Source organism: Barbatula barbatula (assembly GCF_947034865.1).
Source record: "Barbatula barbatula genome assembly, chromosome: 11".
Lineage (NCBI taxonomy): Eukaryota > Metazoa > Chordata > Actinopteri > Cypriniformes > Nemacheilidae > Barbatula > Barbatula barbatula.
In genome coordinates this window covers 12,632,423-12,692,806 of record NC_136774.1, presented here as the reverse complement: position 1 = coordinate 12,692,806, position 60,384 = coordinate 12,632,423, and the positions used below count along the sequence as shown (strand labels likewise).

At 39.8% G+C, this 60,384-nt stretch overlaps 1 protein-coding gene and 1 long non-coding RNA gene across 4 annotated transcripts; both read right to left on the bottom strand.

The window, feature by feature from the left end:
* Positions 1 to 6,728: 6,728 nt before the first annotated feature.
* mvb12bb (multivesicular body subunit 12Bb) lies at positions 6,729 to 55,995 on the bottom strand. 3 transcript variants are annotated; one of them, XM_079468280.1, is made up of 10 exons: positions 55,902 to 55,995; positions 51,741 to 51,852; positions 49,401 to 49,493; positions 45,598 to 45,694; positions 44,381 to 44,510; positions 42,306 to 42,413; positions 34,119 to 34,213; positions 11,745 to 11,803; positions 11,298 to 11,357; positions 6,729 to 7,302 (listed from the first exon to the last, which is right to left on the bottom strand). In XM_079468280.1, exons 2-10 carry the CDS (start codon positions 51,849 to 51,851, stop codon positions 7,258 to 7,260), a joined length of 798 nt encoding a protein of 265 aa, XP_079324406.1. In that variant the 5' UTR covers position 51,852; positions 55,902 to 55,995; the 3' UTR covers positions 6,729 to 7,257. The 3 variants fall into 3 exon arrangements, 2 of the variants coding, with proteins under 2 accessions (XP_079324406.1, XP_079324407.1); XM_079468281.1 differs by lacking the exon at positions 42,306 to 42,413 and having other exon boundaries at positions 55,902 to 55,990; XR_013787342.1 differs by lacking the exons at positions 6,729 to 7,302; positions 11,298 to 11,357; positions 11,745 to 11,803 and adding exons at positions 15,697 to 16,014; positions 22,345 to 22,979 and having other exon boundaries at positions 55,902 to 55,980.
* Positions 16,521 to 16,915, bottom strand: LOC306900918. The gene is made up of 3 exons (XR_013787343.1): positions 16,880 to 16,915; positions 16,738 to 16,797; positions 16,521 to 16,658 (listed from the first exon to the last, which is right to left on the bottom strand). It is a non-coding gene; the product is annotated as an uncharacterized lncRNA (long non-coding RNA).
* Positions 55,996 to 60,384: the final 4,389 nt, after the last annotated feature.

Below are 60,384 nucleotides of genomic sequence, written 5' to 3'. Positions count from 1 at the left end.
TACGAATACAACTACAATAATACGAATACAAATACTATGAAATACAAATATATTGCATTAAGGAGATTGCCTACAGGCAAATAAACATTCCATGCAAAGAAAGATGATAAGGTTTGGGAGGTGTTTTTTAAACGACACAATTTCTATGCAACAAGAAAGGAAAACGTTTTAAAGTCATACTAACTTCACTTGTTTTATTAAGCTTTCATCCAGAGTTCACTTATCAAAGGTCAGGATCTAAAGCAGATCAAAGTTAGCTTAAGATAAAACAGATTTTTAGATAAAGCTAACAAAGGCACTGTGTGGAGAGAATATGTGGTTGAATTCTCCGTTGAATCTGGAAAATGTCACATGGAAACACTTGCAGATTTTGGCAAATGCATACTTGTGTCCTTTAACCACTTAAAAACAGAGCACACACCCATATACAGTAATACGGAGTTCAGTATTCCCATAGAAAAGTATGTAGTTTAGTTCATATTAATAATATCTTTCAGCATTCTGAAGCTTCGATTGAGAAAATGTGACCCTGACTTAATGCACTTTGAATCATGATAATAACTCATTAAATAATTAATACTCAATGGTAAAATTCATTGTTATGGAAAAGATGGATCTGGATTTCTTAAGGTCTGTGACTTAAGGAATGGTAATGTTTGCTAATCCATATTTACGATGCTTTTCAGCAGATGGTTGTCTTGTTCATTCGGTCCTTCTCTCAGCTGATTTATTTATACAAAGCAGGCCTGGTGGCGGCTCAGAGTCTGATTTTAGGATCTGTGCCATTTATAATATACATCCCCTGTTTCTCTTTTGTGGGAGGCATGACTTCAGCTAGTGCTCTAAAAATGTAAAGTGCAACCAGCCTTCTGACCTGAACACCAAGATGTTCGAAATAGATTTAGTCTCTCCACATTGTGGGAAATTGATGTCTGAAAATTTGTCACTGGTTTGTCATTATGGCAAACCAAAAGTGTGCTGTGAAGATTAAAGGCTTCAAGACAGAAAACATATATTTTAAATGCTTTGAAGACCAGCAGTCCTGTGTTCTCTTTCTTTTGTATTACCCTTTGATATCTAACGTTATTAATACTATATTATTATTTATAATATTTATGTAGTAGTAAAATATAAAAAAAGCAAACAAATATAGGTAAACTGATAATAAATTATTATTTCAATTATTAGAAAAAAACACCAATATATTATAAATATTAGAATTATTAGCATGAACTGGTTGCATGTCATAAAAAGCCACTTACTGTAAATCAACAAACATGACATTGCCTGGCTATAAAGGGAACTCACAATACAGCTCTAGACGTCTGTGTCTGAGTAGGCATCCCTCCAGATGTTCCTCAGCTGGTTGGATCCGCAGATGAAGATCTGTGTAGCGTCTGTCAAAAGCCGGCATTTCTAATCTATCCAGCACCCCCTCATCTCTATCAGCACATTTGGTGCTCCCTGCATGTGCTGACCCAGGGGTCTCCATGTATCCCATGAGAGAGAAAAGTACTTTCAGAGCACTGAATCGCGTCCAAGCGCTGATCAGTTCCCTGTGTGTGTAAGATCATGGGTAAATAATGTCCTGGATAGAAACTGTTAATCTGTTTTGTGTTGTAAAACAAATGTACAGAAAACATGAATTAAAGCTAAATCAAAAATAAATGCTGAGAGCTGAATCAGGAGTGCCAAAGAAAAATTAGATGAATCATAGCAGTTGACATGTGACAAACATTATCTATTTTTACAAAACATCAGAATTGTAAGTAACTATTTAACATTTGATCTCACAAGCACATAAACCTTGAGATTGTCGCTGTATGTTGGCCATCATTTACTGCGTCTGCTTTACTATTAAAGCCAGTTTGAACCCCCCATCAAATATAGTTACCAGGTTGAAACATGAAGGTGTGAGTGGATTCTGCACAGGACTTATGGCCATGGTCGACTTCATCAAAGGTCAGCATGGAAGATGGGTTTACAAACCTGGAAAATAACAGACCGGAGGCATTAGAGCTGAGAAGTTCAGTCTCATGTCGTTTCCGGGCATCTAACTTAAATGACTGTTTGAAATAGTGCAACTGTGATAATATCAATTTTCAATTGCATTTCAGATTAACATTTCAATTGCCAATGAATACACACCTTAAAATTATCTTGATGTCATAGCATTTATTAATATTTCTATAATATTTAAATGTATTTATAGAATATATATATGTATTTATTTTAAATATGTTATATAATAATAATAATCACATGCAATATAATATTTATATTGTTTCTTTTGATCCACTGACAATTTTTTTTTAATTCATGGTAATGTATTTATTTAAGTGCAGGTTCTGATGTGTAAAATCTATGACACTTTATTTTAATAAAACTACAAAGGTCTGTAGAAATACTTTATAAATTGTAGAGTCAAAATAAAAAGTCATCACATTTCTGATTTAATCGTTGGGTCTGACATAAGGCATATATATCAACGAACAGGAAGTGTGTCAATCCTAATGAAGTTATTAAAGCACCCCACCTGTAGCTGGACACATGTGGCTTTAACCCAATGCAAATGACAAACTTCTAATGGAACAGAGTGGATTCATTTGGCATTTCATTCCACTAACAAGCAAATTCAATGTTCCAAAAAGAACAAACTGCACCTCACAAACATGATTCCAACTCACTCGCTGTGACATTACTCTCGCATAATAACAACACTTCAACTGACTGGTCACCAAAGCATCCCATATGTTTCACCGAAAATAATTAAGTATAGTTTAAAAAACTGCTAAATCAATCGTGTGTTCCCTGTGGGTTTCTTCAGGAAAACAGCTCTCTGGGAAAGTGTTGAGATTAACAAGAAAACAACCTCCCTCCACAAAATCCCTCCCTGTGGTTGTCATTGTTTTCCCACTGGACCACTTTCAGAATCATAAACATCTTAACAGGGCTCGCCTCCCCCGGGAGCCTCCCAATTTCTTGCAAGCGATCAGAACCTAAGCTCAGGAGCCGCTCCCTTATTGCATCCAGGTGGCCATGGTAAAAAGCGCTGCCCTACCATAAATGTCCCATAAAATGCAAGTGGCACCTCCAGAGGTGGATGAGGTCACTGCACCTGTCTGTGGATTGAGACTCGATGCTTCCTCTTCGTAACCACTCTCACGCTCGCTCACTTTTCTGACACTTTGCTTCCATATTTCTCCGCTTCATGACACCATAAGAGGGACCGTATTGAGAATGTTCCAATCTCCAGTTTTTGGGGAGGCGTCTGCAAGGGTTTTTGCCTTCAAAATGATCCAATTTATCTGACAGATTAAACCATATGTACAAGTAATCATCCAAATTTGTGGGTCTCTTTATGGCGGATTCCTAAATACGTAGCATGTGTCCGGCGGTGAGTGGTCCGTGGGGACCAGCATCCCTCTGGTCAAGTTTAATTGGCCTTCGTGCCTGGACATGGGGCCACATCGCTTTGATCTCACTTAAAAGGAGCTAATTGATCTCCGTGTTCAGAACGCTTCGTGGCGTCCTTAGAGAGAGGAACGAACAAAACATTGAGCATAAAAAAGCATCTCTCAGAAAATGACAGAGGGAGAAGTGATTTGATATTTTCCTAGAGGATAAAGGAATGACTTAAAAAGAAAGAATGGGAAACACATCAAATAAAATGTCTTTGTAGTTAATATTTCCAGACCTACACTAAGGTGGGATAGAGGCCGGGAGTGAAGTGTGTACAGGACAAGGGAACAACCTCAAAAAAAGAGAGATCACCTCACGCCCAGACCCATTGCTCTTCAATTACTCTAATGTGCCTCATATGGTGGAGATATTCTGACAAACCAGGAAGAGAGAGGGAGGGAGACAGAGCCCTTCCACTTGCCTTGCTCTTTGATATCTCTCTTAGCTTGAAGCCAGATCCAGACATGATGGTTTACGTCTCCCTGTGATTTGAGCTTATTAAGGGAAAAGTGCAATGAAGACCACACGTTTCATTCTCCATCCACCACCCCCTAAAGGTTACCAGAACATGCCATTGAAAATGACATCAGAGAAAATATATAATATGACATAAATGCACAGAGAGCTTTATGGCTTAACAACAGCACCCATTTTAGGTGTCCGAAATAAAAGTGTTTGTGCTTAATATACAATTATTACGTAACCAAAGGCACACAGCAATCCTTCAGTGTCTCAGAACATGACTATACAGACACGGAACTCATGCTGTCAAGTCAAAGGTTTGGAGAAAGGCTTATACTCTTTATATTTCATCATGTAGGCCCATCCTCGGAGACCATGTCCGTCCGAAGACATGAAAGACCCATCACCGAAATCCAGTTTATTCTCATGGACAAGTTTTCATGTTTTCCCACATGTCCTACTTTGTGCTTGAGTGTCTGTAAAAGAAAAGAGACTAACAAGGTGAGTCCACGTGCCCAGCAATGGATAGTTCCCTCAGCTCGACTCTACATTGGAAGCAGATGACGATATCAGCACACATCCAATCGACAATCCAAAAACTTTTGTCCTGAATGGTAAAAATGTTTTGGCCAATGCGCTGCTTATTTTAAAAACATCAGGACCAACCATATAAACTGAAAGATATATATTGCATTTTATCATTCAGACACAATTCAAGTGTTTTTTTTTAATGATAAAGATAAAAAGAATAGCCGGAAATAGTTTCCCCATATCCCATGCCCCTACCATTCCCTTCAAACACATAGTGTATATGTGGCCATTTAAACACAAATGAGAACATTGAGAACCAGTTCTTTTCATTTTACAGTGCGGTCCCGGATATTATTATTATTTCTCCTATCATAGAGCCACAGTTAGGCTGAAAGTAAAACCATGTGAGGTGGTTGTTTGAATAGGGAGTGATGCTAAGGGTGGGGCCATGGTTCAGAAAAAGACCCCGTGTTCAGCCCCATCTGGAGGTTAGGGGCTTTATAGACACAAGCCTTGGTGAACGGATCAGTCAGCCAGCCAGGGAAATCATCTTGTACAAGCAATAGAAAGCAGGGTGTCACTTAAGTTAACATGGTCTTAGAATTATTGTATTATATTTATAATGCAAAGCTTATTCTCTAGTCTACCACCTTACTTATAGAAATTAGGCTGGAATATCCCATCATGCCACATTTATGATGTAAAAACCAGTAGCAATATTCAAATACATTTCTAAACATGAACAAAACACAAAACTGGTTTGGAAAGTTTGGAAACGCTTTGTTTCTAATGATCTTAAAAATATTTAAATATGCTTAAAGGAATAGTATACCCAAAAATGGACTTGACCATAGTATATTTTATATATAAAGTCAATGGGGATCTTGGGGGTAAACTATTCCTTTAAATGTCTGAGATTACCTTTGTAGACAAAAATATAATTGTGCCAACATATCAATTTCTTTCATTAGATTTGCTTTAGTGGATGGCTTGGACCAAATTATGAAGATAAAGAGCCCTGTATAGACTGGGAACTCCTTAAATCCTTTATACTGTACAACGGAATAAGAAAAATCATAATAAAAGACACTGGCATACATTAAAAGTCTCTAATCACTTTTATTACGGGCCATAGAGAAGGAAAACTTTAAAACTAAATTACAATCTTATGTTCGCGCATGACTTCTTTCCCAACCTCATGAGTGAACTTCATGGAAGAAACTGGAAAGATGCAGGCCCCAACTAATGCCATTGTTTCCATTGTCACTGTTTGTGTTTTTACAGGTTAGTGGGTGAACTCACTGGTAAACTGAATGTTCTACCTGCTCAAAGGAGTGTGACGTGAGCTGAGGGGGAGGACAGCTGTGAGACCACCCTGTCCCTGTGCCTCACGCTGTCAGAACGGGCCAGTGAGACAGAACCTGTGGTGCAGAGTGTTTGCGTATCTCAGAGCTCCTGTTACTGTGTGTCACTACAATCATTAACACACCACTGACTCCATTCGCTTACCTGGGGAAAAGGACAAAGATGACACAAAGCATCATTACCAGAACTGATCTCTATAACACTGTCATCAGGGGTCGCGGGGGACAATATCCTTAGACTCATTATCACTTGAAGTGTTTCTAATGGGGGCAACTTAAAAGGTAAAACAGTGCTTTTTGACTCTACACAATGGAGTTAGCTGTCACACACACCAAATTACCAACATATTCCAGTTATATTTAAAAAAAAAGTTACTTCTGAAAGCATTACAACAGGACAAAATAAGCAAATAAATACTTTATAGAAGGGAACCTTTTCTGCCTTATTCTATAACCAACACACATAACATAAAAAGTTGTATCATAAATAGTTGTACACATTTTGCCTTATACGTATAGCCTTTACCTTGCATGTGAAGAGTGCATTGATTTAATGTGTGCTCTCTATACAAACATTAATGTGACAGGGTATTTACACAGTTTTATGACACACATTTTAGTGCTTATTTAAAGTGAACTTGTTGAACTCATTTCAGTCCTGTCTACTACCTTCTTCATTATTTGTGACTCATGTCGTTAAATAAATGTATCTAATATTTAAGTACAGCAAACGATGAAGATAAGTTGCATACGGAAATCTGGGTTTAGTATTGGCTGTCTATTAAATCAAAGTATAACCAGAAACCATTATACAGCTGCGGACCATTCCAAATGTTATGATGTATTGTGGTCATTTCAGTCCTGTGTCTGTTGAACCTCAAAAGTGACAAAGTCATCCAAAAGCCATGTGAAAGCCATGCAAAAAGCATTTGGAATATTTTTATTTACTATTTGAAAAATATTGTTAGTAGTTAGGAGTAGAACATTTTAGACAAACATCCCGTCTATCAAAACATTCTTGGTATTTCATTCTAACGCTTATAAAGCTTTATTCGTCACTGGAATCAACCTAAGAGAATGAAAAATATGTGAAGCTTAATGTACAATATAACTCGCCATAAGACATAACAACCAACAAGCTAACATGGTTAGGCCTATTTTGATGAGATTAAGAAAACAATGTTTTTTATTGGAAATAACGCTCTGATAAATTTATCACAATAAGTCAGATGTAACATATATTATGCATTAAGAAAGCAACATTTTATTTTCTTCAATTGTAAGTACCTTGGATAAAAGCATCTGTTAAATGACTTAATGTACATGTATTTTTATTTCATGTTTAGGTATACAGGGTACATAGACAGTAATCTTCAGACTGTTGGTTAGATGACATAAAACGGGCTGATTCCACATGGATGATGTCACACTGAGTCCATTAGAAGGCTGCAGCACTGTGTTCAGTGTTGAAAGAATAATTGTACTGTAAAACAGAAATAAATCAAAACAGCAATTAAACTGTGAAAACAACCAAAACACCGTGATTTGCAGCATCAAATCTGTACAAATGATCTCCCTTCATTTAATCACTAATGATAATTGCATTTTCTTGCACCTATTGCAATAGATTTCTTCATGAAGAGCAAATGTTGCTGAATGGCGCCCCCATGTGTATCTGACCAAGAAGAACAGACCCCTTTCTTCACGCCATGATGAGGGTAATAACTAACATTCCTGTACATCACATTATATCAATTATTACAACTTCAAGCTCACATGTGTTATAAACAACTTAAAAAAAGAGAAACTAAATCCTCACAGCTGGAAGTAGACTGATACAGAGCTTTTAAAGCATGAAGATTTGTCAAAACAAATAATGGAGGACGAGGGGTTTATTCAAAGATAAAAGAAAATGATATAAAATCAAGGATTGTAATATTTTGACCTGTAATAACATCATGTAAATATATTTATATCAACATCATTCTTTCTTAACATAAACAGTATTGAAACATTGTTCAACTGTGAAATGCAATTAATTGTAATGTTTTTTCTTATTATCATAGGCGTCAAAATAATCATACCCATACACAAATATGCATATCCTGACATTTAGCTAGATTAAAACTACATTTGCAAGATGTCATTCTTGATTCAGAGCACTAGGTGATGCTGGAGGATCACACAACCACAGTTTTCCTTACAGAAATCTCTCTCTCTCTCTTTGCTCTCTCTCCACTACTTGAAGCAAAACTGCAAGCTCGACCAACATGTCACATGTCACATGCCGCTTAGTTATAATAAAAAGTCACACACACTACCTGACTAAGTAATAAATAAACAAGTATGTGTGTGTGTGTGTGTGTGTCTGCGCGTGTGTGTATAAATGATGGATGGGAAAGATGGGGTGTTATCTCAAAGAGCATGTATCACTGCCTGCCATTTTTACACAGGCCTGTGACAGAACAGTGACACACGTAACATGGGCGGCCGCAGCCTCCGAGATGAGCAGATCTTCATTTCCTGTTCCTGCTCAAAGCAGGTGAAGATATGTGACATGTTGTCTTCATTAATTCCCTCCTTCATTTGAATATCTACACGGCTGCTCCCTGGGTGTCCGCTCACTATTTGTCTCCCTCACATCACATGACCATATGTGCAGGCAGACATGCACGCATTAACTCAGACGCACTGTACTTGAGGGATACGTCCACTGGAATCCTCGTAGCACAAACGAGATGTCTAGTTTAAGCTACAGATTCACACTTCATACACTGACATACCGTTTACATTCAGTCGTATATACGATCCACTTGTTTTACTGTAAACCCAAGGTACAGTACGTACGCACACAGGCGGATTCATTAACATTCAAACTTCATAAAGACGTCAGCTCAAATCACTAACTAATTAACACTTAAAAAGACACAAATTAGATATGCGTGGCTAAAAGCAATTATAATCTCTACGAGTTTTGCAAATCAGTTGGGAAATGAAAAGAATGTGTAATTGCTGGAACCAACATCTTCAACAAAAAATGGCTCAAGTGATGCTTGTTAGGGAGCAGTCTTATCGACGGACGCGATTGCGATTACTACGCTTTTCTGCAATTACATGTGCATATGTTTAATGTCACAAAATGCCTCTTTTTAATGAATGTGTTTTTAATAGAATTAGCAATCAGTCAATTACGATGTACGTCAGGGCCCTGAGCGGAGGAGTTATCATCCAGAGACTAATGAAGGAATACGTGCAGAATCACACTGCAAATATGTATTCAGCTGTCGGCCAATAAACGCTACTGAATCGTAAAAGCAAAGTTGACGTTTTGGTGCCATTTTACACCACAGTGTCCTTGTTATACACGTTATACGTTAACTTCTGTATTGAATATAAAAGTGACAAGAACCACTGTAAAAAACGGGTAAGTGCATACTGTAAATGGCTTATAATGACAGTGACTTAAGTGTTTAATATTTTTAAGGGACAACCATCATTTATAAGGATAACTGGGTTCACGAATGTATCAAAATAGTTTTAACAAAACGTAAAAAAGGAACTAAAATTTAACAGAATAAATTCCAAAACATTAACGATGTATTTAATCTTCAATTATATTTGTTATTTTGATAAAGAATGACCATCTTGTCTAATTATCATAAGACAACATTGAAGGTTGAATTGAACCTTCAGTTTATGAATTAAAAATAAAATAAAAAGGATCCAACTCTGAAACATAACACAGAACTTAATTACAAAATAACATTTTAGAAGGGAATTAAGAAAGCTAAACCTTAAAGGAACAGTTCACCCTCGAGTTGGTTAAATCTGTATACATTTATTTTGTTCTGATGAACACAGAGAAAGATATTTGGAAGAATACTTTTAACCAAAAAGTCATTGGCCATCACTGACTACCATAGCAGGAAAAGTGACAAAGGTAGTCAAAAGTGCCCCAGAATTGTTTTCTTTCCTACACATCTTGTTTTGTGTTCATGAGAAAAAATAAATTTATAGGGAGTTGGAACAACTTGAGGGCGAGTAAATTATGACATTTTTGCTTTTGGGTGAACTGTTCCTTTAAGAGAGAACTTCTATTAGCAGTCACACGGGTCACAGGTTAGCTGCTCCAGCAATAAGATTTTGAAACAGACGTAATCTCATGAAACAATCGCCTCTAAGATACTTTTTTGTATCACGATATACAATACACCAATATAATGTTACACCGCAAATAATATTGTTCACACAGATATATATATATACACAGATATATTTCATGACCAGCAGTCACTGCGCCAGAGCAGAGTCACATCCTGGCTCGCATTTTTGACAAGTTGGCAGTGATGCTGCATTCCAGGTCGAGGATGAGGCTGAAGAACAATAGCTTTGGATGCTTTCACACAGATTCTAATTATCAGGGCAGCGCTCCGACTCCGTCGCCGTCAGCTCTCGCTTCTCCATTAATCTTATGCTGTCGCCCACCTCACTAAACCCAGTACTGTAACACTATCTCTGCTTTAATTCATCTGCAGAGGCTGTGTTAGGCTGTAATTAATGAATCCCCCCCACGCTAGCTCTGCTGCTTCTAATCACAGCCTGCTTCCAAGAGAGAAAGTGGAAAGTGTTGATGGGGGGTTACCATAATATTAAATATGTACAATGTAAGTAAATAGAGAGAAACAGAGCAACGGAATCTCATTGTCATTTCTATTTAATGTCATTGCTAGCAGATATTCTATAGTGACTTAATGACTAAACAATGATGATAAAAATGAGATACATTCATTATGATTAAATCCACTGAGCACATTTGTTAACTACATGTTATATACATTTTATATATTAGTCACTTATTTATTAATCATGCCTTTATTTAGAAATAAGTAAAATATATGAAAATAGATTTTTGCATTATGCATTCATTTATTTGCACATAGAGTCTATTTATGAACTTATCTTGAACATTCTGTTGGCATTATTGCTTTTTATATTATATCTCGCTGCTGTCCTTCTGAAACATATTTTGTGATTTTTATTTTGATTAGAAATATTATTAGTTATTATTAGTCACCCTTTATGTTTGTCACTGGGTTTTGCAAATATCTAACTAATAAAACGTCTTAAAATGTGGTGGTCGTCTTTGATAACACAGTGTTTCAAGATTTTAACATTGAATGTTTTTTCCATTTCCTGAAAATTGAATGTGTCGTTCTATAGAATATAAGTTTATATATATGTAGCGTGCTTTGTCCTGGCTGTAATGACTTGGTCAGACTCTACAGTATCTACAGTAATGACCTATTTCCTGTATGAGAGTTCTGTCGTAAGGGCCAGGGAATGTTTTTAGACTTTCTGGATAAAATCACGGTGACTGACCAAAGCAATAAAATAACAACACATCACAAGCTATAAAACAATACATGTGTGCAAACAAACCGTATGCTGTGTTCTCTGTTGCAAACAGTGTTCACTTACTTGCTCCTCGATCTCTTGTGGTGACTTGATGGTAATGCCCATTAAATTGATAGGCTGTATCTGAAAAAAAGCGAAACAATGACAGTCGAAAACAGAGAAAAAGCTGACTTTAAGCATTTTTAAGATCTTTAATCCGCTCTCTTCATTGTCTCTCCCTCTGTTTCTCTGACAAAAGGAACTAAGCCCTTATGACAGGGACCAAATGGCCTTCTGTGAGCCCAGCTCTCCCTGTCATTGAACATCTGGATGAGGGAATCTTAGTAAAATTTTGAGTTCATTGAGAAACAATAACGTTTCTTGCTCTATTTCCATGTTTATCAAGGAAAGACGATGGGTGTTCGGGAAAGTTTCTCAATTAATTTTCAATCTGCAGTTCCCTCACAGACCTCTAGGGGTTCATGACCCCCAATTGGGACAAACTTCCCAATGCACAAATGCAGCACTTACTTCATCTCTGGATGTGGAGACATGTTTATTTGAGATCGTGAACGGTATATCATCCATGGCTGCAAACACAGAGAACACAAAATACATAACATTACAGCAAAACAAATACCAACATTCCCCACAAAATCCCTCCTAATCACTGCTGTGCGGCACATTATGAGAAAGCATTTGTATTAATGATCGAAAATGGCAGAACGCTCAAAGTTACGATCCATTCGGAAACGCGCTCAGACAAAGCGAGATGAAAGCCTACTTTATCCGCCACTGCATTTGACTCTCCCCCCTCGGACGCCCCCCGCCCGCTCTCCACCCTCTTTCCCTGTTAATTACTCTTGATTATTCCTGATCCTGTCTTGTCAAGGAGACGTTCGACTCCAAAAACAAAAGCCCCACTGGCACACGTCGAAAGAAAAGGGGGAAAGAGAGAGACAAAACAGTCGCCGGATATCAATTTGCATGAAAATGAGCCCGGGCGCTCGGCTCTCGGAGAGAAAGCGCGAACGAGAAAGAAAGAGAGAGGTGGATTCAAAAGAGGACTTGCCAAGAGTACGGTGGTATAATTAGCATTCTACCAAACAAACGAGCTTCAACAGAGCTATAATTAAGCAGGCCCGTAATTAAGTGTATGCCCTTTATCATAATGATCATGGTTAAAGCGCCTTTGATGGCTGCCAGTGGGTTATTAACGGCGTAACCCCGCGCCAAACGGCGCCCACGCAAGAATCAGGGTGTCACGACTGTCAGGCTAAAGAGCACCCCTTTGTTTATCAAATACATTAGAGCCCAAATTAACACAGGGTGACACGACCGCACAATAGCTCCCATTGACTGTGCAGAAGAAAAATGTCCATCCCCTAAAAAAGAGAAAAATCGGAAAGAGCCCAACTTTGCCTCATGGAAAGAAATATTGAGAGTGGCATCTAACAGAGATGCTATATATTACCAACGGAGCATGGGTTTTGCTGGCGTGCTAGGAGGAAACTGTGAAGGAGCTCTTCTCGTAAGTTACCTGGAGGTTGAGGGCGTCAGATGTTCTGGGGAAAAGAATGCCACTAACCGCTTTCATTACCTTGGCAAATGCTGAATGGATCTTTATCCATGAATATTTCAGGAAATAAATGTGCGGAAAACAATTAATAACTACTAATAATATTGAACATCAAACTGGTGATGGCTCTTTTCTATAACGTTTTTTATGTACTGAGCACAAATTTGTCGCATTTTCCTGCCCTTTTTTGATTGACTGGATATACCGGCCCTGGTCATTGGCTGGTTTAAAACTATCAGCCAACCGATAGTGTGAAAAATTGCTTTTATCAATCAATACAGATTATTGGCCGATATATCGGTGCCTATATTTAACTTCAAACAACAGTTGTGAAAATGATCCCTCTTCACATAGATAATTGAAAATGACAAAAAAATGCTGTACTGTGCATGCCAAGCCAGTAGATGGTGATGTCACAAAAATACAAATTGTTTGATAATGGTATTGCTTTTACCTTTAAAATCTATTTTCAAAAGTTTAGGTTTTCAAGCCTCCCAAAACAACACGTTTTCAGATTTATTTTTCAGTTGTGTTGTGAAAATGAATCTTTAATGAATATCTCCTAAGATATAAGTTACTATAGCAGCAGCAACAACAATGTTTTGATAGATCTCCGCAAAGAATCTATAAGTGTAGAGTAGTTTTAATTTAATACTATTCACCAAAAGTTAACATGTGTGTTCAAAATGGACATACTTGTTGTGAAATAAAAACAGAACTCTAAAACAGAGAGAAACAAAAATGAAGTCACAGTCTTCAAAGACCAACTCAATGACCTTCTCAAAGAGTTTACTTAGATTTTTTACACTCTCCATTTAAGGCCATCAGACAGGGCTTGAAAATGTATCACCCAGCTTTAGAATGGACAATTGAGGTTGTTTCACCACGGTAATTGAAACAAGATAGCAACTACGTGTTTCGGTCCATAAAAACAAGGGAATAAACATGGACTAAAGCCTTGTTGAACAACCGTGCTGTGTAAGAGAGCAAGGCTGATGGGAATACGTTCGAATTGGTAGTTACACTAGCCGGCTTTGATGAATCAGGTATGCGTCAAACGGATGATGGTGAAACTTGAAGGCCGTGACTCTCCATTTTATTGTTCAAGCATTACGTTTTCAATCAGATCGTGCTTAGTATTCGCCTGCCATTCATATCTGACGCTGAAGGACACGCATGGCCTGATGGCAGGATTTGGGACGACTGGGTGGGGAGATAAAAATGGATGTGAGTTTGGGGTCACGCTGGGCAGGAATGTTAAGGTAATGTTTGTCCAGACCGCCGCTGCCTAGACTGTAAGTCGTAAAGGTAAAGTATGGCGTCTGGTAGATTCTGCTCGTATGGGTTAGACCACAGGCGGTCTGATATATCAACTCCAGTGGTAGAGCAAACTGAGAAAATGTAATGTAACTTGAAACTGTAAAAACGCTTTAATTGTGACTTTGGGTCATGATGTTTCAAGTCATTGTAAAGCATAAAATGCTGGAAAATACTACATTTCAGTTTGCCAATAATTGACATGTGATTAGATCTCTATACGGAATGACCACTACACAGGTACTATGGTCTAAAGTATTTTATTAATTGCTGATTATATCTGTGAGATCAGCATTGGGATTGGATAGAGCGTGTGAATGATGAGGGTGTGTTGTAGCGAGTGTGAGCGTGGCTATGAGGATCATTGCCTTATTAATAGCGTTGTCAGGTGTTGTGAAAAATTTGGGCTTTGTCATCCCCATAGCCCCCGAGCACTGACGGATGGCTGCTTCAGGCAGAGAAGAGTTCCCCTACACGCCGCTGTGAGCTCTAATCCTTCACACTTTCATTGTTGGATGCACTGTCACACAGGACTTCCGCCAGCCGAGCTCGCCTCACTGACACGCACACACATTTCAGATTTATACATAGGTTAATGCTAAAAGACTGACGGATGAAGCACTCGGTCAGCCAGTACAGCACAGTTCATGAAACAAAAAATAATTTCTTCCCCAGAGGAGAAAAAATGATGGGAGAGTCTCTAGGTATTTGAATTTACTATTTTTTTTACAAAGAAAGTAAGACCAAAATATGTACTGCTTGCAATATGTAAAAACAATAATAAAGTATGAGCCAACATGTGGCTACAAAATGACATTTATTTTTTATGTATATTTAAGTATGATTTTTTTAGTTTAACATTGCAGAGATTGCACAATAAAAGTGTTTGTACTAATGTATAGTTTTTTTTATTTATTCAGGTACGTATGTGTAATTTTACACGGACAATGTTAAAGACCTCTTGTGGTAAAAATACAGTTTTTAATGTTGTTAATACCGTTATGTGGTGTTTTTAATATGCTTTCAGGCAAACCATGTGCAAATTTATCATTTTAAACCATTGCGGAATATTTTCTCCGTAAAACAAAGAGTTTAAACTGCCCTGGTTAATGACATCATAAACCTGTAACCAATCAAATCGACATATTTAACCCCAGTGGATCAGCATTTTGAGGCATAAATATGCAAAGACGGTTCATAGATTCGGGCTGAATCGACACAGGCTACACCCACAGGGCAACATACACACACACTATAACCTAACCCTAATTCCCCTATTCTTACCTCTTCACCCCAACCCACACAATTAAATCTTTAAATATCACATTCATATTCAGTTATATATAGATTAGAAGATGCTATTTTTCACAGGAATGTACACATATTTCAGTGACAATTTTTATGAATTATCCTATAAGGTTGTGCATGTGTGACGAGGTGGTGAAATTTGAGACACAGAGTAAGTTCTATTCACGAATAAAGAGTCCGACTACGCCACCCTAGGAATTAATCCCAGGGAAAAATACTCAAACTATGAGCAAAGCACACAGGTTCAGTTCCCTCATGGAAGTAGACAAGAGACGCGAGTAATACAAAAATACAAATGTTTATTACTAGGAAAATCCTTTAAAATGTTAGATGGGACATTGAAACCCCACTTCAAATAAAACAAACAGAAACACATACAAACCAACTTGATATAGAGCAGCTGTAAAACAAATCTAAATACCAGCAGGGCTGAAGCTCCCAACGGCAGGAAGCACTGGGGAGTTCGATTCTACGGGACACACTTCCACACGACACTCACACCCGTGCAGTTTAATCACACTTTCACACACTCGAGTGTACACTGCACACGATAGGACCACCACCAGAAAGAGCAATCCACCCGTGGGACCTCAGCTCCTGCAAAATAATAAGAAACTATAACAATAAAGATGGCAGTGTTGACATTAATAGAGTCCAAATTAATAAATGGAAATAACAAACATAAAGAAAAACAATCCAGTTAGGAAGATCAATTGTTGGTCTACTACGAGACTTTAACTCAGTAGATGCTCACACACAAATAGGATTTCACAAACAGATGGTTGATCACAGATATCCCAAGCTATTAGCAATTTACTGCCCTTACAATAAGGAGCAGAGAGAAAAGCAAATAAATAAAACTAAACAAACCGTAATTCATGGAAATAAAAGTAACAAAACAAAAGAAAAAGGTTAAATAACAGAAACAACAGAAGGGAGCTAGCTCCGCTGCAAGCAGGAGGAGCTTAATAGTCCTTCCACACAAGGCAGAGATGTATGAAGCGGGATTATATGTATATATAACGCCCCGATTATAACCAAGCGAGCAGTCCCCTTTTGTTTACGATGATGGTCGCGTATACACTGGCCGTATAAACTGCAGCACTTTAATCGCAGCGTAAAATCACGGCATAGAACGAGAGGGAGAATCCATCAGGTTGTCAAGCTAGATAGCACACTTAACGGACACGGATTGGTCAGTCATGCCCACCGCGAACACAATAGGATACAGGGAATCACACCTATTTGATACCCGAAAAGCATGTTAAACCCACGCAACCATTTTCGCACTAGATCACAAGCTTTTAACCATAAATGTACCTGAGAGGTGAACAGTCATCAAACCAACTAAGCAGTATGCCGGGCAACACGGCACCAAAGCTGCACTGATTAATAAAAACAATTAAAAACTACGCACAACAACAATTCCAAGAATTATCACATAAAAACATAGCACGCTTACCTACAATCAGAGTCAACGCGATCAAAACAACGGGGAAATCGGACGTGACGCATACCAGGTAACAGCCAATCAGCCTTTAAATGGAAGGTACTACTCGCTGATAGGCTAACCCTGCTGTCAATCACCTAATCCCATTACATTCCACCACCAGTTTCTGCAACGTCGACCCGACGGTGAACCACACAGAATCCCACCTAGGAACTCTCAGTTCCAAGGGCGAAACAAGGTACCTACTGCACTACTCACTATAAAGGAAACTGAACCAGTACCCACTGCTCGAGGGAGATGGTACCTATTAGAGTGCTGACCTGCAGTTCTTCTACCAGTCCTTCTTGCCATCCCCTCGCCTACCTCCAGTGAATTTGTAGGTACTTCTGCCGGGGGTAAACCCACATCAAGCCCAGTACCCTCGGTTACCCTGAAGGTCTCCACAATTGGCCGGTCACCCGATATCTGAGGTGGGCCAGGAACAATGTCCTGTAGCCTCAACCCACCTCTGACTTGTGGTGTCTCTGACACAAAGACAAATAAATCCTCATCACATCCCTCTTCCAGAGACGACACAGATTCAGCCACTGGACTATCAGACAATCCAATCGGCAGATCCTGATGGATCTGAGCCTTGAGCAAAGATCGATGCACATGCTTTACTTTTCCCAGATCTGTAATGGGAGCAATGGTATATACCGCCCCACCGTCCTTAGGTGCTCTCATTACCTTGTACACCACTGAATTCCACAGGTCCTGGATTTTACATCTACCCCTCACACTATGATTGCGGAGGTACACCAGCTGACCCTCCTTCAGTGGTGCTTCCTTCACCCGCCGGTCATGCCGGGCCTTTCGCCGATCGGCTGCATCACCCAACCGTTCACGAGCACCCTCAAACGCAACCTGCAACCGATCCTGCTGCTCTAGAATCCACCTATTAACCCCCCCAGCTAATGGCTCTTGGACTCTGCCAAGTAAGAAATCAACAGGAAGTCTGGGCTCCTGTCCAAACATTAGAAAAAAAGGAGATTCCCCGGTTGCCTGATGAGGAGTAGTGTTATACGCAAAAAGTACCTGAGGAAGGCAAAGTGGCCAATCACCCTTTTGGGAGGGCGGCAAAGTGCGCAATAGATTATGCAATGTTCTGTTAAAACGCTCACACTGGCCATTTCCAGCGGGGTGATAAGGGGTGGTACGTGATTTCTCGACTCCATACAGAGAACAAAGCTGTTGAATTAGGACGGATTCAAAGTTCCGGCCTTGGTCGGAGTGGATGCGCCCTGGCACGCCGAATTTACAAAACCACTCCACTACAAGAACCTGAGCAACAGTCTCTGCTCGTTGATCTTTAGTGGGGATTGCCAAGGTATATTTGGTGAAAATATCGGTCATGACCAGCACGTTCTCAAGGCCAGACCTCGAGAGCTCCAACACTGTAAAATCCAAGGCCACAATGTCGTTCGGCCGTGCAGCCAACAAGTGCCCCATAAAACTACTAGGGGCCGTGGGGACACCTTTAGCACACTGGCACCGCTCACACTCATGACACCAGCGGTCGATATCTGCAGACATACCAGGCCAGTAGCATCGCTGGCGCACTAGCTGGAATGTACGCTCGACCCCCTGGTGCCCATGCTGTTGGTGAAGCTGGGTTAAGACATAGTGTTTCAGATCTGCCGGCAATAACACCTGAAGGATTTCCTCTCCCCCATCTGAGCGACACACACGCCGGTAGAGCACACCATCAGTCTCCACTAGGCGGTCCCATTGCCGGAGCAGAACAATGGCAGACCTGGAGAGTTTCTTGCGCTCTTCAGGAGTCGGGGGCAACTTACGCCTCCAAAACTCCAACAACTCTCCTATGACTGGGTCTGCTACCTGCTGAGCACCCATGTCGCCATTTGAAGCATCAGGAAATGAGGTCACCTGATTGACCAAGGCCACAAATCCACCTTGGGAAGCTCGCTGCAATGCCACTGGAACGGCCATACCGGAACACAACTGGGGCACTTCACCTGTACCTGAAAAGTTTTGACGTGACAAGGCGTCAGCATTGCGGTTGCTTCTCCCTGACCTATACTTGATCTCGAAATCAAATGAAGCCAATTGAGAAGCCCAGCGTTGCTCCATGGCACCCAGTTTTGCAGAAGTCAGGTAACTAAGGGGGTTGTTATCAGTAAACACCACAGATTTCTGGCCCAGCAAGTACTCTCTAAACTTTTCAGTCATGGCCCACTTGAGAGCCAAGAACTCCAGTTTCATGGAGCTATAGTTAGATGTATTGCGCTCAGTGGGCCTAAGACTGCGGCTGCCATACGCTATAGGGCGCACCTTGCCTTCTTGCTCCTGTGAAAGGACTGCCCCGAGGCCTTCATGACTGGCATCTACCTCTAAAATGAAAGGTAATGAAAAGTCAGCGTAGGCAAGCACTGGGGCTGTGGTTAATTTACCTTTCAACTCCTCAAAGCCACACTGACATTCCGAGGACCAAGCTTCAGTAAACTCCCGACCTCCCTGTTTCGGGCGCTTTGGGCTTGACAGCCGTGCCACCAACCTGTGAAGGGGGGCAGCCAGCTTGGCAAACCCCTCTACATACCGTCGATAATAGCTAGCAAATCCCAAGAAAGAGCGCAATTCTGTAACACTGGTGGGACAAGGCCATTGTGCAACTACCTCCACCTTACCGGGGTCAGTAGACACTCCCTCTGAAGAAATGACATGCCCCAAATAATGCACTCTCTTTTGGAAAAAAGCACACTTTGATAGTTTGACCTTCAAACCTTCTGTCTGCAAGCGGCTCAGGACAACCTCCATCCGAGCAAGATGTTGATCCACCGAGGAGGAAAAGACAATAATATCATCGAGGTATAAAAGGAGGGACTGGCACTGCTGCTCACCAAATAACCGCTCCATCAATCGTTGGAAGGTGCTTGGGGCATTGCACAACCCAAATGGCATCCTATTCCACTCAAATAGGCCGAAAGGTGTGCAAAAAGCAGTTTTAGATTTATCGACCTCAGCTACAGGTACCTGATTGTACCCGCTGGCCAGGTCCATGGTAGAAAACCAACGGGCCCCAGCCAGCGAGTCCAAAGTCTCCTCAATACGTGGTAGAGGGAACGCATCCTTCCTAGTCTTTGAATTTAAGCGACGGTAGTCCACACACATGCGCAGACTACCATCCTTCTTTTTAACAAGGACAATAGGCGAAGCATAGGGACTGCAGCTCTCTCGAATTACCTGAGTTTCCAACAATTGATTGATATGTGCCTTTACCACCTCATACTCTGATGGAGGGATTCGCCGGAACCGCTGCCTAACAGGGATGTCATCCAACAAGGGGATTTCATGGGATATCCGATTAGTACATCCCAAATCCCCATCGTTCATAGAGAACACAGGCAAATACTTCTCCAGTAATGCCCTGACCTTAACCTGTTCTTCTTCAGATAACACAGATAAATCAAGCATCGCTATCTTCTCCTGTATGGTAGAGGGGGCCTGCACAACCTGTGTATTGACCTTGGCCGTAACGGTCTTAACTTCTGTGACCTCTGGTGGCAAACTTATCACATCAACTTTATTCACTGTGCCAATAACAGTGCTAGCGTACAGCACTACATCGACCGTGCCCACGTTAACTATGGGCACATAGACTGTACCACGGTCTACCCTTAAAAGAGAAGGAGATGCCAGCAAGCCCGCTGGTAGACCAGAAACTGGTGGTTCAAACAGTACTGTAACGCTCGAATATGTCATCGAGCAGGTTGCAGCAACAAATGTCATTGTGCCACCTGAGATGCGACACGCCCTACGTCCCCGCACTTTGACTCGTCCCCCACAATCTGAAACAGACTGGCCGTCAACCTGATGGCAATGTTGTAAAGCCTGAAAAACAGAGTGAGGGGCCTGTGACACGACTGGTAGGTCGAAGAGAGCTGTGCCATGCTGGCCAAAGAGCTCCTGGTAGCAGCGTCCCAGGATGTTCATGCCCAAAACCCCAGGAACATCTGCACATATACCACCAGGGGGATCTCTGACCACCAGCACACCACAACTTAAAACTACTCGCCCACAGAGCTCCACGTCTAATTCCAAATAGCCGACATAGGGAATTGAAAGGCCATTGGCTGCTCGAAGCTGTAACCAATGGCATGCTCTAAGCTGTTCCTGACCCCACAACCCAAAATTAGTCACAAACCAACTTTCAGTAATGGTGGACACCATGGAACCGGTGTCCACCAGGCAGGGTACCTTAACCCCACCCATCAATACAACAAGCTGTGGGCAAGACGACATAAAACGTGACATAAAATCAGAACCAGATACATTTTTGGAGCCTACCCTTTTCCCAACCAAATTTTGGCCCTGCAACTCGGTGGGAACTAGTTTTCCGGCGGCTGTACGGATAATGGCTGTCCACCTCTCATTAAAGCAGAAGTCACACGGGCTGATGGTGGAACGGATATCCGCACCCCATCGCAATCACTGGCAAAATGGCCAGGTTGCTGACACCTTCTGCAAATTAAATTAGCCCTAAATGGTCGCGAACGTGGCTGGGGATTCTGCAGCTGAGCCATACCTTGGGTTAACTGATTCAGTTGTTGTTGCTGCTTTCTAAGCATTTCCCGTAGTTCACTCATTTCTGATGTTGCTGAACCACTATTTCCATGCTGATGTCCCTGCACCCCATATTGAATGCCATAAGCGGATGGAACAGACTGACTTCGACTACGCACCCCACCCGGCATGCCTTCTCTTTCCCAACGAAGAGCTTCACTGCGAATGTCGAACAAAGTGGCAGTGGGCTGGCGACGCACCAATTGCTTAAGTTCACGTCGAAGAGCGCAATCATTAACATATTCAACGAACTGATCTCTTAGCAAAATTTCGGCGTTAGGCATACCATGGGGTGACTGACTTTTAACTTTATCCAGAAGACTCATCAGGGCCAAGGAGAACTCCACCAAGGTCTCCCCGTCCAGTTGTCTTCTGGAAAAGAATGACTCCTGAAGTGCTACATAAGACTTATTGCAACCATATAATTCACATAATACTTTAATAATTTCATCCGGATCCTCCCTCTCGTTCCTCGACCGATAACGAATTTCTTCCCTCGCCTCACCCTCCAGATGATCAAACAAGAAAAATGCCTGATCAGCTGTAGACAGATGGCGAAGCCGCATACAGGCCTGGGCCTCCTCCACCCACTCATTGATGCCAATACCCGACCGGCCACTAAATTTTGGGCACCTACGATCGCGAGGAACGAAAACAAACCGCTCCGATGTTGAAACACCAGCACCAATACGTGGGGGATCTGCACCGACAGGAATAGTAACACTAGATGGACCCGGCTGTGCAACAGACACTGGCTCTTGCCGCAGCCTTTCGTTATCAGCTTTTAATTGAGCTACTAAATCCCTTAACTCGTTCAATTCATCCTCCATTTCTGTAACTGCACAAGCACTTACCACAAATAGAGATTAAAGTTAACTTGTGCCGATCCACCACAGAGCAACTGTTACTGTCTGGTTCCTACCAGAGAACAAAGAAAGAAAGAAAAACAACAAACACAAAATACCCACGTCTCTGTACTACACCAGAGGGGACCCTGCCGACTACGCCAGAATGTGACGAGGTGGTGAAATTTGAGACACAGAGTAAGTTCTATTCACGAATAAAGAGTCCGACTACGCCACCCTAGGAATTAATCCCAGGGAAAAATACTCAAACTATGAGCAAAGCACACAGGTTCAGTTCCCTCATGGAAGTAGACAAGAGACGCGAGTAATACAAAAATACAAATGTTTATTACTAGGAAAATCCTTTAAAATGTTAGATGGGACATTGAAACCCCACTTCAAATAAAACAAACAGAAACACATACAAACCAACTTGATATAGAGCAGCTGTAAAACAAATCTAAATACCAGCAGGGCTGAAGCTCCCAACGGCAGGAAGCACTGGGGAGTTCGATTCTACGGGACACACTTCCACACGACACTCACACCCGTGCAGTTTAATCACACTTTCACACACTCGAGTGTACACTGCACACGATAGGACCACCACCAGAAAGAGCAATCCACCCGTGGGACCTCAGCTCCTGCAAAATAATAAGAAACTATAACAATAAAGATGGCAGTGTTGACATTAATAGAGTCCAAATTAATAAATGGAAATAACAAACATAAAGAAAAACAATCCAGTTAGGAAGATCAATTGTTGGTCTACTACGAGACTTTAACTCAGTAGATGCTCACACACAAATAGGATTTCACAAACAGATGGTTGATCACAGATATCCCAAGCTATTAGCAATTTACTGCCCTTACAATAAGGAGCAGAGAGAAAAGCAAATAAATAAAACTAAACAAACCGTAATTCATGGAAATAAAAGTAACAAAACAAAAGAAAAAGGTTAAATAACAGAAACAACAGAAGGGAGCTAGCTCCGCTGCAAGCAGGAGGAGCTTAATAGTCCTTCCACACAAGGCAGAGATGTATGAAGCGGGATTATATGTATATATAACGCCCCGATTATAACCAAGCGAGCAGTCCCCTTTTGTTTACGATGATGGTCGCGTATACACTGGCCGTATAAACTGCAGCACTTTAATCGCAGCGTAAAATCACGGCATAGAACGAGAGGGAGAATCCATCAGGTTGTCAAGCTAGATAGCACACTTAACGGACACGGATTGGTCAGTCATGCCCACCGCGAACACAATAGGATACAGGGAATCACACCTATTTGATACCCGAAAAGCATGTTAAACCCACGCAACCATTTTCGCACTAGATCACAAGCTTTTAACCATAAATGTACCTGAGAGGTGAACAGTCATCAAACCAACTAAGCAGTATGCCGGGCAACACGGCACCAAAGCTGCACTGATTAATAAAAACAATTAAAAACTACGCACAACAACAATTCCAAGAATTATCACATAAAAACATAGCACGCTTACCTACAATCAGAGTCAACGCGATCAAAACAACGGGGAAATCGGACGTGACGCATACCAGGTAACAGCCAATCAGCCTTTAAATGGAAGGTACTACTCGCTGATAGGCTAACCCTGCTGTCAATCACCTAATCCCATTACACATGCACACAATAACACTGACATAACCTTGTATTTTTAAACTTACACTAAATCTTACTTTACTTTCATAGTGTTCTTATAAATGAGGACGTCCCTAGAGGGAGCTTTGGCTTTCATAATATAGTTAAATGGTGCAGTCGAATACTGTTAAAATTAGTTTTTAGTGATAAAACAAGTATTGTTACAAAGAACATGCATCAAATGATATGCATTCTAGCAGCAGAAAAATGTTGTGTTCATAGGGTTAATGTGGAGCGCTTAGGGGTTAATGAATATGCTTAAACCCATCACTGCAATTTCAACATTCATCCGATAGAAGTTATTAACACTCGTTTTTCTATACAACCAATCAGACGTTCCCCTATTCTTACCTCTTCACCCCAACCCACACAATTAAATCTCCTCAACTCGACAACATCCAGCCAAACCACAGGAGAGCAACGGCAGACTGAGTCTGACTCGATGCAGTAGCAGGTCATGCATAAAGGACAGAAGTGCAAGTGGATGTGAAAGTTGGTGGGAAGGGCGGGTTGCCCAGTGGGTGTAGCCCGTGCATGAGACTTGTACTCAGAAATACTCGAGAGAATAGAGGTTAAACCACCTAGATCTATCCCACCAACGTTTTCTCTGAACAGCCGACTAGCTCCAGCCTCAATCCTTCCTTCTTTTAAAGAAAAATTGCGCTCGCCGCCCAAAGCCATCTCATAGACATATTGTCGTATATTTTGTCGCCCGGGTTTACCATCTGTGCCATTCCAATAGAGCTGCAGCCTGGTGAAGCCTGGACGAGGAGGTCTGCCCGGGCCCCTCCAAAGCCCAGCCTGGTCATTAGTCAAATTGCCTAATGAGAGAGAATACAAATGGCCCCCTGCCCTGACAGGAGGAGTTTTGGAAGTGTCAGCGCTCCTGACCCGTGCTATGAGAACAGATGACGGCTCGCTGCTATTTTCAGCATCTTTTAATGACTCTGTCGAGGCCCTTGCCATTCCGTCGTCTTGCATCTGAAATTCAATTTCATTTATAATTTGTATCATTGCGGATCGTGCTCCATCTAGGCATCGAAATTGCTGCCTGAAATGTTCGTTAACAAATTGTTTTGATTTCGAGACCAATTCCCTGAACGATAATTCTTTTAACTGGTTAAAGACTTGAACAATTAAACAAAAAAATGCAACAGAGATACAAATAAAATACACTAACCAAACTGATTTCAATAATCCAAATCATAAAAATCTAAAGCTATATGAATAGCGTAAACAAGAAGGGCTGATTAGTTTTAAACAACATTTTCATTGAAAAATTAAAACTACAGCTGAACAGAAAATTTAGCAAATTTCGCCATGTGGCACGAATAAACTTTTCTGAAAAAGTCAGCTGGCATAAGTGATAAATGACAAATTGCAACTTTTAAGTTTATTCTAAACTTAATGTTATTTTTCCATCTGGATGAAATGTGGCCCTGGGGTTCCGGTAGGGGAAAATATTACCCACTGGGCACTGTCTGTCTCGATCTGTCTTCCAGAGTGAAGGAAGTGCCAAATAAACTGAAGTGAAGCCTGACAATAAGCTTACAGAGCAGAAAGACTTCCAGCTTCTGTTATATGAGCTTTAACCCTCATGCTCTGTTTGGAGCCCTTTAACATCTCGAACATGTCAAAGAATCCTAACAAAATCAAAGTGATACTTTAAAAGTAAAATGCTTTTTTATTATTCTTAAGAGAACTGCTCACAAACTAAATGGAAATAAATTTAGACACTTTGCCAGTGTTAATGTCCTATCATTTGTAAGTCACTTTGGACAAAAGTGTCTGATAAATGATCAAATGTGCAGAAAATGTAAATGAAATTAGACTTCTTAAAACCATTTAAAATTTGTATTTTCAATCAATGTGTTGCAGAGGTCCAACAGAAGCAACAATACAATTCTGGATTCTACTATGAATGTACAAGAACCGGTTGAATCTTTAATATTATGCCAAACATATGGCAAATAAAATGCCAAATACGCTTTGATTGAAGTGATAGTTCCTCCACTGAAATGTCTGTCATCATTTACTCACCTTATTTCATATCAAACATGAATGACTTTCATGTTTGTTGATAACCAAACCAATGCAAGTCAGAGGGGGCCATTGCCATTCTTCAAAATATCTTCGTATACCGCAAAAGAAAGCGAGCCATAAAGGTTCGAAAGGACAAAAGGGTGAGCAAATGAGGACCTCATTTTCAACTTTGGGTAAACTTACCCTTTAAGTAAAAAATGGTTGGGAGTTAAAGTAAAAGCTTCATTTAATTCAAAACTTCTGTAATTGATCATAAGGGTTATTAAACAAATAAAAGTCAAATACTAAACACTAGAAACAAGTGGACTAGGGTTCAGTGAAGTGGACTAGAGAGATTAGCACCGGCTCAGGCATGTTTGGGGTCTAGTGTTACTGTAATGGTAGCACAGTTATCTGGAGTGCTCAAGACTTTTAGAGTAAATGGGCTTGGCCTCTTCAGAGCACACGCGAGCAGCAGAGCTGGCAACAGACCCGTCGCTAAATTGCGTGTGCCGGATGGGCCGCAGCAGAAGGCGCAATTATACCAAATCCCCTCTTAATTAGCGGTTCTGTGGGTATGCTAACTCACCATGCTGGAGCAGGAGGTAGGGCGTACTTGGAAAGGGACACTGAACCGTACAAGAAAGAAAAGCAAAATAAAGGAGTGGTGTTGGGGTCACTTGATGGAGCAATTTTTACCCTGAATGCAGGAAGCGGTCAGTATCGGAGCTATTTTGAGCTGGACGTCCCATAATTCCTTTTAAGTTCCATTGGCACTCCAGACAGACAATCACTGGCACGGAGCCTCAAAAGATCCCCTCAGAGCTGAAGAGTGTTATTAAGTTTTCCATGTTGGCGGCTGTAGGGCAATGTAAAGTGGCAACTCGGCCCGGTGAGTAATGATGTGTGCCAGGACTCAGGCAGGAGGGATGACAGCATGAGAGGCCTCGTTGGCAGTCACTGGTGCAGCCATAGGCCCATTCATCATCTCCTTAAACCAATCCACCAATGCTGCGCCGCCATTCCTCATTAATTATGTTAATCGGCGTAGCATTACATTTGCGGTGACAAGAAGCTGAGGCAGACACTTTAGCTCAGATGTGTCATTCAAAGATTAGAATATGTGCATAAGGTTTGACAGCTACAGTTTGGCCAGCAAATATGTGCAGTGACAATGAGAACTCAATGATGAATTTGGGTGGTAGTAGGGGGACAAAATTTGGATTAGTGTCGATTACAGTAACTGTAAAGATTATTAGTAAGTGTACATTAAAATAAGGTGAAATTCTGTTTAGCGTCAGCGTCAATGCTCCTCATTTACTTTGAATAGGTGACGTCTTTCGTTGCCGAACTGAATTGTGGGTCCGTCAGCGTCACTTCACTGACTTCACTTGTGTCAGCCAATCAGATCACGCAAATAACCTAGTGCAGACACTAGCCAATTGTGTTCATGCAAGACCGGAGACCAATTTCATTGGCTGTTGTCACTATGATGATCACGTCGGCCACGCCCTCCGTCAAGCGTTGACACCCTGTGTGAATCCAGCGTTAGAATAATGTGCTACGGATTACCAGTGAAACACAGATACAGTCAAATACTGTATAATGACCACGCTCCATTTTTATAGCATCGTAAAAAATGAAAACGTATTGGAAAAACGAATACTTGAAAATACCTAAGCGTGATGAGAAATGTATTTGAAGTGTAACTAAATTTGTTTGCGATACGTCCAGTTGCTTTCATAGAGGCGGGGTTTATGACGTATAGACATTTCATTCACGCACATGGCCCGAAGTTAACATCTGGTTTGTATGTGTTGATCGGTCTGGCTAGTGGCTAATAATATACTGTAACTATTTATATTTTATTTAGTTTATATAAATGTTATATTCATTTTTGATTGTATAATAATTGTATTTAACAACTAGTTGAATTTTATTATATAGTAATAAATTATATTATATATTATATTAAATAAACTATTTATTGAATGGTTCATGTAACTTTGTCACATTTAAGTTTAGCCAAGTAACGGTTGTTCAACTGGTAACTACAACAACATAAAAAATAATCCAAAACCCATATTTTCTTATTTAATCAAGCAGCTTCTTGAGGTCCCAACATGCTTTTTAAAGAACTACCCACCTAAGATATTTTTGGCTCCTTTTTTGTCGTTATTCATCAATTAATAAAAATGTTTTTATTAAACGGTATTATTATTAATATTTTGCCACAATTATAATTTTGAAACATTTAAGCATATGCCATCAGATCTAAAGGTTTTCAAGTCTGAGAAATATTTCAGTTAGGTGACTCCATAACCAAGTATTATAACACTGTACATTATGACAATACCTGCCACAAAATGGCAATCTTGCAGACAAAATAGAGTCTTCATACAGCTGTAAAAAGGAGGCACTAAGCAGGCAGACCTTCAAAACAGCCTTTGGGGGGCCCACTTACCCCTTATCAGAACTGCCTTCATTGCCCGGAATCTCATTGCGAGTTTAAATCGCGCTATGTATGAGGGGCTCGTTAATAACCAACTTAACGAGTCCACAGGCCCATTAAAAGATCTTTAAGAGCATATTTGATCATAAATCTCCTTAACCTATATTTAATGGCTGGATTTCGAGGGAAATATTTTTATCAAGTTCTAATTAGATGTGCGATAACAAAGACCGCCGAACATGAGGGCAATGGGAAGGCTAGACAGGACCATCTATTGAGGGCAGCCATGTTTGATGGGCTGGAGACTAATGGTGGAACAGATCTTATTCTGGGCTGCGAGATGGAGTTTTGAGGAATGAGAGCCCGGACTCTGATTAGGCCCATGGGCACTTGATTCTCATTAGTCTTACAATTGACTCAAATCTCTTAGAAACTTATGGACACGTTTGGAAAGACTACAAGAGCACTTTTAAATCTTTAAAATGAGAAAGAAAGAGCCAAAACATTTTTTTAATGTTCAGGGCTTTGTTTATCTGCCACAGTAATGTTGTCCTTAAAGTGTCAATCAGCAAATGCCTAAATCTGCAAATATATTAACAAGGTTATTTGCGAATCATTTGATTAAAACTGCAGTCTGTAACTTTTCTTGGAAAAAAACACTATATACTTATTTTGGAAAAGAAAGCATTTTTACTTTCAAGTACATTTTAAAGTATCTGTATTGGTTGTGACTTTGGTACACTACAAAGCACATAAAAAATCTAGCACTTTCTCACTTGAGCTTATTTAAACTTTTACTTGAGTAAAAAGTACTAGATTTTTGAAGTACTTTAGAATCAAAGGTAAAAAAACACAAAATGTATTTTAAAGAGTACAATATATGATATGCTGTACAATGCAGTCAAGTAAATTTACAAATACTGCAAAACAGTCAAATTACTTTTATACCAAATACCAAGAATGGAAATCTGTCATCATGTACTCTGCCTCTTATTATTTCAAACCTTTAAGTCTTTCTTCTGCAGAACACAAAAGAAGATTTATTGAGGAAAGCTGGTAACTGAACAGCACTGGTCTCCATTCACTTCTATTGTATGGACGCAAAACCAATGCAATTGAATGAGGGCCAGTTAACAACATTCTTCAAAATATCTTCTTTTGTGTTCTGCTGATGAAAGAAGGTCATACAGGTTTGAAATGACAAGAGGGTTGGTAAATGATGACAGAATTAGTATTTTGGGTGAACTATCACTTTAAGTACTGTCCACCTCTGATCTCCCGTAAAAAAAAGTACATAAAGTAAACTGCGTTTATGTTTCAAACAGAGATGGAGGCAAAATGTATATATTGAAGATACCCCAATGAAAAACATATAATTTAACATATGTACAGTATTCAACAAGCTGTAGATGAATAAACTCTCTAAAAGCATATCAGAATACTCTAGTAATGATTTAAGACCTCCCTGTTGAAAGACTCTTCATTAACAGGACTAATACACAAGCAGAACTTTGTATCCAACTGTAGACTCACGTTTAGCGGCATTTGCTGTCTGAGACATGCCCACAGGCCAAGCAAAGTTCTAATCCCCTCTGCATTCTCCACAGGCTCCCTCGACGTAGGCCACAGGAATAAATCATTAATGGTTTTTTTGGAAAAGAAGCTGTATGCAGTCTTTCATGCCCTGTCGCCAACCTGAAGTCCTTGGCTTCCTTTCAGAACGGTTTTATTGCCCTGAAATTGCATGGCTTAAATCGTGTACCCATCGAAAGTAAAACACAGCTGTAAATCTGTTCTCCGTCTATTCCAAGCAAGCCCCCCCGCCCACCACCACCCATCAAATATCCATACACAATTCATTTAGGGCAATTTAGCTGATGCTAAACAGAATCAAGGTGAACTTTCAATGGGCCCCCGGCTATCAGAGACGAGGACTAGAAAAATGGTGGCCTAGCTTTGGGGGGTTTTAATCAACTAGCTCCTCAAGGCTAGCCATCCAGCCATGGAGCAGCCACACTTAGCAGATGAGTTTTTGTGTCGCTAGCTGAGTGCGCGTTCTCTAATACTTCAGGCTAAAGTGTTTTGGTATTGTAAAATATGGCCACACGGGTGGAGAAGCTGCCGGGCTACACGAGATTAGAGTCACGATTAAAAGCCTATGGGATCCTCGTCGACTGCAAAGCGCTAGCGCGGGTGCTAGTGGCAGCGCACGGCCTGCACCCGGAGATAAGATGGAACTTTTGTTTGAAACCTGATGAGAGGCTTTCTAATGAAAGTGCTGGCCCAAAAATAATCTTTTTTCTCCGTGTTAGTCAATCAAAAAACAGTGTGCTTGGGGACGGTTAAAAAAAGGGAGGGAAAGAAGAAGTAATTTTGCATAATCAGTGAGCGCCATCTGGAACAATTAACGAAATTCCACAGAACTCGGAGGATCAGTCATATTGGCTTATTAAAGATCCTGAATTATAGGAGCAATAAATCCGCGGAAAAATGAAGCGTACCCTGGCCTGTCATCACTATTTTAACTTCAAATACGCGAGAGCATTCGATAAGGCTGAAAAGAAGAGATTAATATATGCAAATTAAGTCAAGCATTTTAAAAGCCCCCCAACAACTGTCTCCGATTTTTTTCGGTCTCTTATTACGAGCCTTTATGTTTTATTCATACATCGGCTCACCTGTCATTTCATAAGCTCTAATATTATGGGGGTATTATTAAAGTACGTAAAGTGGCGCTTTAATTGGAAAGCTCTGTTGCGTTTTCCAATTATTTAGAGCAAATTAAATGCGGATGCACATGCTTTAATAAGGAAACTAATATCAGTTCCGGAAAAATCTAAAATAGTCGTCACTCGCTTGGGTGTTTTGCAAACTTGAGGTAATTCGGAAACATCTCTGTTTTTATATCTCTCCCTCTCTCTGTCTCTCAAGAAGAACCACCTCCTAATTGAACTTCTTTTAATGCATCGGGGAATAATTGAATGCCATATTAAGGTATCTGTCATCCTTTTTGATTCATGTAATACATATGTTAATGTATGAAGTTTAACAGGGTTTATTGAATATCTGTGACAATGAAATGATATATCCTAGCCCGTTCCTTACAGACAACGATGAAAATGTAAATGATAGCATGATATTGTTCTTATAACATTTGAAGAATCGCAGCTCACGACCAAGTATGTGACACCGACTCCATACGTATGTGAAATAAGTTCTAGAGCATTTTTATTCCACTAATTAAACAGGAAAAATGTGAAATTCACTGGAATCAAATTAATAATCCCAAAAAAGACTGTATTCAAATCCATCACTTCACAGATGTTGCGAAACGGCTCTTTTTCACACGGGTTCCTTCGCTAATTAGGAAATATTCCCTTCAACCCATCATGCTAAATGAAAAATAAATGACATCCAAAATCTTCAAAGAGACGGAGGTGAAACAAAAGTAGAGGTTGAGGAGTCTGGAAACACGCGTCTTGCTAAAGATGAGCGTGGAGTGTCAAGCCAACGAGGGTTTGCGAAATTAATGAGAATTAGTTTTTAATGCTCAGGTAATAAATGTCAAAACCCAGGCACCTCCGATCCACAGATACAAATGCGTCTGACGATGACTCGTGGAGAGTCTCATCCACTAGGCTAGACTTTAATGCGCCGGGGCCTTTTTTCAGCATGTGTGTGTTTTGTTGGGAAGTGACGGAAGGTTTAATCAAGAAAGCAGGCAATTCATCAATCCTGAAGGAGCTGGTGTTACGAGCCTGACAGAGCACACATGGTTAAAGCCCAGCTCGAACCTGGCCAGCTGTCAACACCCACACACATACATATATACACATATGCATGCGCCCCGAATCCCCAACGATTAAAGCAAATCCAGCTGTCTGTTCAAAATTTTAAACCGTTTCTTCCGAAGAACACAAAAGAAGATATTTTGAAGAATGTTGGTGACCGAACAGCACTTGCCCCCTTTCACTTCTGACCGTATGGACAAAAAACCAATGCAAGTCAGCTCATTCAAACAGGTTAGAAATTAAAATAGGACGCGTAAATGATTGAAAACTTAATTTATAGTTTTGGGTGAACTATCACTTAACAACTCCCTGTAGACACTTTACAGCGCACATACTCTGTGGCTAAACCAGTCTGTGAACACTGACGCTCACAGAGACGTTGCTAAAGGAGGATCAATAGAAGCCACTACTTGTGGTGACAGAGTGATGATTGGTGGCAGAGCATGTGTCTGCCTGTCAGTCAAATGGCATTACCATGGCGACAGGGAAGCAGAATGCCATAAGCCATCTTGCTGACGGAACCTTTCCGTTTACTTCGGCCTCACTCGAGAAACAAGTCAATCTACTGTCATTTAAACCATGTCAAAAGTGACTGGCACGTAAACTCTTTTTTTTTACCATTGAAACTTTGATATGATTAGTGTACCTGTCAACAAACAATTATGGAAAAGTCTGCACATGATGGACTGGTCCTTACTTCTCTTTAGAAGTAAGTAAGATCATGAAAATCTAAAATGAGGATGTAAAAATTATATTTAAACCTACGTGTTAACCAAGAAAATTGTTTATTTGTACAGCTTTTCAAGATAATTCTTTATTATAATATCATTTTAGTGTATATTAAATAACAACCGAATATGACAATGCTTTAATATCTCAATTGTTTCTCTTAGATAAAATGAGATTAGATGAAGAACTGACCTTTGCCTAAGCCTCCAACTTAAACCAGTCTCAATTTTGAGATCCCAACAGTGTCTCAAATTGTTCTCTGAATACATAAATCTGTTCAGTCAGATTTCGATAAAAACTCAAACCAAATGATCTGTTGTGTCCATTTTAATTTCTAATAAAAACATCTGAAACAAATCTGATACTTAAATAAATGAAATAAGAACTTAATGAAGTTTGGTGAATCATGAAAGACCAAAATTTGAGCAGTGCCATTTCCGTTTAGGAAGAAACATCAGAGATGTTCTTGAGTCTCTACCGTTAAGCTCATCCTCACCACATGGTGTCTCTCTCCAGCCAGAAAAAACATGCAGACACACATGTCTTTACATTCCAAACATAGTAGAGTTACATTTTAAAAAGAGGTATGTAGGGTGTAGATGGCCAATAGAATTTCCTTATCATGTAAACTGACAAGTTAATTAAGAAAATTAATCTACCATCAATATTTTCTATTGTGCTAAAGAAACGTGTATTTAGAGTCCCTAAAATATTGTTACAAAAATGTTCTCACAAAAACATGAATCAATGATGTTTTTTATTCCTTATAGTTACATTATTGTGACCTGATGTGAAAAAGATTCCATGTGGCATCATATTAAGAAAAGAGATTTGGACATTTTAGACCAACGTACATTACATGTTATGCGTGAACATAAAACATGAAAGAAAAGCGATTACCGACAGCTGGCAAATATTGTCAGGTGTCTTATCTCACATAAGGCATCTGTGATCACGCTGTCAAAAGAATCCTGTCATTTGATCTTAGTGTATGTAACATGATAGCATATGTCAACAATTTATATAAAAAATATATATATTAGTGACATTACTTCAGTAAAAGAAGATTGTAACAAAGAAGCTTAATATTCATTTATATTTACATATTGCACATGGACTGACCTGATTTGGTGTAAATGTTGTTGATGTGGTGTTCATAATCTGGCCTGACTAGGTTCTTTTTGCTAGGACTGGAGGCCGGAGACTCAGAGACTTGTCTAGGAAAGCAAGAACCGAGCCCATTAACAACGTGCAAGTCACAGAAATGGAAAATAATGAGAGGACACGCTGTAGTCATTCTAAAATATCTAAAAGTAGCTGTCACACACAGACTCAACTGGAAAAACGCGACGTTTTCTGGAATTTCACTGTCTAATATTTCAATGTTCAATATCAGTCGCCCTATACTTACAATACAAAATGCATTTGGATGAGCAAATACATTATGTAGCCATTTTGAAGCTTTTAAAAATGACATGCTACAAACAATGTTTGAACCGATAAACAATATTTGTCTCTTGTTGGTCTCCATCTTCACCATTATGAATTTCTGACTTCATCTAATTGTTAACCGTCCATTCCCTCTCCATTCCTGTCTATGGCTCATAGGTGCCTGTGAGCGGTTGTCATGGTGTCAGTGGTAATAGGAAGGGTTTCCTAAGCCAGCAACACACACACAACAACAGCAGAAATGGTCCCTAAACTCAGTCTTGCATACACACACATACACACTTTCTATCATCTCATCATTGTGTGTCTGGGTTATTAGTGTCACACCGCATGGACAGCTAAACTGTTGGACTTTAGCATTTCCTTGGAGCAACATACCCGTTCACTAATATATTGTAGGAGTGCCAATGTATCTACTCTACTGCAATCATTTGCAATAGCTAATGCAGAAAATGTGGTCACAAATTTGGTCAGTCGAGACAAAGTTCCAATCCAACAAACGCGCAAACAAATCTGCAGTACACTTCTAAATGCAATTCCAAACAGTCTGAAACGTTGCATGGACAAAAGCAGCTTCTGCTGATGTCAAGTCAAACTGCTTAACCATATCAAAGTTTTGGGGAAGAGCAAAAATAGCGTACGCTGCAATTCATGGACAGCTTGAACTTGCTCTCCTCATCAATCAAGTGCCGGTGAATTACACTCTCTGACTCACTCACAGGAATCAATAAATCCAGTGCCGTGCCGCCCGAGTCTCTCTGCATCAGAAGAGCTGAATAATTCTGCTTTAGACATGCTTTGAAGACCAAATGAGCATCTCCAACAGGTTACAGAATGCATCAGATGCATTAGAGTCAGCCAGAGTCATGTTTGGAAGAAGATTAGGAGCAAAGTGACACCGCCAAGGGGAGTAAGATGTCATTTAGGCGGCGAGAGAACGCGACTTTGAGAGCAAGCTAGGGCGGTAAATGCGGAAGTGGATGCTTGAAATGCTTCTGAAATGCGATATCAATGCAAAGCAGGAGATGCCTAGATGTTGTAAATAGAGGAGGGGGTGCGTTTGATTTAAATGGATGAAATGGTTGATGTGCTCTGGGCAAGAAAAATGCAAAGCGAGTTATGTTGATGTACTGGAGAATTTCATTTTGTGTAAATGGAATTAAATTGTACAGTGAAACTAAAATGCTAAATAAAAACTAAAACAAAATATATTTATTTAGGTGGTAGTTGACCCAAAAATGAAAATTGTTTCATCATTTATTTGTCATTTTAAACATGATTGACATAAAAGAAGATATTTTGAAGAATGTTGGTAACCAAACACTGACCCCAGGTTGACTTCCATTGTGAAATCAAAAAATCTTCTTTATATCAAGCATGTTTAGAATGACGTGAGAGTAAATAAATGGTTAAACAATTTTCCTTTTTGGGTCAACTATCACAGATATATTATTTTATGTGTTCCACAGAAGAAAGATTAATTTACAGGTTTCTAACAACATGAAAGTGAATAGATAATGACAGAATAATCATTTTTGGGTGAACTATCCCTTTAAAGATTGAATCAACCTGATGTTATGCATTTTTAAAGAGTTAGATCAAGTAAAAATAAATCCTCCAAGTATCAATTACCACATTTGCACTTTCTACACAGCATCCACCAAACAGATCAACATATTCACCTGAATTAATGACTGGGGGCTCAGCCCCAGAACGCACCTCTGTACGTCAACACAACACAGGCTCGCTGGCTATTCTGCATTTCTATCAGGTGTGATGAGATAAATAAATGCAGTAATTTCTATCAGGCGCAATAAAACATGCTCCCTGACAGCCTGTGGTATTTATGAACTGAAGCCTGCAACTCAGATTTATTTCTCTCGATGGGCCCGACTTCTCCCTGTTCATCTGCATCAGCATTTGCCCGTGTTGAATTCGGCCCAATGGTGAATTTTTAAAAGGTTGGCATCAATCTTGTGGAACCGATTGCCACATTTAATGAAGACTTCCCTTCGTTTGCAAAGGTTGACTCGAACGCAGGGGGGAACGAAAGCTGGCGACACGGCTCTCCGCGCGTCATACGTTTCACAAACAACCATAAACTGAAAAAAGCTGCTCTTTCGTTGAAGCCGGCCTCAACCGGCCCAGTCATTGGAGCAGGCGAAGACAATAGAGACTGATATCCGGCGATACGGAAAATGGAAATTAGATATATTCGGTGAAAAGCCTGTTTACGACATGAATAGGTTTGGACGTAAAACATCACCACTTTGATAAGGTCACACAATAGAAATAAGAGAAGCTGGTCTTTAGAGAATTTACCATCTGAAGATGATCTTGTATATGTTAAAATGTAGTCATCTTTGAATACTGGTTTCAAGCACCGAAAACACTAAAACTTTTTCTGTTTTTGAGCTGTCTATAAAAAGTAATAGGAAATTGGATGTGGCTGAATCAATGTGCATTTCAGGATCAAGCATTTTTCTTATCTTCAGACCTGTCAAACAATATAACCATACTCAATCCCAATTCTGTTGTTTCAACGGTTTCAGGGAACGCCGGCTTTGGGTAACATATGGCAAATCAATTACACATCTAATTCTTAAAATAAAACCACGGCTAGTGCATCGCTACATAATCAACAGCAGCGCAACGCTTATATTACGTTGGCCACTGGAGTTTTGAGTACAATTAATCATCATTCAAAAACATCAAGAGCCATACTGACACCCATCCCTATTGTGAATATAATCACAACACAATACCTCAAAGAATTCATTTAAAAACTAGTACAAATACATCATTCACTGTAGTTTCTACACTGTAGCGTGAAAGTTTACACGAATAACGGTAGCTGTACAAATTGCTTCCCGATCTGGTGACATTTTAAACCCTCCTCAACAAGCTCCAGTCAGATCCAGTGAAAGCCAAACGTTGAGTGGACAATGAGAAGGTTGGGAAGATGGGAGTCTGAAGACAGATAAAGGACTCGAGACATAGAGGACAGTTGATGGTTGATTCCTAATAAGTCCAAATGGAAGACAAGTGGAAACAAAAGTCGAGCTCTCGAGAATATTGCAATGGCTGGAAGGTGGAGGAGGATTGACTTGGGATGGAAGGTCTGGACAAATTAGAGCCAAGACTTCAAATGAGAAGACAGGCACATCAGAGATGTGTAGGTGGACTTCACTTAGAGAGGAAATAAATGGGCCAATTTACGAAACACTTTCGTGAGGCACTTTCGTGTGTTTTGTCTGTGTATTTTTTATTTACTAAACAGTTGGCTGCATTCACCATAATCTACGGCAGCATTCAGAATATTTAAGGGATAGTTCTCCCAAGCATTACAATTGTTTCTTCATTATTTTGCCCTAGTGCCATTTCAAGCCTGTATGACTTTCTTTCTCCCGCAAGAACACAAAAGAAGAGATATTTTGAAAAATATTGGCCACCAAACCGTATTGACTTTCATTGTATGGGCAAAACCACAGAGACATTTGCTAAATATCTTCACAGAAGAAAAAGTCCCCTCTAAGATTAAATAATAACAGAATTGAATTTTTTGGGTGAACTGTCCCTATAATAATATAACTGAATCAGATGCTAAACCAACATACAGACAACACGTGGTAATAAACTGTACCAGGACAATAGATTTTTGGCGAATTTGCTTCAAAGGAGTTTTACATAAACAACAAATGCGAAACAATTTCAACCAAAATGGCTTGCCAACTTTTACAGCCAATTCCAAGCTAAAATAATTCCACAACACAAGTCATTCTAAGTGGGATCGCAAAAGCGGCAATTAGTCAGGGCAATTTCAATATCAAACTCCCAACGGCACACGCTGGAAACTCCATGGGTGGCTGATGAGAAACTCAAGACGAGGACATGGAAGCAGAAGGACGTTTCCGGGAAGACATATAGCACATCTGTCACGCTGTGGACAAATTCGCCAAAGCCTCGGTTGAAGCAAAGACTAGGATAAAAATTATATATAAAAATAATACAGCGCGAACTGAGGGAAATCTGGAAGCGGGTGTTTTGACACTCATCCGAGATGCTCAATGACAACACCTCAGCGCTCGCTCCGAGCAGGCAGCCCACACAACCCAAGCCGTGTAGACAGCTGCTCTTTGCAGTGGCGGCTTTCCTGCTTGTCATTATGCCACTTAAAGTTCCGTGTCAGGTGTGGAGGAATCTTGAAGAATTCCTTGGCAGAATATAGGAGCGTGGAAGCTCTAAAGAGCCACAGATCTTTGCTGATGATTCTATTGTTTGTGGCACTGCTCAGTTTGAGTCTACTTGATGTGTATGGAAATTTGCAACCTTTTTAGAGCTTTCTGGGAAAGGGTACACAGAAGACGGTCTGAAAAAAGGGGATTTGGAGACGGCGTCACGACAGATCTCGTACGGGGCCTGCCTTTCCCGAGAACTTGTAGATCATCTGTTGTTTGGAGTGCTGATGTTCAGCAGGTGACGCGCAGGTCACTGGAACGAACCCGAGCACAATTGCTGACACACATCCATCAGCACTATATTAACACCGCATAGAGCACCCAGCGCTCAAGACTTTCCCATAAACAATGCTTTTGTGCCAGCAAGCACATTCACTGTAATGTAATAGTTTGCATATTGACACGTTCAATTGTTTGGAGATTATAAAGGTAGAAAGCAAAGAATGTACTTGCAAAGATTACAAACAGTATAACAAGGACAGACAAATGACAAGTCACCAAAATTACATCTTTTATATTACAGTAGATAGAACACATATGGAACAGCTTCAAGTGCCATATTGTTTTGTAAAGGTTCAACATAATAAGAAACATTAAATTATTAAATTGAATAAAATATTTCAAAGCACAATGAAACTTAAAGGGACGGTTCACCCCAAAAAAACAACATTCTGTCATCATGTACTCACCCTTGAGTTGTTCCGAATCTGTATAAATTTTTTTGTTCTTAGTACTAGTAGGAAAAATGACAAAGTTGGTCAAAAGTGCCCCAGAACTGTTTGCTTTCCTACATTCTTCCAAATATTTTATTTTGGGTTCAACAGAACCAAGAAATAGTAGTTTTATTATGGTAGTCAATGGTGGCCAAGAACTGTTTGGTTACAAGCATTTTTCCAAATATCTTTCTCTATTTTTCATCAGACCAAAGAAATGGAACAACTTGAAGGTGAATAAATGTAGACAGAATTTTCATTTTTGGGTGAACTGTTCCTTAAAATTTTGTCTTTTAGAACGAACATACAGCATTAGCCTTGAGCGTATTTATAAACTAATGCACTCTTTATCATAAACAGACCAGACGTTGAAAAAACTCTTCCAGAACTCTATAATCTAATCTAAACACTACAAACTTGAAAAGCTTGCAAAGTTTTAAGTTCAGTCCGAGCGGTTCTTTATTAACTGACCTCCAGCAGTGAATACGATGAGTGAATCATGCGCAGCATAAAAAAACCTTTCTGCTCACAATGGGAAATATGCTTGACCTTTACATTTATATTGTTCCGCTTCTGGATATAAACTCTTTCCCTGCCTTATACGGGCCTGTCATTCAGAGAGAAATGCCCCAAACCTTGATTCCATGAAGAAAAAGAGAAAACGAAAAATTAGCAAGAGGCAACTTTATGTTCTCTGTCAATCTAGAGGTTAGATATCAGAGGGAAAGATGACAGTTTTATCTGGAGGACAAATAGCACCAGGGGCAGAGGATTGCGTCTGGCTCACCCTGAAGTATACAACCCTAAAGTCTACAGCTGAGGTATTAGACCGACACAATATAAAAGAATGGGACTTACAAGCTGACATCAGGAAATCTAAAATCAAAGATTGTCTTTGCATTTAGTCAGAAATTATTGTCAGGGAAAATTACGCTGGACAATGTCAGTGAAAATGAGGATTCAACATTTCAGGTCATCTTTATGTCAATCAAACACTACACATTAAACAAACCACACACACATCTTAATATGTCATTGCTTGCATTCTACATTTAACATTTTATCCAGATTTGAACACCTTTTTTTACATAAAAAAACTTCCCATATCAAGTGTGCTCCAAGTTTTACTGTTACATTGCAGCAAAAAATAAGTCAAGTAGTGCTAAAATCATTAAAGTCCAAAAACTGTTTTGCACTGCTTTGTCTCCTGAAGCACGTTCCACAGTTTCACAGGCTGCAGATTCACAGACTACAGATGGACATTCACACAGATGTAAGAGCATGAAATGTAATAATAAGCGCACGGTCTGCGATCACAGCGGGAGGCAGGAATCCGCGCTCGGAGATACAATTTATTCTTCCCATACTCGAAAAGTGCCATCAAAAGAGTGAGGAATTATCGGGGTGAGACGGAAGTGTGTGAAAGTGTAAAACTGGATGTAGGAGGCCTCAGAGACATCAAACGCTTTTCTGCTATACACGGCCCTTCCAAAAACACATGGCACAAAAGGCTTTAAAGATGGAGCCAAGGTACGTTTTGGAAGCTTTCTCCCATTATGCAGAAGATCAAAGAACAAAACTTCAGATGTTGACTTAGGTGGACTTCACTTACATGAGAGAAACCGATGATCAGGGAGACTTTGTGAGAATCGACCCCAGAATAGAGGCCAGAATTTCATTTAGCGTGAAAAATGCATTTAAAAATTACAATTTGTTCAATGATATGTTGTGTACAATCCCTGGGTGTTTAATCGTGCAGTAATGGTAATGACGGATCAACAAATACCTTTCACAATGATACTATCTACTGAACAGGCTGTTTTTTATCATTATCATTATATATATCATCATTATATTAAATTTAAACAAACCAAGCAAACGTTGAATTATAATAGACAGAAATTTTCCAACCAATGAAATTAATATGAATAAAAAAACTTCATGTATACTGTGATTCCCCCTGACCTCCATGTCAATACCTTCACAGCCCTCTGGCACACTCAAGTCTTTCAGCTGGCACCATCCACAAACCCCTCAAATGCCTCGAGCCAATGTCTCCGCTCTACCAACCACTGAGAGGAGCGGTGATTGTTTATTTACTGTTTACAGAGGAAAACCCCCACTACTTCCTGCTTATAAATAATTGACATGTTTGAGTTGGATGAGGTACAAAGTCACACTCGCTATCGGTCTTCTAACCTTCAGGCTGTATGTATGTGTGTGCGTTAAAGGCTATGGGGCAGTTTGTGTGTCAGAGGCTGAGCACAAAACAGACGGAGCTCTCTCCATCACGGTCTCTCCGGTTAAAGTTCTTTGTTAAACTTTAGTTTGGAAAGAAAACGTATAATTTAGAAGACACTGCTCATTCACAGCGACCAGTCCTGAGTTGACAGTCCTTTAAGGAGAATCTGGGGTTACGTGCCTTTCTTAGCTGTGAAAAAGCACGCCTGTGATCTCAGAATCTCATTTTTAACCATCTCAGCCTTTTTAACCATTAGGCTACCCTGTCAAATTGATACAGGTCATTCTTAGTGGTATTAACAAACCTTGACACATCGGCTGAGAATTGACATTGAATGACAAATATCCATTAGCCTTAATTTTCTCCTTGACATTGCAAGTCATATTCCAAACATAATTCATTCTAGAGTGCCTTGTATTGGACAAAAATATGTACGCCGTATAGGTCTTCAAACAATATGAATGATTAAATTTTTTTAGTGCATTATCTCAGAGAACTAAGAGGAGATTTTGGAGTTATAGGCTATATAAATATTTAGCATATACATGACCTCAAATGCTTTCATGGCATCTTTAATGTTTAATTCATATAATTGCTGGAACTTATAGTACAAAATTTATTTTTATCAGGTTTTGCAAATTCAGTTCTTCTTGGGGAAATATCTTACCTGCCAACATTACAAGTGGTTGTAGAGGGGGGCAGGGTATTGTTTGCTGCGTCCTGCAACTTTGTGATTTTTCCCAGCTGAAACCAAATCCCCAAACCATTCAGCTCTCTGCAGACAAACACATTTACATTTAGTCATTTAGCGACTCACAAAGTAGGGGAAAACAATAGAAGCAATATGTGCAACAAATGAACAACAATGCATAGGCGCAGTAAAACTGATCTCAGTTAGCCTACCACTGTATACGAAGCTAAGAGTATCCTTTTTGGGGGGGGTAGGAAAGTAAAAATGAAGTGGAAGACTGTACTAATGGGTCAGATGTTGACGGGAAAGAGATGTGTTTTTAGCCGAATCTAAAGACAACTACAGAATCCGAACACATCCGAAGAAAGTGTTTTTAAAGTGATTTTTTCACTTCATTCTGGCCTCTATTCTGGGGTCGATTCTCACAAAGTCTCCCTGGATCATCTGAAGAGGTCTGGTTGTACAAGCTGATATATCAGCCAACAGAGCATTGCAATAGTCAAGTCACGACAGGACAAGGGCCTGGAAAAGAACTTGCGTAGCATGCTCAGAAAGGAAAAGTCTAATTCTCCTAAGATTGCAGAGGATGAATCTACAGGATCGGGTGGTGCTGGCCACATGTTATGGAAGGAGTAATTGTTGATGAACCTAGTTGGATGGAAAGGTCGTGCTTCGGGTCGACTGGGATCACGAGCAGTTCAGTTTTTGCAAGGTTCAGCTGCAGGTGATGGTCCTTCATCCAGAGTGAAATGTCATTCAGGCATGCTGTGATGCACACAGAATCCGTTGGATCATTAGGGTGAAATGACATGTGGAGCTGTGTGTCATCCGCTTAGCAGTGATTGGAAAAGCAATGTTTCCGAATGACAGAACCTAAGGACGTTGTGTATGTGGAGAAGAGCAGGGGTCCAAGAACTGAGCCTTGGGGTACCCCTGTACTGAGATGCTGGGAATCAGAGACCTCACCTCTCCAAGATACTCTGAATGACCTAACCGAGAGGTAAGACTCGAACCACAGTAGCGCCGTTTCAGAGACACCCATAGTCTTGAGGGTTGACAGGAGGATGCGGTGGTTGACAGTGTAGAAAGCGGCAGATAGATCCAAGAGGATGAGTGAAGATGATTTAGAGGCCACCCTAGCCAGTCTCAGGGCTTCGAAACACAGTTTTGTTTAATGATTAACATTGAAAGCGTTTAAAATAAAAGCAAATTCTGATCTAAACCAAACCAATTGGTTACGGTATGTAATGACACATATATTAGTAACTAGGGGCCCTAGTTATAGGGCCTTGTAAAATAGTATAATGTAAATTGCTTAAAATTTGTACTTATTTTTAAATAAGTGGATTCTTGCGTGATCAATTGTGTATAGGTGGGTTGATGGGGGGCACCTCTGGGGCTGTTGCCCAGGGGCAACATGAGGTCTTAAAACACCTATGACTAGGGCTGCACAATATATAAAAGTGAAATAAAATAATAAATAATGTGATATACGATATTCACAATATTTAAGTTTGTCAACTCACTTTGAACAATATCAAACTATATTCAAAAACTGAAAATAAGAACTTATATTCTTTCTGATCTTTCATCTTCCACATATCAGTCTCTCTGCATCTGCATCTAAAACTGATCATATATAACTTTATGAATTCAGTTACTGCAAACCCTGTAGCAATTGCATGTTTGCGATATTTTGATCATTTCGATATACTGTGTAGCCCTACTACTGACTGCCAAATACAATCTAACACTACTAGAATTATCAGGGCTGGCTTTAAACACATTAGAAGAGCAGAATCAGTACAGTGAGAGCCCATGTGCCTGTAGCGGGCCGCAGGCACTAAGGGGAACTATAGGGAACAAGAGCTTGTCAAAAACACAGACAATCCACGAGAACAATTCACTTCGGTTTCAGAAATGGCAATTCAGGGAGCATAGTATACACGGCTCGAGGACACTTACTTCTTTACCTTTTTCTCAGAGGCAACAGTTACTTAAATAAACGTATTGCGTGCAAATTTAGTTGATGCAAACATATAACAGCTCACCCTATGTAGGTGTAATTAGCAAGACCGTGTTTGGATTTTCCCTGTATGATAATATCACATATAGCCGTTTCAGTAGTATTTCTGGGGACCAACTTCACACACAATCTTTCCTTCCTTAAAGCTTGTTCATCTATGAGAAAGAGAGAGATAACATTAGTTAACATAAACAGCCCAACATATGTCTTTCATTTATCAATAATCTATTTACGCAATAGTCTAGTTGTTTCTATATATGGTACAGTTCCCCACACAAACTCATTGACCTATTCGTCCTTGGGAGGCATTGTAAAAAAATTACACAGACAATGTAACAGTCTTTAAAAAACTACCTATTTCTCAGCTATTTATTTACACGTACAAGCTAAATATATATGTATATGCATTAATATTTGAACACCTTATAAAGAGACTTGCCTTCAAGCGATGTATAGGCATATAAACGCCATCACGATTACATAAAAATGGCATTTGTTGGGAGCTAAAGGGGAATCTTCAGTACCAAGTGTCTACGAAGGATATTAAGGCAGATTTTCACAGCGACTTGATTGAGAGTGAAATGGCAATACATTGAGCTGAAGCATCTATTAAACATGGCTTTACCGCAATAAAGCTTTGCATTAAAACGCGGCCCGATGAGACTCTATCTTCTTTTCAGTCATTCCTCCAGAACCCTCTACCTCACTCGCCCATATTACTTCTGGGCCCATCCCATTCGTTCCGAAGGCGCGGTGGGCGAGGGCCGTGTAAATGCAATAATAATGAAAATAATAAACATGCTGCCCCCACTCCCAGAGCCAAAATAATATTGCATTCTCAAAGGCACGGTGAGAGGAGCAGACGCTGAAAGAGAGAAATACATAGCACTCAAAAAGCACTAAACCATCAGGGGAATGCATTTCATTAATATTAGATAACCACCATCCACTCCCGCTCTGCACAAATAAATACATAAATAAATAAGCACATCATAAAGAAAAAGCTGGGTTCTGGCAGAGATAAACAATGACTCATCGTTCTCTTCTCCTCCTACCTCCGGGGCAAAATGTTTATTTTACTCTCTCCCACTATCATAAATTAAGCTAAACCTGAGCCTGCGAAACATTCGCATTTCGCAGCCTCGAGAGAAGCGGTCCCTCAGGATGACTACAGAGGAGAGAGAGAGCAGCAGGATAAAAGAAAAGAGGAAAGAAGATTATTTTTAAGAAAACTGTGCTTACAGCTATCCATGGTGTCTTGAATTGAAGTGAAGCCCTCGGGCAGACATTCCTTCAGGTCCATCAACTTCATGTCCAAGACCACGTTGCATATTTGTTTCTGTTGAAAACATAGTGCATAATAATGATGAGGTTAATAAGACTGTTGCGATGATCCCTACACGGTCATCCTAGGCAAAAGCCTTCACTGTAGCGGTATTACTGCGGTATATATTCGTAAACGTCTTTTTATATATAATGCTTTCAGTCAAATCCATGCTTACATTTTTTTGGTCAATGAATCGCAATCGAAATACAAGCGTAGAAAGGCAGAGAGAGAGAGATGTTATAACTCCTGTGGCCTTTAAGGAAATAATTTTAACATGTGCTGAATTTTATATATTACGATATGTGTAGAATTAACATGATATCGGTAATTGTTGCCATTTATAAATCACGGTTATTGTCAACACCGGTATATTGTGACACCCCTAGTGGTTAAAAATTATAACAATTAACTTGATCAAAGAAAGTTACAATTATATCTGGAACGGCAATAAATACAGTACATGAATATATTTTCGTCTTGTATCTTTGTGACCAAACAGTCCAATCACCACCTACGGTACAAAGATACAGAAAGGATCGATATAGGCGTGATCAAAAATTTCTTCTAAATGACGATAAAACAAATTGACAGCTATTCAAAATCCCTTTGAATATAAAGCGTTAAACATAAAATAAGCATAACGATGTAACAAAACAAATAAATGTAACGTGGTGTGGATGCTAATATATTGTTATTTTTATAGTTACGGCCTTGTCGTGGATGGACCTTGAAAGCTTTGGTCACTGTGTCACTTGCTCTCTCCCTCTCTCTCTCTCTCTCTCTCTCTCTCTCTCTCTCTCTCTGTGTAAAAGGCCACCTGTCATCCAACATGAAAGTACAATGCGATTTCCTTCCTCATCTTTCCATTTTGGTGTGTCGCCACATGCAGTTCCCCATGGAAAAAAACTAATGGCAAAATTGCCATTGAGGTGGACAAATGTTTTCCCTAAGTGAACAGTTCACGTGTCTTTGCATTGATTTTGATTCAAAGGATCTCACAGTTTCCAATAAAGTTGCCAGCCAGCGGGCCTTATTTACTCGCATTTGGCTCCTGGCGAGTTCTGGCCCCTGATTATGCATGAAAAGCCTATTGTTGCCTCTTGGAGACGCACACACTGTAATGTGTTGAATCGGTGCCCTCTTTTAGGCATACAAGCACCTGCGTGCTAGCCATCATCCTCAGACAGCGGCAGCTTCGTGCCCGGGCCAGTCGGTGGCAGGCCAAATTGCTCGTTCTTCAGAACAGGGAGTACTTGAAAACAATCAGGAGCTGTTTAGTTGACATTTTCAAGCATGACTTTTTCCCTCAGCCTTCCCAGCCAGCACTCATTATGCCTCCATTTTTCGCAGTAATAAATAGCAATAATCCAGCGAAACCCCTGAAAGAGTGTAGCTAGCGTAGCGTGACGTGACGGGTCCGACATTCTGGATGCCGTCGCTAGTGTTGCCTGGCAGTTATTACCAATACAGACCATTTTTTTTTTTTTATTCTGACTCGCGGGTACGAATATGGATGAATGCTATTACTATGCATGAGTCCTGCTTTTTTTCTTTTAACACTTTTTTTTAATAAAAGACGCAGGAGAGATTTTTCCCATCAGGACCTGACAAAGGGCCATCTACCTCCAACCCTGAGTATGATAAATCACAAACTGTTTACTTCCCACCACATAATTCACTGGCTAATTCTGCAGAATCTGTTTTTGTCATAGACAATTACAGTGGGGGCCACTTTGACTGACAGACAAAATAGCCTTTGTTGATGGCGCTGCCATGTTTTATTAGCGTCAGGGACTTCAAAACAGTGCAGACACACATTTTAAGACTGCACGCTGGAGAGGTGGCGAATGGGACTGATGCGGTACATACTAAAACTGTAGCTTGATCAACAGGCCTGAAAGTGCAGAAAACATCTCTTAACCTTTGTGTGGTACTACGGATGCCACAACAAATATAAATTTGTATTGAAGGGATAACCCAAAAAATAAAATGTCTTCATTATTTATTCATCCTCATTTCATTACAAACCTGTGTGACCTTCTTATGCAGAAAACAAAAGAAGATATTTTGCACAATGCTGACCAAATAATACCCCATTGACTTACCATCTTTTGTGTTCCACAGATAAAAGATTGATAAATTTAGTTAATGATGACCGCATTTTTATTTTCGGGTTAACTATCCCTTTAAGAAGAACCCTTTAGCTGAATAAATGCAACAACTAAATCTTGTTAGGGCCGTTAAAGGTGCATTTTTTATTTTTAAGCAAGTAGTAGGCTATTTGTCACATATGGTCACGTGACCCCAACATGACAGCCCCCATATGGCAACACACACAACGTACAATAACACAGATGTTTGAAGATACTGATATGACTAGATTGTTTGTCTCAGGTAAGTCTAAAGATTTAAAAAAAAATCAAAAGGAGTGATATTACTGCTAGGGGTAAACTGCTTAAAGACATACAATTATTAACTTGACCAATACATTTCAGAGTTGTCCTCAAACGAACAACATCAATAAACCACATAAAAAAATCCTTCAAAAAATATATTGTATGTTTTTAAGACAGATTAATGATTTACAGTGTGACAGGATCCGTTCTTACATGTGTGTGCGCCATTTGTTTAAATGTGAAGTTGTCTACTAAATGCTGCATTAAACACCATATACTGGTCTATTTATAAGACCACAGATTAACAAAAGCAATCCCTCTTTCGCTTTCCTTCCTATTAAAACACATGGAAAAAATTTAAACAAGTGCAGAGCTTTGAATTTTCTAATGTGGATTTACACAAAAACAGCAGGTTTCACATGTAACACTGAATAACAATGATCCACCACAACACATCTATTTTTGCCACCCTCACATACAGTACACAACCAAATTATCAGCCGTCTAGACCTAGTTATTAACACAGGATAAATCTCAATATACACAGACACCATTTGTGAGAATTTTTAATTGAAGGAAGTATAGAAAGATTAATAAAACGTATGCTGTGTAAGCTAAGGCGATGGAGGAATACTAAAGGCGAGGATGCTGGAGTTTTGCATCACTCACGCTAAATGAAGACCGATAACCTAAACAGCACGAATGAGCTGCCTGTTGTTCCTTTTTTGAAACAGAGATACCAGCACATAAAAAGCCACTCATTCTCAATTTAGCCGAGCCGAATGAAAGGTAAATGTTCAAAAAGCCCCTATTCACAGAGGAGCCCTCGGCGTAGGTGCCTCTTTATCAGCCATGTTGGGATGACTGTTTGATGTGTCATATTCAATAAGCAAATAAGCAAATATCCAAAGTTTGACGTTTTTTTAATCTTGGATGAATGGCTGGGAGGTATCCCAATCGTCTACGGGGACCAGGTTAATTGAGCCAAAACGAAATCGTAAACTACGAAGCGGAGATTCGCACTTATGAATAATCATAAACCGGGTTCCTTTGGGACATTTGCAGATCAACAAATTTTCAAAAACAAGCACTGCAGGAATTTATACATCAAGTGAAAAAATCCTCCAACCGAGTACTATTTGCATTCATCTTGGATACTTTAAAGGACGAACGTGTTTTGAAGGAGTTTGTGATCAAAGATCAGAGCCGAACCCTAATGAGGGACGAACTGAAGCAGGCGGACCAACTTCAGTCCATGACAGTGTGTGAAGAAATTCGAGGAAAATTAGCGACGGGTGCAAAACCTGCACGTTTTCACTTACATTTTTGGTGAAGCAGACGTAGCGTGTGACCTTGGATTTGAATATGCTGTCCTTCCACAGGTTGGCGTCGAAGCCATCTGTTGTTTGTGCGATCTACATGAAAGAAAAAAACACCCAGAGAAGAATGTGCATTGAGGTGAGATCAAGTTAATGTATGGATGCCATGTGTGTTCCCTTTTTTTGCCCGGGTCTGTGCATACTTGACTTAATTAATGCATTCTTGAGCTCTCGCTCCATCTCATTAGAGCCTGACACAAAAGAAAGTTCTTAGCCTCTGAAAAAGGCAAAAAATATCACCAACCTTATGGGACAGCAAGGATCACATAAGATCTCACAAAATGCACGTTGAAGAAGCTAAATAAGACTTTACTGTGCACTACAGTGATCTTTAGAACTACATAATAGCAGAAGATAAGCACAATTATGTAAGACCATAATACTTGTTTTAAGAAAATGTGGTGATGTCATGTACATTTATTGTCATGTTTTTTATTAATATATATATATGTGTATATATATATATATGCACACTGTATATAGTGTTAAGAATATCTGCTGTCCTTCTGAAATCTCCTTCATTAGTCAACATATATGTTTGTCACTGGGTTTTGCAAACATATAACCACTAAAATGTATTAAAACGTGTTTGTCAACTTTAACAAAAAAGACAGTAACAAAGTCTTATTACAAGCAAAATCTTTGATTCATTCATCTTGTTTTACTCATAACAAGGAAATCAACAATTAGAAAAACAACTGCGGATCTCTCGATCGCATTAAACTTTCAGGAAAGACTGACAAGCTGACAATTGGACGGGATATGGAGCGGGACAGACTGCTGGATGGATACAGCAAGTGCAGCCATTAGCACGGGCGGGCGAAAGCTCTCAGGAAGAGTCTATACATCAACCAAAATTTCCTCCCCATCTCCCTCCTCCCCTTACTAGTCAACCAATCCTCACCACTTTTTCCAGGTCAGTGCCCCGCTCCTCCTGTCAGCGTAAACAAAGAGCCGGAGCTGTGAAGCCCAAAGTCAAACAGGGAGGAACCAGGCACCAAAGGAGTCAGTATGCCTCTGTGCAGCCGGGGCGGGGAACGCACCCTGAATGTGGAAACAGTTGCCAAGCCCTGGGACCAGTGGAGGGGTGGAGAATCTTGTCCTTCCTTGAAAGAACTCAACAGTTTGTACTTAATAAAGATACGCTTGAAGTCTTTCGTAAGGGGTTTGATGTCAACTGTTGGATAGTTAAGCAAATCTGGAGACTGTACTCTAGAGACTGCTGGAGACTGCTTATATTTGGTTAACCTATAAAATGCATCATGAAAAGGTTTAGAAAAACTTGTGTTTGTGGAGAAAACTAAAAATCTTTGACATAAACGAGCTATTACAAAACCCATTTATATGGCACAATGAGTGCCTTTTGCCATGCTGTATTTCAATACAACGGCCCTCTTTCTCACGCGCTAATGCGTAAATGTATTTAGCTGTGTAAAAGTTGTAAATAAATAATTGTGTTTGTTTGCGCAAACAAAGTGAAGCAGTCGCATCCTGCTGCGTGTGATGGAGGGAAAGGCCAAACGGAACGGGGCCCCCGAGAGCACGCCGGTGCCATGTGGCGCACACCGGATACTCAGCACCAGTGGGCAGAACCCAAGCGCGGTGCCAACCCACATACTCGCACAACCCGCCGGAGACGGCAACAGTTGGTGACTCACGGGGAGGGACGGGAAGTGAGGGAGTGAGAAGAAAGAAAACATGGAGTGAAAATAGGAAAGCGGAGAGGAAGAACTCTAGCTGCCCGTGAGCATAGCGTGGGATTTTTGTTTTATATAGTGTATGCCTTTGTGCTTTGTTTTATATTCAAAACTTCCCCTCTCTCTTTCCGTCCTGGTTCTTTTCTCTCCGTTTTAGACACACCCACAAAGACAAACACACACCCAATACGCACACACACAAAGTATATTCCTAGAGGCCATTCATACTGTTGTCCTAGTTTCCCCTCTCAGCGCTCTGGGATTGCTGAAAGTTGCAGAAGTGCTAGAGAACCAGCCACCCTTGTGTCAGTGCCATGTGAGTCCTAAACAAACAAGACACGCTGGTGCCAAGCTCTGTTGGAGGACCCATCTGAAAGAGTTGTTAAACTGTGTCCTCCGGGCAGGCAACAGGATTCAAGACCAGAGGAAGAGCAATAGTCTTCATCAAAGAATTTGTGTCGATACGGAATTAAAACATTTACTATTTTTAATAGTTCCAACAACAGCCTTTTTATTCTCATTTGAACCTTATAAGGTCTAAATTGCAGATATATTTATATACAGTTTTTGGCAACTGCACACTCACGACATTGTAATCTGCTGGAGGGTCTTTCTTGGATGCCAGCACACCAATATCAGTGATGGCTTCAGACTGCAACTCCAATATGGCATTGGAGATATCCTGAAGATCTGGCATCCTAGAGAGAGATAGAGAAATAAACTTTAAATAGCACAAACTCTAGCTGTGTTTAACAATTGTGCAATCTTATATTAATACTAAACACCTCCCACTAACACAAAGTGCTAGGCTTAAATATAATCTAAATCACAGTAAGAACATGCAACATACTTCAGACCTGTACGCAATATGTACATTAATAACAACATGAGTGTCTGTAAAGTCTCAAGTCTCTGTTACATACAATTTTGTTACAAATGTATATACAGTAAATTAAAGGACCAGTGTGTGAAACTAAAAATGTTATTGTCATTTTTAGGCAAATAACAGTTTGAAAAAACGAAATAGTCTTATTTATGTTTACACGTTTAAATTCAACCATTAAAAATTACTTTTTCTTTTAAGGACTGCGAGTAAATAACTGTAATTGAATGAAAAAATAAAGTGCTTTCCTTTTAGCCTATACAACATAGCTAACATTACTAGTGGACTATCCATTATAGATCCATAATCAGAATCCATTATGTGATGGATGTTATATATACTTATTACACGGCTCGTTGGAATGCTTGCAGGCAACCTCTCAAAACTAATAACACACGGTAATCTGGATGCTGCAACTCATTTTGACAGTTTTTTTGACAAATTAAATGTAAACATATCTTTAAAAAAACATATGACATTATATTTACAAATGTTTCAGCCAAATTGCCTGTTCGTAACATCTGAACGACGTTTCTTATCTCAAAACCGAAAAGTTAACGGCTTTCCCTCGTTGATGGTCTGCATTCAGTAAAAATGAGCTAATCAAATATTTCGAATTCACATTTGCATCTACAGTTTTTTCTCATGTGGTCGTGTAGCCGTGTAATACGCAGGATAATGCACAAGCAGCTGGCTTTTCATGGCGAAATAACCAATAGCATATCTGCGATAACAACCGGCTGCCTGTACATTATCCCTTACATACAGTATACATATAATTTGTGTAAAAACCATGGCATACACCAGGTTCATCAAACATGAGTAATTATTATCATACCTAATGTGTTTGTTGTCAGACATTTGAAGTTTATCACACCGTACGCTGCATTAATTGATATAAAACGATAGAGAAAGAGCACAAACCCATATTCATTTACACATGACTCCATAATAAGTCTACATATCTAAAATAGAGTCTTCAGTGTTAAACTCAACTCCCCGTGTCAGAAAGCTGAGTGATTGCATCATGGCAGCGCTAATAGCTAGGCGTAGGAGCCTCCTAAAGCTGAAGAAACAATCATGCGGCAGGTCTCGTTTGTACACTAAATAAGCAGCACAGACACAGACAATAATACTGCTGAGGGCCCAATTAGCAGCGTAATTAATTACTGCAAACCTTTTTTCCTCTGTAATGAGCTCCAGATATATGGAGTGGGCCGACGTTACGTTCTGAACGGTTTCAGATGAAATGGTTTTACCGGAGGCAGTATATTAAGACTGGGGGTAAACTTTTCACTACATAAATGCCACCAGCATATCTTGCCTGGAAATGGGGTAGCAATAGTTATGGCACCCACACTTTTCTGTTTGTCTCACAAGAACTGTATTTTAGCATACGGTTTACTGGTTTGTATATCCAAAGCGACTTACAAAGAGTTCGTGGAGCAATAAGCGATATGTCATACAAAGAGCGATAGTACAATAGGGGCTAATACAAAGTTACTAGATTCAACAAAAGCTAGACCACTACCTGTTGTATATTGCTCAATATTATTTTAGTTGCATACACTGATCTACATTATAAAAAGAAAAACTTCAAAATGCATTTCAGTTAGAAATGCATTTACAAATCCGCATTGAATTTAGCTAAACTTAATTCAAATAAATGCATTTAGGGAAAACAACATTTCAATGAACATTTTGCTACTGTATTGCTTCACTCTTTTAAACAAATACCGTAAAATCAGTCCGGGGAATGCATTTAGTATTTCATTTTTAAACTTAAAAAGCGTTGAAATATTTATTTAAATTACATATTAAAATTACAGAATTTTTTAAATACAGATATTCAAAATGTATATTTAAATACATAAATGCATTGCCATATTGCATTGTAAATTAAATATTGCTACTAAAATGCTTCCATATCTTCTGTGAAACACATGAGAGGAAATTTTTAACGCCATTGACCCTGCTTCTTTTTGGAACGTAAGGGTGAGTAAATTACATGATTTTCATTCATAAATAAACTGACCCTTTAAAACATTAAGTCCACATACTAATTAGACATAAATGTGTCCGTATACCTTTAAGGCTATAAATGATAATAGGCCTGCCAGTAATAGCCAGTGGACCCCACACACATGATGCGAGACTGTCTAGCAATACAAACATAATTAGCCTCCACTAAGTAAAGTCTCTCAAAACAACAAGCAATGGCAATCAGATATTTTCACGTAAATCTAGATCAATCGTTGTCTATTTTTGTCCCGAGATGCTTCAGTCTAATGTGTACGCATGGCTCACCAAGGATTAGTGACCCGCCTGTGCGGAGGGTCCTTTGCCCTTTTATTAAATTACGTTTAAAGCGACCTACTGGAGTAAATGACACAGTTATTGCATTCAATCTAAATGTTTACTGAATTTATTGCAATTATGGTTATTAAATCTAAAGGATTTACCGAGGCAGCGGAGGGTCTGTGTATAAAAAGTCGGTCAGTGGGACTTATTAAGGGGAGCCGAGGATGGCAAATTAGCTTATGGAAGGAGAATGATTTCTTTCTTGTGTTAATTTGTACACTAATCAATGCAGCCTTTCCCTAACCGTGCTGGGCCATTTGATTGTAAAGCTACTTTAATTGAAAAATGGAGAGCAGGCTGTCCAGACAGAGTCCAGTTTCTATTGTACTAATGATGCGTACACTCTTATAGCGTCTGTATGCTGGAGATCAAACGGAATGAAACTGCAATAGATTTAACACACTATTGAGGACACCACCAGCAAGCCCATGACGATGAAATGTCTCATAATAAGATTGAACAAGGTTCACTTGTAAACTTTATTTTTGTCAAATGATATACAGTTTCATATTTAGCTTAAAGTAGTATAGATAGGATAAATAACGTTTAATAGTTGCAATTATTTAACAGAAAACTGTGACTGACCCTTAAATGAACCAGTTTATCTACCGTATGGTATTTGATGCACACAAAATACCATTGTTTCCTTAAAACGTAGATTAAGATTAAAGGGTTAGTTCACCCAAAAATACAAATTCTGTCATCATTTACTGACCTTCGAGTTCCATATCTGTATAAATGTCTTTGTTCTGATGGACACAGAGAACGATATTTGGAAGAATTACATTTAGCAGATGCTTTTATTCAAAGCGACTTACAAATGTGGTAAACGATGGAAGCAATTGGCACAACATATGGACAACCAAAAGCATAAGCGCAGTAAAACTGATCTCATATAGCCTACCACAGTATACAAACATTTTTAAGGATAGAATGCTTGTAACCGAACATTTATTGGACCCCATTGACTAACATAAAATACTTTATAATTTTTGATCTGTTGGACACAAAAGAAGATATTTGAAAGAATGTTAGACAGCAAACCAGAAGCGGATACAGAAAGTAGATGATCAGTGGGTAATTCAAATTGTGGGTGGGCCTGAACAATTCGTATCTTCCTTCAACCGGGGTCATTTTTGACGCGCAACGTAACGGCCGTAACGCAACTGACGTCACGTGAGCACATTCTTAATAATATTTGGATATTATTATTAATAAACAAACAATTCAAAACGGTAAACAATCTACAAACATTACCCTTCGCTAAAACAAACCATCTGAATATATTTAACAACTTTATGCTGTCTTTAAAACGATGTATACAGTTTCTGTACAGTTTTACACGTCAACGTTTCAAAACAGGTGCCTTTGTTTATACGGTTGTCGCATGTCAACACAGGCGTGTGCTGTCTTCATTTCCGCGAACATACATCGCAAACTAATCGCAATTTATTCCACAGAATGATCGATGATTTCGTCATTCATTGACGTTTTCTTGCTTACCTGAAAGAAGCAAAGAGCCAAGAATTCACAGCAAACTTTCCTAACCTTGCACTGCACTTTTACACTTCCGGAACGAGTCAAACATTATCAGCCTGACAATTATTTACTAGCAGCATCAATAACTCCTGTTGTATTTGTTCAATGGCTGTAAAACGTCTAGAAATAAGTTACTGATTAATAAAGCAATGCTCGCGGGTGGATCATTTATACTGATCTCATCTTGATATGTAAATGGACGTTAAACTAAATAGTCATTGCAATAAAACATGATTGTATTCGTTAAGTAAGTAGCAATATACAATCGTGTAAATTCCATTAATGTACAGAAACGTATACTTGGTATTTTATCAACCAGCTTCATGAGGTCTCACCCTGAGATGCTATATATTTATTATTGCATCGGTTCCCATCTAAGATGTGCTCCGATTGGCTGGTTTCCCTTATTATTAAGTCAAGTTCATCCATTTTATTTATTTCTTAATAAAAATGCAGTTTTGCAATAAAAGAATGTAAATGATGTGTTGGCAAAATGTATTTTTGTAACTATAAAAAATTAAAACAAGCAAACACCTTTAGCTCATGAGAAGTGATCCTTGACCCATTCTGTATATAGAACCATCCTTGCATAGCAGAAGATGAATAATCTCTACATGCAACGGGAGACTCATACACACTTGTGAAGCCCAGCGAGGTGGAACAGATTACGGCACAGCCAATTGCGTGGCATAAGAATGCATCAGTCCGCATCTTCTAATGGCATCCGCACAGTGGCATAATCCTGATGGATCTTCCTCTGTCACTCCCTTGAAATAAGTTTCAGAGAAGAGAAAACGTTCTGTGTTATTCAGGAGACACAAACTACAGCAAAAAGCATCTGTTACCGACCCATTGTTCCGCCGGAGCTAATAATGCACAATAAGATCAAACGCACAGGAACTTAACAAGATTTAATGAACATAATAAGGTAATGAGACCTCTTACGCTCATCATCATTCATGACAAACTGACAATGAATCAATGCCCTTGCCCCAGAACAGGCGCCCGGCGTTTGTATACGCTACAGACGTGTCAATGAGAGACTAATGGATGCCATCTCAGCCGAGACTCGCTGTGTCAGTTTGGCTCGCAACCAAACCACCCAAAAGCTAAAAAAAACACGTGGCAGATAGTGCAGGCGCTACATGTGTTTCATGTCAGAGTCCCTCTACGGCACCGAAGCACGTCAGGTCACACCTGCTAAACAGCGCTCGTATGCAAGCCGTGTTAAATGAGCTTTTGTCAATATTTAAAGTCAGTCAAGATGCAAAAGAAAACCACAGATATACCTGAATATGGAAGTGCATTGTAGATTGTAAAATATAAACTTGTTTTTTAGACTTTGGTGCTTTGACGACACAACAGCTAACACAGCTGTCAAGTGCTATCTCACATACTTTCTGCAGTACAAACATCTCCACTAACTCCCCGAGCTGTTCTCCTTCATCCTTCTGTGTTATAGTGTCAGCTAAACTTCTCAATGTCACACCTGACTCTCCTGACGAAGTGGAAAAAAGACTACACGCTTTCTTTAACACCTCGGCTGCATTTCACAGACATGTCGAAGTTGATGAAATAAAACGCGGAGTGCAGAGAGATGTTTTCAGAAAGGAAGGAGGAACGCAGGGAAGTGGCACACCTGTTAAAGTAATGGTCTAATTATGGAAAAGGTGGTGAAGCGCTCAGCGCGAAACAGTCAGCGATCAGCATTCTCACGCTAACTGTGAAAGCCGTCGGCCATTATGGGCTGGTTTTAATGTGCGTCCCAATGCATGCTGGGGGTTTGTGGGTAAGATGAATGATGCCTGCATGTGTGAATGTGTGCGCGCTGTGTGATGGGGGGTTAGGATGGTCCGCTGAGCGATGCAGATGGTACATGGGAGGGGGGATCATTAGATACGAGGGTGCTTTGTTTGCAGTACTGCATTTCTTACATTCCAATAAACCGCCTCTTCTGGTCCAGTAAATACCACCCGTACGGTTCATGTTCAACGCTCTTAATTTCCTACAAAGGACCGTGTCAAATATATTGGAAAATAAGGACTTGCGAAAATTGCATATTATGATGTTTAAATGTCATGGGGCACTTTAAGACAAACGAACAATAAATCAGGCACATTTAGATATATAGAGCATGTTGTGGAGATTGTTTCATCTCCCCTTGAGCGATTTGTTGCTAGGTTTCTGTCTCCTGATGTCAACAGCAACATTCAGAACAAGAGCAAGAGTATAATGCCTACTTCACACGCTCCTGGAAATTCGGTAATTCCCACTTCAACCCGGAAATAGCTTATGTTAGCAGATACTTGTAATGTTTCAATGCTACTAAATGCTTTTAAATGTTACTAAATCCGGATGTTACTTCCAGGATGAAGTGAGAATTATTGAATTTCCGAGAGCATGTGAAGGCAGCATAAATGCAGCAGCACACACAAGATTTCGCGTAATGATTGTAGCAATCATTGATATGCAGCAGTCAGTTCAACCTGATCTCATAGGAATTCGTAACTATTTTACGATATGGGTAATTCGTATGAATTTGTATGATGTAAATCATACAAAAACATACATTTATTAGAATAAACGCAATACTGAAGCCCCTCCCCTAACCCCACCCCTGAACCTAATGTCACTGGCCCAATACCAAATCGTACTAAAACGCACAAATTATATCGTACAAATTCAAATGAATTGTTATTAGCCACCTCATAAAATAGTTACAAATTTCCATGAGATTGTGTTAGCAGTTGACATCATATTATGCATGGAATATTAATAACCAGATATAAAAATATATTGCCGTAACAGAGATGCCGTAAAAGAGGCAAAGTTATGGAATAACTTCTTACGTCATAACAACACAATCTTGCAGTAATTTGTGACTATTTTACAGGGCGTATACACCAACAAAATCTCGCAGCAATTGGTGATTATTTTACTAGGTCCAAAAAATGTCATTCGGTGATGGTTAGGTGTAGGGGTGGTGTTTCAGTATTGCATGTTTCTACTAATAACATGTTTTTGTGCAAAAAATTCCAAAGAGATCAGGCTGGTTGCACCATTCAAAATTAAACAAATTGCAATTTTCCTTCAACCGTACATTCAAATAACTCCGTAATCAACGTTAAAAATAAAGTTTAAGCAAGTGTCATAGGTCAACTACCCCAACATAAGTGGTATATACAGTATATGGGGCTGACGCTTATCAGAGACAAATCTTATAATGTTTTCTAACTTTATTGCATGTTCTTCAGAAGCTATTTCCTGGAATGTTCAGGGAATGCTTGATGCTGTCAAGCAGCAAGAAAAACATTTAAAAAAGGCTGAAAATGGCTCTACCCCATACGTGCATGAAAGAAAGGTCATTGGTTGTGTTTTCTAATTTACCAACACTTGTCTGGGGACCTTAAGAGATGGAGATTTCTTTGTTACCAGCCAGTGTAATAATATCCTTATCTCAACCTGGGAAATCTATGGAAGCCCTGGTGACCTCAGTCGGCACACTCAAGCCATTACTAGCAGAAGAGTGAAAAATTCACCGCGTTCGTTTCAAATATGATCCCCTCCATGCTCCCTGGTTCCCCTTTTACCAGCAACATATGAAAAGGCCCTGTGTCTACTCCTGAATAGCTTATAATAACATGTTTTAAGAAGCCCAGCCTTACTGCACCCAAAGGACGCTGCGGAGTGCCTGGATGTAATATCCATGTATTTTCTGCAAGTAATTAAAGGTCAGTTTGGGTTAGGCTACAGTTGCCTGGCTGGTGAAGTCCCTCATGCGGTCCATGCGGTCTTTTTCTTTCATCAGCTTTGATGCTTGGCCAAATGCGATTACATCTTTTTTTAAGCCATCTGTTTTCTTGGCACCACCTATGCATACGTAAAAAATGTATCCTTATTGCTATTACACCGTCCCAAGTTCATTTCCTTTAATCAAGCTATGGCGTTCGCTCTCAAGCTAATGTTATACAGCTTAAGGTGAATGCGGTTAAATAGCGATGGTTTGAATTTACTGTCCCAAAATGATTCAATTACATTTATCAGACCTCCGGCATGAGCGGACTCGACCTCGCATAATATTTTCCGAAGCACTCGCCGTTTGATCTTAACCCAAGTTAACAAGGTCAGATTTCCAACCCTGACTCCTACAAGACTCGTCAATACCGTATTTGCCTATAGATTCCCTTGTTGAAATGGCCAACCGCGCCATGGTTTCACACACACACACACACACAGTGTCAAAAATGTTCAAACCCCTGCACGGCGCGCATTCACAAACACGCACGCACACTCTCCAGCGCCTGGCAGCAGGTCTGGCTCGCTTCGACTGGCTGCGCCTCACTGCCCTTGTGCAGTGGTGTGCCAGTTGTGTCTCCCCCCCACTGCTGCTAATGCCACCATCTGGTGAGCCACGTGGACATCATAATCTCCCCTTAATTACATTAGC

What these genes read in the sequence shown, in the direction of transcription:
- mvb12bb (XM_079468280.1), bottom strand. Translation starts at nt 51,851, where the DNA reads ATGCCAGATCTTCAGGATATCTCCAATGCCATATTGGAGTTGCAGTCT. An exon ending in CAACATTTACACCAAATCAG is followed by an intron (nt 11,804 to 34,118) that starts GTCAGTCCATGT and finishes CTGTGTTTGCAG; the next exon opens with CCATGGATGATATACCGTTC. An exon ending in TCTCCACATCCAGAGATGAA is followed by an intron (nt 11,358 to 11,744) that starts GTAAGTGCTGCA and finishes GCTTTTTTTCAG; the next exon opens with ATACAGCCTATCAATTTAAT.